A 72,089-nucleotide genomic window follows, 5' to 3' on the forward strand; every position below is an offset into this window, starting at 1 on the left:
CTGAAGCAACCATCTTGCCAAGTCGTCAGTTTGTTCTCCAGCTACAATAAGGTCCCTTCTTAAGGCATTGGTTTCTTGTCTGGAGACATGAACTTCTGCCCGTAGTTCCCCCAGTAGTTGGGCCAATTGGTCTGTTTCTGAGGTTTCCATAATGCCCAGGCAGAGATTTGGTGAGGCTTTGCATTCTGTTACACTCACCTGGTCTCTGCGGGGACGTTGGGGCACGGTTGCAGCCCTCTCTGGAACCGACTCCCCTTGGTCAGGCTTCTTCCACTGCTCCTGTGTTGTGTACTGCGCTGGTTGTTCGCACTGCCCCTGCGAGAATACGAGAGGCCGTGAGAATGCTGTGATATGGCTGTGGTTTCCCTCAAATCCTTCTTCCCAGAATGTGGGGAGCATGCGCCTACCCATATATTCTCACCAGTTTAATTATGATGGCCAGCCCTCCGTCCTGCTTCTCACTGCAGGGGCGCTTTTGATAGACTGAGTATCTTCACTGGTCCATGTGCGTGGCAGCCCAGACTGGCTGTGGCTGAACCACTTCAAAGGTAAGTATCCTTCGATAATGATTATTGCCCATATTCTTTTGTAATGTCTTTTTCCTTGATTATTGTCCGTATCCCTTGTAATGTCTTTCCATCTTCCCAATAGGTGATATGAGGCCGAGCGGAATTGTGGTGTAAGAAGCAAGCCCCAATGGAGAAAAAGAGAGTTCATGATGTCCCAAGCGATGGTAAGTTTGGTTCTTAGGTCAAGCGCGAGGATTGGTTTGACCGTGACCTTAGCGTAATGTCTTTATAGCTTTTCTAACCTTGTTTGTCCTTTTCTCTTGCAGGGATGGCCTGGCGAATTCCAAATGGGATGTGGTTATCTGAAGATATGCTGACGGGTGAAGGATGTCTGGATCCGCGATGATGCTGGCCGAAAATGGACTCCCGAGTAAGTGTTGAGGCTGAAAGTCGGGATCAGGTAAGGATGCACTCCGCCTGCGTTTGCTGCTGGAATCAGGTAAGGATGCGCTCAGACTGCGGTTGCTGCTGGAATCAGGCAAGGATGTGCTCCGACTGTGGTTGCTGCTGGAATCAGGTATGGATGCGCTCCGGCTGTGGTTGCTGCTGGAACCAGGTAAGGATGCGCTCCGGCTGCGGTTGCTGCTGGAATCAGGTAAGGATACACTCCGACTGTGGTTGCTGCTGAAATCAGGTAAGGATGCGCTTCAGACAATGGTTATTGCTGGAATCAGGTAAGATGCGCTTCAGGCGATGGTTATTGCTGGAATCAGGAAAGATGCGCTTCAGGCGGCGGTAAGTGTTACGCTGCTGCAAGCAGTCTAACGCAAAGCGCTTGCATGCGGGTGGGGGCAGGCTTAAATAGCCTGGTCACGGCCACGCCCATTTGTTCTGACTTGTGGCTCCACCCTGCCACTCCCAGAAGATGCTGCATGTGCAGTGCAATGCACTCCTATGGCCACACCCAACCAGGAGGCACGTGGAGGCCCTGCATGGGAGAAAATAGCATGTGCACCAGAATAAAAGTGTGCAGAGTAGTGGAGCTTGTGGTTCTTGCCCTGTGGCCATGACAAGGACACATCTCAATAATCTGTGACTATTCTGCAGGATAGTATCCGGTACTTCTGCATACTGGTCCCAGGCCGCAAGGGACACTAGGAAAATCTCTGCAGGAGCACCAAAGGTGATTCCTGTAGAGGAGGGAGGACATGGGCCTCCACCTCTTGCATAAAGCAAGGGTAGGTCAGGCTGATAGCCTGAACTCTAAGTGCCTTACCTTTACACTTGGGATCACCCTTCTTGTGGTCCAGAGCCTCACAATCCCAACAAGTGCCAGGAAGGTGATGTAAGGTACTGGTCCACTAGGAGCCTGCTTTACAGCAGGAGAAGTGCTACTCTTACTCCCACCCCCAGGAGTTTTATCCACACTAGATTTTTGGTTCTTAGTAGAGAGGTTTAGGATTAATCAACTGTGATTGCTTATGGGACTCTTCAGACTTCTGAGAGGTCCCTTTATAATTGTCCTTCTCCATTCCACTGGGTTCCTTAGGGGACACGCAGTGCGAGACCCACTTGTCAGCCAGCCTGGCCAGCTTAAAGGGATCCAAAATGTTCTGGTAAGCAACACACTGACACAGTTCTTGTGAACAGGCTTCAGAAAAACACTCAAAAAACAAAAGGTGAGACAATTCAACAAAAGTTTTTACCTTGCATCCTTCAATCCATCCCATCATGTTCCTATGCAAAGCACTCACCCAGTCAATCCAAGACACATTCCACTCAACTTCAGAATGCAGTCATAACCAGTCTGAGATACTCTGCTTAACAAACAGTCAACATCATTGATTTCACAAGCCATCTCAAAGGCTTCCAACCATTGTAGAATATCTGAACTCTCCACATACACGTTCACCAAATCTTTCATGAATTTAGAGGCATGAGACCTGACACTCCCAACTGGTCTAGCTGAAGTCTTCAATTTAGCTTTATCTAGCTGGAGTCTTTGATGTTCAATGTCTCTATCTTTGAGTTCTGCTTGCTGTGCTAGCTCTTCTTTCTTCAACTCTGCTTCTGTTTCCAACTTTATGTATTGAAAGGTTAACTGTTCCCTTTGTAGCTCCACTTTTAAAAGTTCAATTTTCACAGCCTCCCCCTGAAAAGCAGTCCAGGGTTTAGAAATAGAGGTAGCAGGAGAGGTGACAATCCCATAAACATATTCAGAAATAACTCAAGGGGTAGGGTCCTCAGTGGTTTCATCCCCCACCCCCTCATCAGGAGCATCACAATCAGTCTGGTAGTCCACCAGGACAGCTATAAGCTCAGCCCTAGACTTGTCTTCAAAGTCTAACCCCCTGACTTCACAAGCACTCTGGAGGGCCTCTACGCTCATCTGGGCCAATTTGCCATTTGCAATAGATTCCGTTGCTCGTAATGTAGTTATCCTAGAATACACAGATGAACCTCAAATCAACAAAGTGTGGATATTTTGTAGGTGGCAAGGTTACACACTGAGTTTTAAAACCAATAGCATCCCACTATTGCCACCAGTGTAAAGACTGGAGGGGGTATCTGTACATCTGCCCTCCATATGGCAGAGTAGAGGCACAGAGCACCCCAGCCATGATTCTCAATATGGTAGCTTGGATGAGCAACCAAGGCTTAAGCTCTCAGGAGATATTGCAGGCTGGTTCTTAAGTACAGTGAGTCTCTAAGGCCCCACAAAGGATTGTCCACACTCTATGGTATGTGGTAACAAAGTTATTTATATAAAAATAAGTTTCAGGAATATGTACACAATCAATAGCACACTTTGTACTTTGGTAATTCTAATATGGCAAATATATACAATGGCTATGTGGTGCTACACTTACCTTTACTAAAGTATCAACTGCGGACAGTGTATAATGGCATACACATCATTGTTAAGATGGATTTCTGAACTCTGTCCTGGAGGGGCAGAGGTTCAGAAGGCCAGCCTAGTTTCTTGGAACAGGGTAACCTCTGGACAAGCCAGACCAATCAGGGTAGTGATGGCGGCGGTCAAGACTAGGTCTCAAGAGGGGTGAGGGTGACTGAAAGACCTCAATGAGCACACAAAGCAAGGACACTTACAAATTACTCCAGACAGGTGTTATATTAAAAATATAGACACATTTATTACAAGGCCTTTGTAACATCGACCATAGTAAAGAATCACGGTAAAACTCAAGTAAACCAACACATCACAATCAGCACAATATATATGCAAGACCAAGGGGTCTAAAGAGTTAGAAGCACGAAATATGCAGACCACCTAGATGGGGAGGAAAACAGGCAGTGCAAGTAATTGTTAGACCCAGTTCAACATCAGAGGCCACCTAACTAGAAGGAAGTCCAAGCCCTACGAAGAGTGGAGCCTTGTGCTCAAAAGTACCTGCACACGCGGGTGCCAATGGGCAAAGGACAGTCTCTTCAGGGAGATCAGGCAGTTCAGAGAGGTGAACAAAATGATGATGAACAGTTCCCCGCTACTCAAGCACGGTCTCCACTTGTGGGCAGAAGCAGGGCGCGAGTGCAGAAAAGGGTTACTGTTTACGACAGCGGTGGAGATCCACAGGCTCCTGCGGGAGGACGACCAGTTAGGGTATTGACTACTCACCGGTCCCCGATGCAGGCAGACCCAGACTTCTGCGGTTCCGTTTCGGTACTGGCAAGTTCAGATACGATCAGCAGGATGTCTCGACGCCATGTAGATTCTGCGACAGCAGGAGTCAGGGTCGAGGGTGTCCCAAATGCAGCAAACACGCACAGGTTTGTTACCACAGCAGGGCAACTCGGCAACCGCATGTATTCTGGTCCCAAAGCACGTCTCACTTCAGACCTGGGAATGCCAAGTGTACGAATCGTGTGAGAGTGCCGAGGACACGGGATTAGCAGTAAGCCAGACGGAGGTGACAGAGCAAGGTTCCAGTGTAGGCTGGTCAGTCCACTGGATGGCCCAGGGACGCTTCCGAACGCTTTCGTACAGGATTTGGTGAAGATGCCGAGAATAGTTGTTCCCACTATTCTAAAGGGTCGAAGCGCCAGTACAGTCCTTCTTGTTCGATCAGAGGCAGAGGGGTCTCACAGGACGACAGCAGTGAGGGTGCCAAACCTTCAGCAGGTCACCAGCGATTCCTCGACTCAGCTTCTTTGTTGCAGGATACTTGGCTCCTTATCCTTTGTTCGTGAGAACTCAGGAGATCGACATGGTGGTGGTGTTTCCAGCCTCCTCTTATCCAAAGTTCCCTTCGCACCAAAACAGAGAGGACCCAATGGGTGACCTGCTCACAAAACACTCACACTATATGTGGACCTATCACGGACCACGGTGGTCCCAGGCATTCAAGACACACTAGACTCTCTGGCACCCAGGATGTGTATTGGGAACAGACATCCCAGCCCACATCCTGGAGGGAGGCACACACAAGGCATGCAGAAGCCCGCGAAAGCATTGTATTTCGCAGGAAAGTGCATGACCAAATATGGACTGCCCTGGGTCGGCTCGACCTGGGTGAAGGTGAAGGGGCAAGACGGTCAGCGGACAGGACAAAGAACCTCGTGGTCTGGCCATTTTGGAAGCCAGGCCACCCATTTGGGCCAAACGCGGGAAGCGTGGTTAACATGGCAAAAAGGGGTTCAAAACGCAAAGAAACGATAGCTGCCACCAGTCCCGTCCGTGACACACTTGCATATTTCATGATACGTCCAGGGAGAGTTTCTAGGGCCATTGGAATGACTAGAAACCCAAGAGCATGGTAATGTAAGTTACGGTGCACTCTTGTTTCATGTTGCTCAAAAGCTGCAACATGAGAAAAGGACTAAGGGAAACAAAGTCTCCCAGTACTGACTGTCTTAAGGGCATGTCAGTTTCCCTGTAAGAATGGAGCAAAAGCACAGAGGAGTGCGGAGGAAGGCTGTGCTACTCCGGCAAAGTCTAGATCAGGGTGTAAAACAACAGCAAAAAGTTTGGGGGTTGCCACATGGAAGGAAAATTACCTACAATATGAAATATTTCCTAACAATCATGTCGTAAGGTGTATCAAAATAGATCATGGGAAGGGAGGCAAGTTAGGTTAAACGGTGGCGAATGTTTCCTTTAGCTACTAAGACACAATTCTGAGTGAGGATTCCCCCACCTGGGCAACCTGTAATAAAAGTATTAACAAACCCAGTTCATTAATGTTTAATCAGTCTTGTTTCCTGGTCAAAAAGTTCAACTACCCCAATGTACCTCAGATAGAAGTGTTTCTTTGATGGTTCATTGGCAGATCCCTCTAGGGTGGACTCCCTTTAAAGAAGGAACCACAGGGTGTCGAGATTCATTGTATAAAAGTGAACACTGACGTAGAGACAGCAGCTTCGACCTCACGGTGCTCTTCGACGATGGTTCGGAAAGTTCTGGAAAGATAAGGTCTGCGGTCCACCTCGGTGCAAAGTGTTTGGTGCCGCAAAGAAAACTCAGTGATGTATGTAGGCCCAGCAGTGGGTGTCGTGAGTCGGGAGATGCTTCGGCGGTCCTCTGGCCTGTTGGTGCTGCAGCACGTACCTTGGGATTGCTTTGCCGATCTGGACTCGACCATGGGCTAGACCAGCGGATCTTCACTCCATCAGTGTCCCCAGGAGATCTTCGGTGGTTGGAAACTCACCGGCGGACTTTCCTTGGTAGCCAGCAACCTCGACTTTCTCCGGCGAACAAAGCGGTTGATGGTGATAGCAAGGGTTACCTTTGTTCAAATGTTCTTAGGCAAGGTGGAGCTTTGTCTCTCTGGTCGTCGAGCAGCACGACCTCAAGCTGTCCCCGCTCCTTGGCAACGTGACTCGACTGGCTTCCAGAAGTTATGGAAATCCTCCGAACCCCGGTCAATGGCAATGGACTTTGATGGCCTTGATGGCCTTGATGTCCTAGCAATTTACTTCAAGATTGTCGGCGGACCCCTTCTCCGGTCGAGAGCCTTTTGGGACTGGCTTCCAGGGTACCTCGAAAAAGATCAGCTTTTGCATAATGGTCCCTCGTAGCTCGGGGAGAGGTCACCTAGCTAGGTCCTCTCTCGGATGAGTCCTTGACAAACTCGACAGCTTTTAGATTTCATCGAAGGAAATGCAGCAGCAATTCTTCTTCTTCTAGCTTGACCTCAAGGATGAACTTCAAGTTTCATCTTCAGCTTCTGAACAAATGGGTAAGTGAGAGGTCTCCAGATATACAGATCTGTCCATCATTCACTCTGGATGAGCTAGACTCAGTCAGCCAATCACACAGAAGGGCATTCATGCAGGCAGGCAACCAGCCAGTTAGGCTCACAGGCATTCAGGCTAGTCACGTCCACCCAGACACCTATAACAATGAATGTGGATTGGAGCAAGCACCAAGCCTTTCAGTACACCATACTGCATTCATGTCAGTTTCAAGCAGGGCTGTCTCATTCACTGTGTCACACACACAGAAACGAGACACTGATAAAGTAGAATGCATATTAGTCACACATTATATTCACCTAGGTCCCATCCCAAGGGTGTACCTATATCATTTAGTCACTGGGAAGGCTCAAGCCCGTCTGGCCTGGACTTCCCCACAATACCATATGTGGTTCTTTCAACCAGCAGTCAGTCAGGGGAAGGGACCAAGTCAGGGCTTCCCAGGACTTTGGGAAAATAAGGGAACAGGCAATCAAGAGGCCCCAGGGGCCATCTCGCCTTCTATCAGTAATCCACTGATTCCTATGACAGGGCCTGGGTATCCCAAAATGGAGGAGATTCAGAGCACCTTTCAAATTCAGCATGGAGCAGCGATCAGCCCATACCCTGCTCTGTGGGCAACACACAGGTGCCCACAAACATACACTAGTGGTACAGGGTTGTACCCCCACCCATGGGTGCCATAGGGGTATCCCAAGGGTCTCTGTTCACCACAACCAAAAATAGGAAGAGCTGCACTGCCAGGGGTCCCACTGGACTCCTGTGCACAAAACAACACAGAAGACCCATGATAAGGGCGTACAGGACACTGATATGGAGGCACTGGCTCTCCAATGCATTTCCAGCATCACAAAGGTATTCCCTGTTTTAACCTCATTAATTAATTCGTAAACCTACAGGTGACAGAATTATTCCCCATGCTAATCGTATTAATCCAGTCTATATGTCTGCATTGTATTGTAATTGTCAGTCCTTTTCTCCTGGCAGGTATGGAGACGACAAGTCTTGAAGCTTGCAAATGGGGACCCACTGATTGGATAATTTCAGACCGTATTGTCTGATCACCAGAACAGGCAGTGCTTTATCGGCGGAGCGTAAGAGCTGCACTATAAACTTGCTAAGGGCATCTTCCCTCTGCATGTAGCTTGCTGATAATGCTCATTTTGTTTTGTTGTATGCTTTATCCTCGTATAGATTCTTAACTATGTTGTTTTGGCTTCTATATTTATTTCCTTGTAATGCACACAAGGACCTTATGTTACCTCTCCGGGACATTTTCTTCAGGCAGGCTGGGAGATGGGAGACGAGAGGGCAAATGCATTTCTGCCTTCATTTGTCCACTCTACATGCCAAACAAGTGGTTCACTTTCAATAACCCATAGTGATAAAAACAAGGTGCAAAGCCAAGACATGATCAGTTTTAGTTTTTATTTAAAGCTCCATGTCAGTTTGAAAATGTTTTCTAGGCAGACTAGAAGACAGGACAAGGAATGCATTGTTCCACCTCATTCTTCCTTGTCTGACTGCAAAACATCTTAGTTTTACCATGACATGAGACTTTCATGCAGGCGTATAATCAATAGACCCCCATGGGATCTGCATGTTTTAGCATTTGCTAATGCTGGCGGACCCCGTAGGTAATCATTCTAAAGGCTGAATATGAAGCATTAAGACCAAGCATTGGCATTGCCAACATTTTTGGCTTTTGTGTAGGCATAGGAAAGGCATTTGCTAGGCACGGTCATAGTGGTAATAACTGACCATTGATGGTAACAGCTACAAAATGGTACAAATATCTGAGCATATAACAACAGAAACTGGCAAATGACTAATAATTATACATAAGCCAAAACTGTTGGCTTTGCCAATGCTTATTTTCAACAGGGCTTCAGTGAAGGACACACATAGTGCTTATAAATGGAGTGGATAAGGCAGATGTGGTTAAGACATTTTTATTACACCAGTAGCACCTTTACAGCTCCATTAACTTTCAGAAGACTGCTTTAAAAACCACTGGCAGGCACTTCCAGATCACAGTTTGATCATAATGCTTGATAAACCTAGCTCAAAGAGATCCTAGGAGGATGGGTGTGGTTAGGGAAGGCTCCGGAAAGTGGGAGGGAATGGCCATAGGGACTAACATGGAAATGGACAGTCCATGGGTGGATAAATAACCAAACAACACTGCAAGTTTTGCATCCCTGCTCATATGCCATTTCTCCCTCTCTATACTCTAATGATATTGTTTTGGATTAAAGGTGGTGCTAAAGCAGTTTGAAAAGAGCATTGTGAGGTGGCTGCATAGTTCAAGCTTCAACAAGGGGCACTGTCTATTAATGACATAACATTTAGTTGAAGAAAAACCTTAGCATAAAGAACCCATCAACCTGATGATGACCTGTACCCTGGCACTCCTTAACTTAGTCACTAGAACCCTCTGCTTTCCTTGTCTGCGTATTTCAGACTGCCAACACCTTTATGAATCACCCCATTGTTTTCATCCTCCCCCTGATAACCAGTCAAGCCAACATGACTGTTTCTTTCCTCAGAGCACAATAATAACCTTACCCCATGACAGCATTGACTGTGACATCTTCCCTCACAGCATAGCACCCATTTGTACCGGACATCACCACTCAAATAATCGTGGCCCCTTCTTGTAGCACACTACACTAGTTGTACACCATAATACCAAGGATTTCCCACTTAATCCCATGGTTTGAACGAATAAAACACCAGGTGCCCTGGTGTCAGACAACTTAATGCAAGCCATTTTATGTATTTGCTTATTTAGTGCACATTTGTATTGCACATACACGTAAGTGTTTCCAGGCGCCACAAGACAAGATGGGCGAGAGCGGGGGGCATAGGAAAAAGTAGAACAACAGAAATGGTCATGTTGGACTTGTGACAATCCTACCATACAATTGCATGACAAGGTGGTATGTGCAGGGGGAGGGGGTAGAGGGAGATGTTCAGGAGTGTGGTGCCCACAAGGGTGGTGGAGGTCAAGTGCTGGGCGGGCTAAGGTGGCAGGTGGCAGGGGAAGAGAGGGGAAGGGAGGATGAGTGTGGTGGACAGAGAGGACCAGGTTGGGCTAGTTCGGGAAAGGGTGACAGAGGGCAAGTGCTTGCATGGGATGCTGGGGGTACTGGTAGGAGGGTGGTCTGGCTCCTGTATGACTCTGAAGGAACCAGGACCCAGTTTCAGCAGCAGAGGGAGATTTAGCACGGGAGGGGGAGAGGGAAGGAAGAGCATTAAGGGAAGTCTTGAGAAGTTTCGGAACTTAAGAAGATCCAGCTCAAGTTTGGGGGGGAGTCTGTCCCAGAGAGAGGAACCAGCTGAGGAAAAGGATCTACCTCCTACACTCTACTTAGAGACACGTTTGACCTGCAGCGAGTTGGAAGCAGAGGACCAAAGGACTTTGCTGGGAGGTATTTAGGGAGGGAGAGCTGGATGTAGAGAGGCCCCAGGCCGCAGACAGCCTTGTGGATGAAGCAAAGGGTCTTGAATCTGATCCTTGCGGTCACCGGGAGCCAGTGGAGAGATTTTAGGGCAGGAGAGATGCAGTCTCTGGGCCTGAGGCCAAGTATAAGTCTTGCAGTCCAAATCTGGATTAGTTGAAGGGGCTGAAGGGAGGACAGAGGCAGATTGAGGAAAAGGCTGTTGCTGTAGTCCAGCCTTAAGAGAAGCATGGCTATGAAGATGTTGAGCTTCTCGGGGATGCTGAGGAAAGCTAGAATGCCCCTGAGATGGCAAGGTCTGTGATGTGTGGAGAGAAAGAGAGAGAGGAGTCAAAGATGATCCCAAGGTTTTTTGCCACACAAGTGGGTGAGGGGAGAGGACCCAGGGAGTCAGGCCAGATAGAGGGGGAAACAAGGTGCAGGCATCTCAATGAGAAGGATCTCTGTTTTACTGGCATACTGGCATAAAGGTAGAGATCATTGGCAGAGCACCATGCCTGAGTAGCAGTGAGGCAGGTATGAAGGAGGAGGAGAAGGAGGTAGAGGAAGGCAGCTTGAAGGAGAGCTGTGCGTCATCTGCGTAACACTGGAAATGAGGGGAGAAAGTGGAGATCAGGTGGGCCAGAGGGGCCAGGTAGGTGTTGAAGAGCCAAGGCGATAGGATAGAGCCCAGAGGGACGCCAAAGATAGAGAGTGAGGTGGAGGAGAGAAAAAGGGCCCATTTGCACTTGGGAAGGTTTGTTTGAAAAGAAGGAGGTCAGCCACACCAGTGCTCAGTCCTTGCTACCAAGGTATCATGGAGACAGTTATGAGGATGGAGTGGTTGACTGTGTAAAAAGCAGAGATTAAGGAGGATCAGAACAGAGGGATTGTTAGTGTCCAGGGGGGAGCATAGGGTTTTAGGGGGGAGCAGGCGACAGAGAACACAGGATGTCCAGAGTTTTGATGGAAAAGTGGGAGGGGGGTGCGGGGCAGAGTGCCTGGAATGGAGGGGGAGTGGAGGAGAGGAGGAGACTATGGTAGGTTTGGCAAGTTCCTTGCAGTTTTTAAAGAGTTCAGCTGTGTTATTGATGGCTCCAGAGGTGCAGGCTTAGACATGAGTCCTCTTCTTGGAGAAGATGAAAAACGGTATTACCTTAGGAGTAGGTGGCACACCAGTTTTTCAGAGGATGAGCTAGATTTCTGCCACTTCCGCTGTGCAGCTTTGCACTCGCCTTTCAAAGCGGCCAAGCGGAATCATACCAAGAGTTGCATTTGGAGGCAGTCTTCATGCAGATCCTTATGACGTGAGCAAGGATGACGAGGGTGTTAGAGATGGAGATTAGCTAGAACAGAGTCAGAGGGAGAGTCTAATTTAGGGGGTGGAGGAGAGATGAAGGAAGCGTCAAATACAGTGACTGACACATGCTTCACCAGTCGAATGAGGGAGAAGGAGACTGGCAGTGCAGGTGGAGCCATCAGGGGACACTGTTGGTCAAGGTGGGAAGAGGAGAGAGAGTGGTCAGACCAGGAGAGAGGTGTAGTGAGAGGGTTAGAGAGAGGGATGTCTGTTGAGATGAGGGCAAACAAGGTGTGTCCGGCAGAGTGGGTTGGACCAGAGGGAAGGATAGAGGGAAAGAGTGTTGCAGAGGTCGTTGTGGAGAACAGTGGCCACATTAAGAGAATCGAGATGGATGTTGAAATCCCCAAGACAGATACTTTTGGGGGAGGAGGCAAGAAGAGATGAGGACAGGTCGGCCCATTCAGATAAGAGGAGGGAACACGGTATGGGGGTTAGATGGTAGCGAGAGTAAGAGAGAATGTAAATGAGACAGACAGCCTGCAGAATATTTCAAAGGATGACTAGATTTGAGTGGGAATGATGGAGGCAGGAACCCACTCAGGCAAGATCAGGGCCAGTCCACCACCAGGCCAGGAGTTCCTAGAATTGGACAGAATGTTGTAGCCCTCAGGGAGAAGAGTGTCAAAGCAGTGATGGAGCTGGCCTTGATCCACGTCTCTGTGAGAGCAAGGCCGTAAAGGTCAAGGTCTTCAAGGAGGTGACAGATGTCATAGGAAACACTTAGAGGATAATTTTAGCATCTTCAAACACTCTTCTGATGAGATGGTCCATGTTATTTTCATATATTTATTTAAACAATGTCAACTATGATGTGTCAGATAGCAAGGTATCCTTTTGTCTTATTCTGAAGGATACACTTCCATACTCTGTCCAATCAAGATTTATGGAGAACACACTCATCCGATTAGGGAAACATACATGCATTCATGTCAGATTCCATTGCCTGCTTCGTAAGCCCTTTATGCTTTAACAACGTCTCTTTGCCAAACATGTCTCTTTCCCACCAGCCTCAGGCCAACACACAATATTCCCCAGTGCTCAAATAACCCTCCCTGACACACCACATAACTACCACAACAGAATACCAAGCTTAATGTCAACACATTTATGAATGCATTTATGGATGCAAGAACAACTTTATGATCTGTCCACTGTGCATAGCCCATCAACTTTACTATTACATCCAATACTCTATAGTCTTCACCGCTGTTGGTTGTTGTTCAGAGAGTATTTCAAATTATGCTGTTGTTCACAATTAAACGTTTTTATTCCATTGTGGTGATTATCGTGTTCCTGCCAACACGTGTTTCGACCTCACATTACATTGGTCTTCATCAAGGCTGGTACATCACCTTAACAATGTCACAATATATTGCATTCATTTTATCATAACAACTTAACCAACTATTTTCATTAGTCATCCAACAAATATTGAACACATTTCTGTTAAGATGTGTCAACAAGTATAAAAGATACTGCATATGTTGTGTACCAGAAGTCGTTCCACATCAGGGGGATGCAAAAAAATGATAGAAGAAATTAACAGAAAATATACATGAGGAGATTAGGCATCATTATCCTCACACCCCAACCAACATACATTCATCTTAATGTGTGATATAAATAATGTCCTTTTATCCTCTAAAGTCAATTGAAATGATGTATTATTATCCCGTAGTGCATCAGTGTGTCCACCACCATCATAATTACAATTACGTTGTAAATTGCTTCACCAAACATCTATTATCCTCCTAGCACACTGTGCAGTTTACCTACCACCAATTCCATTATAGTTTAGTGCTTTAAAACATTAACTGTAGATTTTTAAAATACTCTTACCTCTCTTCTTCACAATACACGCTGCCACCAACATTGTTCTAATATTGAGTTACATAGAGCCTATTCGCTCATTCATTAATCTACAATACAATGGCCAGATTCATGGAAGTGTTTTATAATGGCACAATCCCATAGGATTCCATGAATCAGGCCCAATATCAATATCAAACTCTTTCCACTCACATGCTTGAAGCATTCATTATTAATGGGAATTATCCCTTACCTCTCCAATGCCGTCACTTAACATCCAAATTATAAAGGTTTATTTATGCTTTCCCAAATGGTAATTTATAGTTGTCCTGTAAATAATGAGTTCATCATTACTGTTAGGAAAGATTTCATATTGTATGTAATTTTCCCTCCATGTGGCAACCCCCAAACTTTTTGCAGCTGTTTTACACCCTGATCTAGACTTTGCCAGAGAAGCACAGCCTTCTGCCGCACTCCTCTGGGCTTTTGCTCAATTGTTATGGGGAAACTGAAATGCCCTTAAGACAGTCGGTACTGGGAGACTTCGTTTCCCTTAGTCCTTTCCTCATGTTGCAACTTTTGTGCAACATGAAACAAGAGTGCAGTGTAACTTACTTTACCGCGCTCTTGGGTCTCTTGTCATTCCAAAGGCCCTAGCAACCTCTCGCTGGACTCATTATGAACTGTACAAGTGTGTCACGGACAGGACTGGTGGCAGCTATCGTTTCTTTGTGTTTTGAACCTCTTTTTGCCATGTTAACCACACTTCCCGCGTTTGGCCCAAATGGGTGGCCTGGCTTCCAAAATGGCCAGAACACAAGGTTCTTTGTCCTGTCTGCTGACCGTCTTGCCCCTTCATCTTCCCCCAGGTCGAGCCCACACGGGGCAGTCCTTATTTGGTCATGCACTTTCCCGCAAAACACAACGCTTCGCGGGCTTCTGCATGCCTTGTGTGTGCCTCCAGGATGTGGGCTGGGATGTCCTTTCCCAATACACATCCTGGGTGCCAGAGAGTCTGGAGTGTCCTGAATGCCTGGGACCACCGTGGTCCGTGATAGATCCACCTATGGTGTGAATGTTTGTGAGCAGATCTCCCACTGGGTTGTCTCCGTTTTGGCGCAAAGGGAACTTTGGATAAGAGGAGGCTGAAAACACCACTACCATGTCGATCTCCTGAGTTCACACCAAACAAGGGATAAGGAGCCAAGTATCCTGCAACATGAAGCTGAGTCGAGGAACCGCTGGTGACCAGCTGAAGGTTTGGCACCCTGAACTGCTGTATTCCCGGCACCATCATCAAACCCTGCAAGTAAGCCTCTTCGGAAGTGTCCCTGGGCCAACCAGTGGGCTGACCAGCTTACGCTTGACTTTGTGCTGTCACCACCGCTGTTTCAGGGAAGCCCTCGAAACGTGGTCTACTGCTTGCTCAGCGTCCACGGCACCCTCACAGCGAATTTCGTACACTTGGCATTCCCAGGTCTGAAGTTAGACGAGTGCACCCGGACCAGAGTAAATGCGGTTGCCGTGTTGCCCTGCTGTGGTAACAACCTGTGCACGTTTGCTGCATTTGGGCCACCCTCACCCCTGCATCCTGCTACCGCGGAATCTACACGGTGTCGAGACGTCCTGATCATCGCAGTTGAACCTGCCAGCAACGTGAACTGAACTGGAGAAGTCTGGGTCTGCCTGCGTCAGGGACCGGTGAGTAGTCCCTACCCCAACCGGTGGCCCCTAGCGCAGGAGCCCTTTCCTTTCTACCGCTGTTGCGAAATAGCAGATCCTTCCCGCACTCTCACTCTGCCTCTGCCCGCAAGTGGAGGCCTTGCTCGAGTAGTGGGGGACTCGTTCTTCATCGCTTCATCTACCTTCCTGAACTGTCAGAGACCCTTGAAGAGACCCTAATTTGTCCATCGGCACCAGCGCGTGCAGGTACTTTTGAGCATAAGGCTCCTCTCTTTGTATGGCTCGGACTTCCTCCTAGTTAGGTATATTTCTGATGTCGAACTGGGTCTAAGGATTACTTGCACTGCCTGTTTTCATCCCTATCTAGGTGGGCTACATATTACGTGCTCATAACTCCTTAGACCCCTCGGTCTTGTATATTGATTGTGATGTGTTGGTTTACTTTAGTATTATTGTGATTCTTTGCTATGGTCGATGTTACAAAGGCCTTGTAATAAATGTGTCTATATTTTTAATATAACACCTGTCTGGAGTAATTTGTAAGTTTCCTTGCTTTGTGTGCTCATTGAGGTCCTTCAGTCACCCTCACCCCTCTTGAGACTTAGTCTTGACTGCCGCCATCGCTATCCTGATTGGTCTGGCTTGTCCAGAGGTTACCCTGTTCCAAGAAACTAGGCTGGCCATCTGAACCTCTGCCCGTCCAGGTCAGAGTTCAGAAATCCAACTTAACAATTACTCCAAAAATACTGCACTCCATACTACTTGGCTATTTGCTTTCTAGCTTAGATAACCAATAAAATCACATCCAAGTTCCCAATTCCTGTTCCCTACTGACCTGTCCTTGGTAATATACCCAATATATCAGGTATCTTACCTATATTGCGCTCTTGTGGATGCAATCACTTTATTATTTATGTATATAGCTAACATTTATTTATGTATTTATGTCTTCCATTTGAATTAGAAAATGAAAATATAAAAATACAAACATACAGTACAACTCTTTGTGTGTGTTTCCTCTCCCTGCTGTTTGTGAAAAGGGTTATCAGGGGTCACGCTTGAAGGAAATCAAAAACATTAATATCACTTGATGTTACTAAACATCACGGGTATAGGACAAGAGACACACTCGGTAACCCGTGCATACAAATATCACCTGGGATCTGAACATCTCCTCACCATCATTGCATAATTAGGGAGTCAAGTTGACCCCAGAAATGTCATTAGCTGTGCACTGTAATAATCAGGCTCAATCAGCCTTGGGTACTGGGTGACAGAAATCCCCCAATGAAAGGTTTTCATCCACATCTTGCAAGAGACAGAATGCTGGAACGAAATCATAGTCTGAGCCAACACACAGGCGGACACATAACACAGGCCATTGCTCCTGGCTACGAGGATTGACTACAGACCAAATCCTTAATAGTAGTTGGTTATATACTGACAGTGTGACCAGGATGGGTCCTGCCTCAGTTTCACTGCTAAATGCATTATGAAACGTGCCGCCAAAGTCCTTCAAATTCAAATCAAAGAAGTAGAAAAATCAGCCATGTGAGAGTAATTAAACCCAGAAAAACAATGAAACATGCATTACTGATGATTATTAGTTTTTTGTTTGCAAAAACAGTGGACATTAATGGGTTCAGAACATGGGCACGTACTTCCTAAACCCATGAATAAACTACCTCAAGCAATAGAACTTCATTGGACAGGCAATGCCTGTCCTGTGACTATGAGGCTAGTTTCTGCCCCATGCATATGTAAGCTTCAACACCACAATGTCTGTCTGTCTATATATTTCTGGACTGTTTGTAGATGGAAAAATAAAAGCAACAGAATCAAATAAAAAATCAAAGACAATTAAACAGAATGGCTTTGGAAGAGGCAATATGTAAACCCAACTATAATGGTTGCTCCCTTTCAGAATCGAGCGGCCACACTGATTCACTACCAATGGTGCCTCTATGAATCCCCAAATACTATATATACACTCAAACACTGCACGGTACACCATTGCACGTCACCATGCGCTCATCGGCCAAAACCTTGAACATGGGTGGAACATCTTGCGCGTAGTGCCACACCCTGTAGAGCAATGGGAGTTGCTTTTATCTTTCTCTGTTCAGAGATGGCGAAAAGAATTCCCAGGTGTCGGTCACCCAGGCAGTGGGTCTTCTATCGAGCAAAGGGTGCATTCCATTTCGGCAGATACCTGGGGCAGGAGTTAGTTAACAGTATTCAATAAAACGCTACTGACCCGAGAATTACAATTGTTTCTAAACCCAATGTGATACATCTGCATGACGTCATTGCTATCAGCCCAATTCGTCAATTCTTTTCAAATGGCAGAAAAAAGACCTTGCTGATCCGTCGTGCACGACAACAGGGCGATCATTTATGGTAATGCTGTCCCTTTTATGTGCTTGTATAGGATCCCACGTTACCAGTTATAAAGGCTGTACTTCTCTTACCGAATTGCTGTGATCCAACAACAGTTTTGCTTTTTTGTTCAGACCGCAACTTTCACTACCTCTGTAAGTCTTGTATTTAGCTAGAGAGTAAAAGAAAATGCTGGCCTGCAGCAAAATATGATTGTTAGTACTGGACGTCACGTGCACGTCTGGACAACGAGGCATCAGAAACTTGCTATTCGAATTCCAAAGAAAGCGTTCTTTAGTTAACTTTTGCAGAAACAAAGGGCACCTTGTCTCTAACAGGTGGTCTACAGGGAATGCTAGGCTATCCAGACACGAGAACACTGTTGGAATACAATGGCCAGGAATGTGACAGTGGGGACTGTGCTCCCGCTCTCACAAATTCGTCTCAAGTGTTCCGTGATACCTTGCAGTTGCAGCTATGCTTTGCTTGGCCTGTGTCCAGTTGTGTGAGAAATTCGCCTCTGATCCACGCGCAACTGTCACAGGTATTAATGTTGGCTGAAACACCTCCAGGAAATGGAGGTATCTGTAAAACGGTTTCTTGCAGGCACTCCAGAAGTGTCTGGCGAGTGTTTATGTTCCAGAATGTTGGCATCTCCTTTAAACGACTTCAATTTAAACTATTTTAACTGGATACTGCCAGCAACGTTTTCATGAGGTGAATAGTACATTTTTACAAAATATGTACAATATTGCAATTGGACCTTTTTTTAAAATGAACAGCCCTGCTTTTTGTCACCTTTGAGAGTTATCGAACATTGAGAATGAGATATAAGGGCTTATTATAAGTGTCCAAGACCGGAAAAAATGCTGTTAATTCCAGCACCAACATTTTTTCTGGAATGGGAAAACACAAGTTTGCTGGTGTGGGCAGTGCCCTACCGGCAGGCCTAGCCTGCTGGGAGACCATGGTCCTACCAGCAAATAAATGCCAGAATAACAGGCACCGGTATTACCTGTGCTGGTAATTCTGGCAATCCCATCCCAAGGTGTCCTAGGGGAACTCACTTTCATCTCCGCCGCCCGTAATATATACATATCAGATATCAGCAAAACTGTAATGGGGGCCTAATCTTTTAAGCAATGGGTTGCTGTGATCCCCATCAACTTCGGCCATTTTGTGTTGGCACATATGTGGAAAGGTATATAGTGGAAGCATTTGTGTTATCGTTATTAACAGTACCCTCCACATTTCTCCCTTAATTTCCTTCTCTCAAAGATGTAATAGGGGGCATGTTTTATTAGAAAGATATTTCTCATTAAAAAGAGACAGTTACCACTGTGCAAATGCATCAAGGATAAATGGCCATAACTCCCTATGCAAATCTGTCATTAGAGACATTAGAAATAATATTGATGTTAGTGTCATAAAAAGATCTAATGGATGATACACTCTGCAATGTCAGTGCCGCAGTACAAAGCTTCCACAGCAAAATTGCCTTTAAGGTAACTCAGTCATGACTCCAATTTGAGTTAAAAATTGTTCTCATCACTAACTCTTTTCATAGAAATTCCAAAAGAGCATGCCTCTAAGAATGATTGGGAAAGTTTCTGCACAAATCCTGTAGAATTGCAAAGGGTTTAACCAGGTCAAACATTAGATGTCTTTTCTAGAGGTTTGAGATATGGCATTCTACTGGGTTTAATCTCACATTAACATAAAGCCAGGCAAGTAGAAATTCTGGACACTCGATAGTTGACATTTGAAGAAGCTGGAGTGTCGGGAATGGTAGGGCAGCTAGGATTGGACTATGCACATTTACTAGTCTTAGAAGAAGGCCAAATCGCTGACATCCGCATGTGCATTTTGGAGGTGTAGGGGAAGGCCAAAGCACTGAGAACTCAATCTTCTTTTTGTACACCGAGGAGAGGACAAAGCACTTATAGCCCCATATACATTTACTAGGCATAGGAGAAGGCCAAAGCACTAAGAAACCCACAGGCATTTTGGAAACATTTGAGAAGGCAAAAGCACTGAGAAAGCAAAATTAATTTCATCGGCATGGGTGAAGCACAAAGCACTGACACCCTGATGTGCATTTTGTAAACATTGGAGAAGACGTGCATTTTATATGATGATGGAGAAGGACAACGTACTGAGAACAACCCATGCCTTTTTTAAGTGTAGGATGCAGCAAAAGCACTGAAATCCTCATGTGAATTTCATAGGTGGAGAAAAAAGACAAAACACTGAGAACAACAAATATATTTAATAAGCTTAGCAGAAGGCCACATAACTGGTAACCCCACATGCATTTAATCGATTTAGGAGAAGGCCAAAGCACTGAGAATCCAACATGCATTTACTAGGTATAGGTGAAAGACACAACACTGATAAACCCACGTGAATTTGCTGTGCTTAGGAGAAGGCAAAATCAATGAGAAACCCATGCTTATTTTGAAGAAAGAGGCGAAGGCCAAATAACTGAGAAGCCCATGTGTATACTGAACATGGTGAAGATCATTAAGGCAAAGAAAATCCTACATGCACTTTGAAGGGAGAGGAGAAGGGCAATGCACTGAGAATCCACAGTGCATATTTTAGGCTGAAGAGAAAGCCAACACTCTGTGATCCCCACATCCAATTTGTAGGTGGAAGAGAGGGCTAAAGAACTGAGCACCTCAAGTACAATTACAAAGTAAAGGAGAAGGTGAAAACACTGAGAACCCCATGTCCATTTACTAAGTGCAGGAGAAGGCCAAATCAGCGAAAATCCCCCATACATGTATGAGGCATTGGACAGATCTAAACCTCTGAGAACCCTGCATTGATTTTGTAGGGAGAGTGAGCCAAAGTACAGATAATCCCATGTGCATCTTCTGTGGATAGGAGAAAGCCAATGCACTGAGAACCCTACCTGCATTTACTAAGTACAGAAGGGTACTAAGCTATTGAGAAACCCATGTGCATTTTGTAGGTGGAGGAACCAGCCAAAGCACCGAAAAGAACATAGACATTTACGAGTCATAGGAGATGGCCAAACTGCTGATATCTCAAGTGAATTTTGGACAAAGCACTTAGAGCCCCATCTGCATTTACCAGACAAAGGACCTCATCAGGAGTTGGGCAGTAGCCCTTAAATCCAACGGTAACGGAATTAGCGCTGCCAATACCGCTCTGCCAGATCACGCGGCTGCACAAACACCGCCGGACACAAACTGTACTGGTGCAATTACAGCCGGTGCTATTACAGCCGCGCTATCACAGCTGGCACTAATAGCGTCGACAACACAAAGCGCAATGACAGCCGTATCACAAGGGCATGTATGGCAGTATTAGCGCTGTAACCCAGTGCTAATACAGCTGAGAATTGCCTCCAGCTGAATGTAAATGAACACAGGTGTCCGAAATGAAGCCACAGATGCACCCAATGCACGCCAGGGAGCTACATAAGACACTCCCGAGCCCCAAACACTGTTTCCAACACCATTCTGCCATTCATTGCTGCAAGCTGGGACAGGCAGCTGCTCATGCTGTGGCTGGACCTTGAGATGCCGGACAATGAGGCCAGGGCACAGGGAGTACAGGGGGTAGGGATAAGGAGAAGCAGGAGGAGAAGGAGGTGAAGGAGTAGGAGGAGAACTGTCCAGGCAAGGGGAGCACCCATCCCGAGAGTCAGGCCATCACTCTGGGAAACAGCGAAACCTAATTGGTCACCCTTTACCGCCTCAACAGGGAGACCATCATCAAGCTCCTTGCCACAATCCAGGAAGACATAGGGAACAGGGTCAATATCCCCACAGCCATGACCCCAGTGGTGAAGCTTGTGGAAGTCCTGCAGTTCCTGGGAACAGACACCTTCCAGCACTCTGTGGCCATGATGCACGGCATGGTACAGCCCACATTCGGAAGCACTACCACTCCTTCAATGTGCAGGTGACTTGTGGCTCTGACCTCACCATCACCCACTGGTGTACCCGCTACCCAGGTTCCACCCATTACTCCATGGTCCTATGCAGCAGCACACTGCCAGGATGCATGGAGAGGCACAGAGGACAATGGACATGATAGTGGGTGAGTACAATTTCCGCCATATGTGCACAGTGATGCACCAGTTGGGGGGGTGACACTGACAAGAAGCATGGCATGACAAGTGGACACACAGGCAGCACCCGCCCAGCACATGCACCAATGACAGGGTCATCCAAGGGAGCATGCACACGTTGGACACACCTGGACACAAACGCTGAGGTGCACATACCGCTGCCATTACAATAACACACATAACTACATGTACCACAATGCATCAGGAATGCGGCACATTACACATCTACACTGCAGCAGCCACTAGCAGGCCTGCCAGTGCTGCAGCATGTACAGGCAAAGGTATAATATCACCATTGACAAAGGCTGCACAGACATCACACATACACATTACATGGGCGGGATGGACACATGCATGCACACGTTGACCAATGGCCTGATACAGTGTGAGAGCATACCCATGTATGAGATATGTGACTAATGTCTGTAAGCCACCCCATGCAGGTGACTGTGGATATCCACTGCTGGTGTGGCTGATGACCCCCTGTGCGTGACCCACGGACACCATACAAGACCGCCTACAACCATGCCCAAAGCCGGCCCCATGTATGCGTCAAGCGTATCTTTGGACTCTTCAAGGCATGATTACGGTGCCTAGATCGCACTGAAGGAGCCCTAATGTTCGCCCCTGACAAAGTTGCCAAAATTGTGCTGATGTGCGCAATGCTACATAACATCCGCATTAGATGTATGGATGGAGTTTTGGAGTTTATATCCGATCTGTACTTTGTAGACCATTTGTCAGATGTCACCCTGGTGAGGACCGATTCTTCCCTTTTGGTATACATGATATTTAGAATATTATTCAAAATATGAAAGCGTCAAGAGCTCCAGGTCCAGATAAATTAGCAAATATTGTGATTAAGCGAAATCTGGAAAAATGGGCGGGGATGCTGTTGGAGATATTTACACATATTTTGAAAACTGGCAAAATTCCAGGGAGCTGGCGGAAAGCAATTTACATATCTATATACCATAAAGGAAATAGAAACTGTCCAAAATAATATCGCTATTGACTATGGCCGACTCAAGTTGCAAAATGTCTGCCCGCTTTTACTCCAAATCGTATAGTTGGAGTAAAGATCATAAACTTCTCTCACCGTTTCAAACAGGCTTTATAGCTGGCTACAGCACACTCGACATGGTTACACTAAACTGTATTATTGCTGACACGCAAAAACTAAGGATTCGATTGTCTATGTATGTTTCATAGACTTCTTCAGAGCCTTTGATTGCGTTATCCATGATAAATTGTGGAGTAAGTTAGCAAACTGGAAAATAAATCCACGTGTACTACATCTCTTAAGAGAGATGTATAGGAATATTACGGTCACCATCTGCCTTAATAAGAGAATTATTAGATCTCCTCCTATATTAATAAACCTGGGCCTTAAACAGGGATGTGTTACGTCACCTGTTTTATACAACATATATGTGGCAGATATGGGGGTGAGGTTTGCTGGTATCAATAATTTTCCGCCCAAGATTGGTGGGTCTCCCATTGGTTGGTTGTCTTGTGCAGACGATACAGTTTTAATGGATAAAACCCTCATTGGCCTGCAGAGGTCATTGGATGAACTACAACGGTATGTTGCAGAAAGTAACTTGAGTATTAATGTGGAGAAAACAAAAATTATGATCTTTGGGGAAAGTAAATTGAATAGGAATAAACAAAAGTTCGAATGGCAAATTGATTCCAAATTGATTGAGGTCGCAGAAGTATATCCGTATTTAGGTATGCCAATATGTGTAAATCCACCTTGCAAACATTTTCACGAGATGATAGAAAACAAGGTATCAAAGAAATGTAATGTTATCAGGGCATATATGGCAAAAAAGGGTGGGTACTCAGTGGAGGGCCTAATTGAGATTTTTAAGAGTTGCATAGTCCCTAGTACCTTATATGCTTTGGAGTATTTGGATTTGAGATTTTTGGTACATCTGGGGAAAATTGAAGGAAAATTGTGGAGACCCGTATTGAGACTACTCAAATCTACCTCAATTGAAGCAATTAGATGTGAACTGGGCCTCATTTCCTTAAACACGTTATGGAAAATTAATTGTTGTAAGCTGCATATTAAGATCTTATCCCAGAGTCGTAGTGATGATAGCCTGTTAAAACTGGTAGGAAGATGCATGTTGGAGAAAAAAAACAAAAATGTATATTTGAAAGATTTATTGAACACTTCGCTTTGCTTTTTAAAAGAAATCAACTTAAGCTTACCTCTCAAACTTACAGATATGAGATATTTGATTAAAACTTTGAAAAGAAAAGCAATACAGTGGGATGTTTGAAAAAACCCAGAGTTGCTTGGAAGCAAGAAACGGTATGTAGAATACTGTAGACAAGTTATAACAGCTTCTAAGCCTCGTAGTTACCTTTTAAAAGTAAACAATGGAGATTTATCTAGGTTTATTACTTATTATTTATTATTGAATCTTTAGTGAGATTCAACATTTTACCTTGCTATGAGTACGTGGGTAGCTGGACAGGTATACCCAGAGAAAAAAGAGTATGCAGATTGTGTAATAGGGAGGTGGAGATTGCTAGACATCTAACAAATTGTGACAAACTACTAGAAATATATCATAACGGTTATAAGGACTTGACTCACGATATTAGAATGGTTGCAACAGACACATTTTGGTCTAGTATTTTCATGGCAGATCCTCTTATGTATGTGGCCACGGCCTATTATATATGGAAAAATATCTCAAAAAGATGGGAGCAAATACCTGTAAAAGCAAGGTTGTAAAAATGTTTGTATTAAGGTAATGGATGACATTATTGCTGGTTAATTTCAGACAAGCTCCCCTTCCCCTGTTAAGCTATATTTCTTTGAGAAAAATATCTTTATATCATAAAAATTGATAAATTGTAGATATGAAGCTAGACATGTGTAAATATCTCACTATTCTAAAATTTCAGAAAGGATGTTTAGACCTTTTTGTTGGTTGGTTTTAAACTGAGTTTTAACCGGACTGGAATTTTTATGGAGCTTTTATATTTGTATTTGTTTAGGTTTTTTGGTGTTTTGCTATGGAAATGTGATGGAATGAAATTTTTAAGGAAAATGTAATGCTTGTTTATGTTAACTAATTTGATGTAATGTGATAATTAATTTTATGTTGATACATTTTATAAGTGTTTAAGGTTTTAATTAACCAATTACACTATACATAAATGTAAAAAAAGAAAAATGAGGAGAAATGTGCCACTACCCCTCAACGTGGACATGCCACACCTGGAGGAAAGAGCAGATGAACATCATGAGGCATGAGCCACAGCATCCACTCCCAGGGATGACATGATGGATTGGAGACTGGCACGACAGGCACTAAAAGACAATTATTTCTAGTACAATACCCTGCCTATGTCCACTCCCAGCACTGTTAATAAACTGCACATGAACACAATCAGGAATGTCCATGCATGAATGATGTACAAAAAACGTTTATCTGTGTGCACCAACTATCCCCACTCTCCTGCCCACCACCAACACCCCAGCACACAGTCCCCCCACCCCCTGCCCACCACCAACACCCCAGCACACATTCCCACTACCCCCACCCTCCAATGAGTCCATGGCATGGCTACTCAGCCCAATATTTGGCATGTCCATTTCTGTGGCCGTGACATCTTGCCCTGACTCCCAGCAGCTGGTGATCTTTTGCCCAGCTGGCACAGAGATTGGTGCCTTGGAGTGCTCTCCTGGGATTCTTCAGTTGGTGTAGTAGAATGGGAAGGGATGGAGCCAGCCCCTTGGAGCTGTTGCCATTGCAGCTCATTGCTCTTACGGATGGCCTCTGCAAGGGCTGAGACGCCCTCCATCGTTTCCCTCACCCTTTGTCCGTATGCCGTCAGTGCAACCATACTGGTGGCTGCGATCCTCCGGGTCCTCGTATTGTCACGCGCCATCCTGTGTGTTGCCCCCTGGATTGCATTGTGAATGGCCTGCAAATGGCTGGAGTGGGTGTGGTTGATGGCCTCCATATCACTTTGGTGTTGCTCTGTGTCCCCCAGCCTCTGCATCAGCATGCTGATTGTAGCTGATAGCAACAGTGGTGAGGGGGTGTGCGCTGTTGGTGTGTGCTTGAGACAGGGGAGCCAAAGGCGTGAGTGTCAGTGTCTGGATCAGCACTGACAAGTGCTGGCGGCGTGGTGGGATTGCAGGGGTCTGGCCATGCTGCCGCCGATGTTGTGGCTCTGAGGTGTGGTGGGGGCTGCTGGCGGAGACTGCACCCTGTGGTTGCTGGCACTGCTGAATGATCAAAGAGTCAGGGCTGCTGTCATCCTGTATTTGTATTTTATTTATTTATATTGCGCACCTAACTCAGAGGTAGCAAGGCGCAGAAGCATCATGAGGATTGCAAAGCTTGGTTACATACAGGGGTATGAGGTCCAGCTGTGGTTACAGTGCTGGACGTGTCATAAAGAAACAATACACTCCGAAGAGGTATAAGTTACAGCGATAAACAATATAAACGATCCTGTATCTCCAATGTCACTGGACTTGGCGGCATGTCCTCATGGCATTGTCCACAGCAGCAGAGGTGTTGTCGGCTGGGGTTGGCATGCTTCTGGTGGTCTGCTGGAAGGCTTTAGGCCTGCTCCTGCTGCTATGCGGAGTGGCTTGATAAGAAGTCCGCCTATGTGTGGTGTGTATGCCCATTTGTGGGGAAGTGGAGGTGTCTGTGTGCCAGGATGTCACACTCACAGACGGGCCAGCCGGCACTTCATCCTCAGTTGCCTTTGGCATTGCTGTGTGCCTGTAGCGAATATAGGTGATGGCATTAGATGTCATTCCCCCACGTGTTTTGGCATGCATGGCATTGAATACATGGTGATGAGTAGGGCCCGGGCAATTGTGTCGATGGACTTTCTTGGTCACAGATGTTTGCAAGTGGATTTGCAATTATGGAGACAGGTGCAGTTTTGGGGGTGGGGGGTATACATAGGGTGCTTGCATTTGGCCAGTGTGGGGATGGCAAGATGTCAATGCGGGGTCAACTGTTGTTGGGCATTCATGCTTCTTATCCCCATGCACCCACATCACCTCCACGGGTGCCATTTAAATTGGAGGGGGTGGCAGGGTACATGGCACTGGCAGGTCCCTATGGTGCTGGCTCTTGAATGGGTCCCTTGGCTGCCATCCCCACTGCTCTGACTCAAAAGGGTGGGCTTGGTGCACTGGCACATGAATTATTCAGTAAGTGGCTGATGTGGCACCACCCACTGCACCCTGTCTCAATGCCCAGCTCATGAGTCTGTCCATTGGGGTGTCCTGTGGTAGGCTGCCATTGTTGCATGCACAAGTGTTGGGGAGTGCACTCACCTTCTGCCTCTTGGTGACCGGCACCCGCCTCCACACCTCCAACACCCTGGATGGCCTTCATGTCCAGCACAGAGCTGCACTTCTCCTCCCATGCGGTTAGTGTGAGTGGCCATGCTCTTCTGCCGGTGCTGAGACAGCAGTCCCCAGACCCTGATCTGCAGGTCATTCCAGCATTTGGGGCAGTCTTCACCATCCCAGGATATGGGAGACAACTTCTCACTGATCATGTGCAAGATGATGCCATTCCCACCAGTGGTAATAGTGCCTGCAATGGGTGATTGCGCTATTTACCCCAGATTGTTCAACGGTAGCACATGTTTTGGTGCAATTTCCACCAGGCACAAATAATGTTACCACCGGGAACCGATGCGCATGCTCGCTATGTTGTAATTCAGGGCCATTGGTGGCACAGATCACGGCGGTGTTTGCGGAAATAGTGCCCACTTACCGCCAAACTCCTGATGAGGCCCAAAGGAGAAGGCCATTCCCCTTAGAAAATCACAGACATTTCATTAGCATAGGAGATGGCCAAAGCACTAAGATCACCAAATTAATTTTATTGGCATAGGAAAAGAAATGAGTAATGAGACACCATGTACATTTTGAAGGCATGGGAGGAAGTCAAGGCCACAGGAACCCCATGTGCATTTTCTAGGTTTAGGAAAATGACCAACACACTGAGAAACACATGTGTATTTACTGGAACCAGAACCCCTTCTCTTTCCTGGGGTATGCTCCCTTGAATATGTGTTTCACCCCTCTCCACAAACAGTCCATCCCTATCATCACCACTCATCACCAACCATGCTTGTACCAGCAACATCATGGACACTTCATTGTAGCAATCTCACTCATGTCATCATAGACCCCACCAGCCCTCAATCATCCACCACTGCACAAAATTGATTCTCGCTAATGTCCATTCAGCAACCAACCATTCAGCAGACCTTGCTGACCTCATCCCCACACATTACTTTGTTGCCCTATTCTTTACTGAGACCTGGATCAAATTCAGCACCAACCACATTCTAGATGTCCTCATACCCAACGACTGCAAGGTTCTGCAACAAGACCATCCAAAAATGATTAGTGGATGTCTTGTCATCATTCACAAGGTATCATGGCCATGCACCCACATTTCAAAAACATTTCGTGTCACTTCCCGCCCACCCCAAAAGATTCAGTCACTTTTCACCTCATCTGCAGACTACCCAAGCTCAACATGTCCTTCATCAAAGATTTCACAGACTTGGTCATGACCATGTCTCTCATGCATGTCATCAACATCTTCATCTCTGGCATCAGTATCTATAGCAAACGAGCAACCAAGACAATAAAGGAAGATCTCTGAACCTTACCAAGCACATGGAAGACCCAACTCACAGGAAAGATAATAGCCTCAACCTTTTTATCACTGTCCTGCACATCCTCCATCACAGCTCTCTAAACCTGGTCAACTGGTCAGACCATCTGGCATCCCCTTTGACATTAATCACACCACACATGTCAATGACAACCATTGGGAACCCAGCAAATAAGCCTTCAAATCATCAAGCACTTCCCAGTGGAGGCTCTCACAAAAGACCTTACAAAATTCCACTTCACATGGGCTGATCTACCTCTGATGAACCAGGGCTGTGACTTGTTTCCCAAATGCCCCAGTCAAAAAACGTACCCTCATGCCTAAAGCTTCTGCACTCTGTAATGCTCAAAAGCTCAACTTCAATAAACGAGCCATCAGAAATCAAGATAAGACATAGAAAAATCCTGCAACGCATCCGAACCTCGCCCTGCTCAAGGAACCTTTTACTACACAGAGAAGAGTGATCACCACTGCCAAGTCCCACTAATACTAAGCATCATTGCCAAGACCCACAATAATAGCAGAGCCATCTTCAAAGCCATCAAGTACTACTACAACCCTCTGCCTGACCAACCCATACCTCACTCCATCAAAAAATCCAACATAATCAACTATTTCTACATCAAAAAGATCAGCATGATCCACCAACACATAGACCCCAAAGTTACAAATAACAGAACACTACACACCCCATCTCGCAAAGACACTTACAATGGAAAACCTCACTGTGCCCCTAGCATCCCTCAAGGGCTCATGGTAGGCGGATGACATCTTCCATGCCTGCATACTCATGAACCTTCCTACTGAAGCACTTCTCTCTTACCTGATAATCATCATCAGTTTCCTAACTCAAGGCACAATCCCCTCGACCTTCAGGATTAGACAAATCATCCATTTTGTCAAGAAACCAACACTGAACCCTGACGACCTCAGCAACTACCGTCCCTTCACCCATATTCACTTTTAGGTAAAATCCTTGAGAAAGCAGAAGCCACAGAACTCCTCCAACAAATCAAAGCTAACAACCCCCTTCAATCCTACCAATCCGGCTTCAGGCACAGAAGAAGCACGGAAATAGCCACCATCAAGGTGATCGACAATGCCCTTAAAATCCTTGATGAAGGCCATTCATGCCTCCTGGTTTTCCTTTACATCTCAGCAGCATTTGACGCAGTGGACCACTAGACACTCACAGACAATCAGCATTGCCACATGGGGATCAGCAAGATTGTCTTCAGCTGGTACAAATTCTACCTTGCTAATTGCAACCATTTTGGACAAATGGAGGAATAACTTACTTTACCAGTCATCTGTGGAGTCCTGCAAGGATCCATCCTCTCCACTGTGATCATCAATCATTACATGGTAGCACATTGAACCCTCCTTGCTCCACACAACATTCATATCCACCAATATGCAAATGACATGAGCTCTAGAACAAGATATCCTCCATCAAAGACATCCACCAGGCCAATCCCTGCCTCTCATTTATCCAGTCATAGATATCCAGTACTTACCTGAAGCTCAACCCCTCCAAAACTGAATTCCTACTCCTGGCCAATAACACTGAACACCCTAACATCCCCACCTGGCTCTCTACTCACCTTGAGGGCTTCACACGCAAGCTCAGCTGGCCACCGGTGCCGCCTTACTTGAGTTTGACATTGATAAACACCTCTCCCTCAAACATCACATAGCAAGGAAGACACAAGGATGATACAAACAGCTTGGTATCAACTTTGCCTCCTGTGGAAAATCAAGCCCTTCATCCCAGAAAACAACTTCAATAACTTCAAATTTGCTTTCCAATCCTTGGTACTCTTCCACCTGATGGTAGCAAGGTCATACAGCGACTACCCTGGCCCCTGTGAAATGTGTCCTTCTTGCTGCAGCATGACTCATCAAAGGTGTTGTTCAATCGAACCACATCATCCCAACTGTCCTCAAACTGCACTCCTGCTGCAATCCCCTATCATCTTCAAATATTACTGTATCATCTACAAGGTTGCTATCCTTAAGTCAACAAACGCCCTCACTGAGAAACTCAGCATCACTGGAGACCTACGATCCACCAGAAGCAAGGATGTGTACAGACTTGAAATCTGCAGGTGCAGGGAGGGAATTACCATAAAACAGGCCTCTGTCTATATGCCAAGGCTCTGGCACTCCACCCAACTTTACACTTGCCCCTTTGCTTCTACAGGTCAGGAAAGAACTCAAGATCCTCCTCTTCAATCAATGGTTCCACCATAACGCCATCCACTCGCCACTGTAACAGAGATTGAGGGATCTGATCCCTTGCAGACACATTGTCCACCTATCTCCTACCCTGTTGTTAGCTCTCCACTCCTTTCTTTCTCTGCTACCCTCACCATGCTATTTCCCCATTATTATAGCATACACTGGTGCTTCCATTTCTTCTCGAAGCTAGGTTTGCACTCAGAAAATATAATAATAATATTCATAATAATAAAAATAATACCATACAACTTCGTTGACTGCTCTGTACCAATATAGGAGAAGTAATTTTTTTATATTATTGACCATCATCACGTATTAGCATCATGACATAGCATATCAATGTGTAGGTGATGTTTCCAGCTAGTTAAAATTACTGGATTGATATTCTAAAGAAGTTCATCTCTCACTAACCAGTCCATTAGTTAATTTCATTTCAGTCAAAGCATGGATGTCCCAATACATGAAAACTGAGCCCAAAGCTAGCAGCATGCAAACTAATTGTGTTTGTGAAAGTTTGGCACCTGGCAATAGTGTGGAAGCTCTGGCCTTTTTGATTTGCATTAATAATACAATTATGCTGGTACCTTTTTCTCAGAAATGGTGTTATGTTAACCAGATCCCCCTTTCAGAAAACTCCATGCCAAAAGCATAGTACTGCCCAGCGGGGAGTGGGGGCTGCCTCTTAACCAATATGGAGGCTCGGAACAGGGGAATTACCAGACGGTAATCCTCCGCTCTGAGCCTTCTCGCGGCTGGAGGATGCCATCTTCTCCCGCTGGATAATGAGGTAAGTGGTCTTCCTCTCCCCACACCCCTTCCCATCCACAGAATTACCTCCCCACCCCCACCCCCACTTACCTTCTTTTCTGTCCATTTCAGGGGTGGATTAGCTGGGAACACTTGTCCCCATCGCGTCCGCTCCCCAACTGCGACTGGCCATCATGGAAATGAAGAAGGGACTACAAGTAGTCCTTTCTCCCTTTCCGTGTTGGCCATGTTGTTTATTTACTCTTTTGTATTGTTTTCAATGGTCGCCATGGACATGGAAAACAGAATTTGTGTTCTCTTCCATGGTGGCTATTTTTATTTTTTAATTTATCTTCTTCCTGTGAAACAAGCATTTCGAAAAGAAGAAAGAGGATTTTAGTACCCCAGTCCAAGGGGCCGGGGTACTAATAGCAATAATCCCCTCACTTTGTGGGCATTACTGAGTCATGCTCGGGCCTGTAACTATGGGCTCCAGGGCATTACCTGACTCGGTAATGCTCCCCCGGCTCAGGGATTATTGCTTAATTAAAGCTACACCTGATCTGTGTCAACACTGTGAGCTGAGGCAAGCTGTGTACAGGCTGTGCCTATGCCAAACAGTCTGTCTCTGCCAAAGCCAGAAGGACTGTAACCAGGATGGTGGATGCCTCTCTTTGATACTTTGTGAGGTCAGGTTATAGCTCTCTCCTGCAAGACATCAAGGTGAAACAGCCTTAACAAAAGGGATAGCCTCACGACAGGATGTTACATACTGTAAAGACTGGAGGGGGACATCTGTACTTCTGCCCCCTAAATGGTAGGGTAAAAGCACAGAACACTGAAGCCAAGACTCTCAATTTGGTAGCAATGGATGAGCAGCCAGACTTATGCTTTCGGGAGGTGATTCAGGATGGTTCTTAAGTACAATGTTTACCCAAACCCCCACAAAGGGATGTCCACACACTATGTTAGGTGATAACACAGCTCCTTTATATAAAATAAGGGTCAGCAATATATATACATTTAAGAAATAACACTTTTTTATTTAGACAATACTTATTCAAAGAATGCCAAATATATACACTGTATGTGGTACTTCACAATACTTAAATCCTGTAATAAATGCTTTAACTTCAGACAGTTTTAAATAGGCATGTGGATTTTTAAGGGAGGTGTAACAGCATAGAATATGGATGACAGGCAGGTTAGTCATGAACAGCAGCAGAATGTTTTCTTTAGATTAGATAGGTAATTCTGAGTGAGGATCCCTCACCTGGGCAGCCTGTAATGGAAAAGTTAGTGAGTAACTTATCTTGTCTTTTACAGCCCAGTCCAATTATGTTCAATAACCTTGTACTTTAATTAAAAAAATTCTACCCCTCCAAAGTACCTAAGAGGTGTGAGAAACCTGGAGGTATTCTCCCAGGTAAAGCCCAGGAATCCTTTATCTAGGTGGCCAGGACACAGCCATCGCTGTTGGATCCAGTTCCTGGGGTAGACCAGTGGGGGAGGATCACCTTGGTAAGGGAGACAATGGTTATGCTTTGGAGGATATCCAAGATGAAACACGCTACTGTACCGAGAAGTAAGAAGAAGACGAGATCCCGAGGCCTTCTTAGGTTGCAATGCATCTGCCTTCCCCCATTAAATCTCTCCTACCAGATCCAATAAGCCCTCCGTACAAAACCCATCCTCTAAGATCTCCAACCCACTTGCATCTTATCCAAACAACCCTGGACATTGCAGAACATGTAGAAGCTCTACCGCTCTCCTTTTCTTACATACATTTTTATTCCCTGATGTGGAAAACAAAAGACTTGTAATAAGACTGTTTACCAGACATGTCCTGACACAAGGGTCGGCAAAGTCAGGCAATTGACTTAAATCACACACACCTTACGGCCCTTCATTTTCCCCACAGGGATAAAAGGTGGAGCAAGAGAGCACAGTAAGAGCAAGGCGAGCACATCAGACAGCACACCAAGACAACTAACCAGGCACGGCAGCTCAAGAGAAGGAGAAAGACAGCGGGTATCTAGAGGGAGGCAAGGAGAGAAGTGACCTTGCCCTTTTCATCCCAGGCCCGCAGAACCTTTGTGGAAGAGAGCCTAAGATTGCCAACAATTGCTCAAGTGCCTTGCACCGGATATCAATTGCACATGGGGTAAGCCTACGCCGATAAGCAGGAGCATGGAAGATTTATGCTACCATAGTACCGGCCTGTGTTGCTGGAAATGCATCAGAGGGACAGGGCCTCCGTACCCTTGTCCTTTAATGTTTTTTATCGTGTGTTCTGTTGTGTTTTCCACGCAGGAGTTACTGTGGGAATCCTGGTGGTGCAGCTCTCTCTTTTGGTTTGGTGTACAGACCCATGGGATATCCTTATGGCACCCATGGGTGGGGGTTCAACCCTGTGCCCCTATTGTATGCTTTTGAGCAGGGTACGGGCTGGTGGCAGCTCCGTGCTGAATTTACTGGTGCCCTGAGCGTCCTCCATTTTTGGATTCCCAGGCCCTGTCATTGGAATCAGTAGATTCCTGATGGAGACAAGATGACCCCGTGGCCTCTTGCCTTCCATCGCCTGTTACCTTGATCTTCCCGAAGCCCCAGGAAGCCCTGACTCTGTCCCTTCCCCCTGACTGGCTGTTAGGTGGAAGTTCCATATATGGTAGTGTGGGAAAGTGCCGAACAGACTGGCTGGAGCCTTCCCAATGACCGTATGTTGTGGGTGGGACCTGGGTGAATGGAGTGTGTGACGAATCTACACTTCTTGTTGTGGATGTCTGGTATCTAGTGTTTGACACAATGACTGAGACAGCCCTGCCCGAAACTGGTATGAATGCAGTGTGTAGTGTTGAATAGCATGGTACTTGTCCGAATACACACTCAGTGTTGTGAGTGTCTGGATGGAGGACTGAAGGCCCTGTGTGCCTGATTGGCTGACTGACTGCTGAATGCCCTTCGAAGTGATTGGCTGCCTGAGTGTGACTCAGCAGAATGAATGGGAGATCAACAGTATATCTGGGGACCTCTCACTGCTAGGAATCATGTTCAGAAGCTGAAGTCCAAACTACGAACAGTAACTGGAGTGAAACTGAAGCGTGACCTTAAAGCCCTGCTGGAAGAGAAGAATTGCTGTTGCTCTTCCTCATCAATCTGAAAGCTGCTGTGTCTCCAAGGACTGACCCAGAGAGGACCTGGTAAGGCGCCCTCTTCCTGAGCTATGAGGGACCATCATGCACCAGCTGATCTTTGCCAAAGCTCCCTGGTAGACAGACCTATGAAAGGCTGCCGACCGGAGACGGGGACTGCCACGGAATCCCAAAGAGAAGCGCCCAGACTGTTGCCTGCCACCATCGTCGACCGCCATTGCTGACCGGAGCAGCCGTGCTCCCGTTGCCTAAGAACTTTCGATTCACAGACGTGCTCATCCGCACCGCCGCCTGCCTTATCCTGCCTGAGAAGGCCAGGCCGTAGATGCGCCTAGGAGCATCCGCCGGTGGGTTTACCGCCACCCAAAGACCACAGAGATGCCGATGCCTCAACGCCCTTGCTGGGCCACAGTTCTTCAACCCTTTGCGGTCCAGAACTTTCGACATTGAGGTGCCCCGCACGCCTCTTCCTGGCAGGACATTTACGCTTCCCCGTTGACGAGCACTGCTAGGAAAGAAGCTGCCACTTCACCGCCGTAGTTCACCCTGTTCTTCGCCGGACGTTCGACGACCAGTGACTCTTGCCTTAAAGGGAGGGCACTCAAGAAGGGACATTGATTCCCCGACGAGGAACGCTACAACGCCAGGTACTTTGGGGTTGCTGAACAATTGGAAAGACTCTTGTGAATAATATATGGACTGGGCTTGTGATATATCTTTATTCTACTTTTTCCCCAGGTGGGGGGATCTCCACACAGAACTGTATCTAGTGGTAGGGGCCAGTATTCTGCCAAATGTTCTAACCAACTGCTTTCCTCTTCTATCTATTGTTGGTTTCCTTTACAAACTGATTTGTGTGACATTTAACCGTACAATTGATGCACTTTAGAGAGATCAAATAGTAATTGTGGTACAACGTAGAACTGTATAGATTTCCCAGTATAGATAACTGAGTACAAAGTGAGTTATCGTGATATTGTACATAACCTTGAAAATTAATTATATTAAGACTGTGTTTTAACTTACACAGTGTACGGGCATTCCTTTGTGGGTGCTTGGGGATTACACTGTACTTAAGAGCTAGCCTGCATTGCCTCCTGAGAAGCTAGGCCTTGATTGCTCATGCATTGCTACCGTAATAGAGAATCTTGGCTGGGATCCTCTGTGCCTCTCCTCTATCAAATAGAGAGCAGAAGTACAGACCCCACTCCGGTCTTTACACGGCCTTGACTCCAGAATGAAGGAAATTCCAGCAGTGCATCACAGCCGTTGAGTCGGAAGGAGAACCGGTAAGAACTGAGCTGTGTTGATTGAGAGTCGCTAAAGGGGCAACTTGAAGATGGTCAAGAGAACTGTAACAAATGTTAAAGGGGAGGAACAGCTACAGAGAGAATGGGGAACATGTGGGTGCTAAGTAGAGAGACTCTGAACGTAACAAGGGGTCAGCGACCCAGAAGAGAGGTGCCCAGTGGTGAGCCACTATCACCCTAATCGAGAGCCACAGTAAATTAAGATTTATAAGTGAGGATGGACAGTAAAGAGGGGTCAGCGCCCAGAAGAGGGGAACCAAGGGTGAGCTGCTATCACCCTAATTGAGAAGTGGCACGAATGAACCCGACGAAGTGAAGCCAGAAAGATGGGAGAAGTCTAAGGTCCTAAGAAACAGGATGTTGACAAATGTGAACCCAGCAGAGGGATGTCCACGGGAGAACTGTTTAAAAAGACATTGAAATTTACGAACAAGCAGAAAAGCCATAGTGAACCCTGCAGGGCATGCGAGGGGGGTGGTGAAAGTACAGAGGGGTCATCGCCCAGAAGTGGGGAACCCAGGGATGAAGTCATCACCCAAAGTAGTGTCTGAGGGGTCAGAAAATGGGGACGTCACCCAAAACATTTGTAGAACAGAACAATGTGTTTTTGTTTGTTGGAACTATCAGGCCCTCAAGGGTAAGAGACTTTTTATTGGAAAGAGACTTTTAAGCCAACAGAGAACCTGATAGCTTGATGAACTGTCGGCTCATGCTGGGGAAAGCTTGAGTCTGTGCTATGCTCAGGAGACCCACCTTATACCATGTTGAAAATGTGGGGAAGGGAGACCCCTGGCAATCACATCCTGCCTTATTGTTTGAGAACACTTCTTTCTTTCCTTGAACTCTATCCCACACGTTTGTGTATTTAGCCTAAGGAATTGGCAACAATAGGTTTTCTTATCTTAGGCCCTTTATTTTGACACAATGCCACAAGGACTGCCTTATTTTCATTTGATGGTCAACGTTTGCTATCATCTTAGATTTAGGTTTAGTTTAGGCATTTTTCCACCCTGCATTTATAGTTCAATAAACGCCCTTGAACTGTGATCACTTGTCTGTCTTTACTGTTGTCACCATGAGTTCCTGGGAGCCCTGGAAGACTACTGAGGCTAAAAAATCATCTTTCTCGTCACAGTACTTTTGGTGCCTTTGCAGGCGAAGTGACAGAGTTCTCAATTTCACACATCACTTCCCTTGGATGAAGGAACCACTAGGATGCTGAGAACACAAAGAAAAATTGAACCAAAGTCTTTCTGAAGTGGAGCAGTTTGGCTCCTCACAGTACTCTCCTTTGGTCTATGTTTTCTCTGACTGTAAAAGTCCTGTCATGATGAAAGTTGCTGTGAGCTCCTTAAAGGCTTGGCAGATGAGAGTAAGACCCATGGGAAACTTCAAAGACTTCTGGAGGCGATGGGTGCACAGGTCAATTTTGGTGTCAGGATTTAGATTTACACATTTGTTCAACTTTTGGTTCTTCAGTAATGCAGCTGCAACAGGCACCTCTGAAAAGCTTCTGGCAACCTGGACCCAACCACTGGAGTGGACCACGTATCCTCACTAATCTGTACACTCGGGACCTCTTTGTTGGATTATGGTGGTGGGAAACTCATCGGCGGACCCTCCTCTGCACTTAGCGACCCTGGACCTTCTCCGGTGAGAAACAGTGGTCAGTGATGATGGCAAACAGGGACGTCATTTGGGGGTCGCAAGGGGTCACAAATGTGACCCCTGAGGTCTCCCTTGCTACTCCTGTGGTCTCCCCTGCTACCCCTAAAAGAAAAAGAAAAAATAATCTTTTTTTTATAAATCTTTTTTTTTTAAATGCAAGCTCCTGGCCTGTGGCCAGCGCCAGGTGGCTCTTTGCTTTGGGAGTGGTTGGCTTTCTTGTTCAGGCTTCTTAAAAAAACACAAAACAAGAACGTGGGTTGCACAAGTCTAACACTTTCAACAGTGAACCTAACTTAGAAAGAATAGGAATACCAAATAATGTGTCTTTCTGGAATTCTATACAATGATTGCTAGACTCATTAAAAGTTTATTTCAGGCACACTTCAGGAGGCGAGTTACTGATTTAGTCTGTTCTTAAACACCTCAACTCAGACTTTCATCCTAAAGTCGATAAATGAGTACCAACACAGGTTGGGTGAAATTGCATGTATATTTGTTGTATATAAAGCGTGTAAAAGCTATGTAATAACACATCATTATCATTTGGCCATGGGCGACTACCTGCATTCACAGTAATTTGGTAATATGGGCCAATACACACTGATCATAATGATACATATGGCGATCCATTTTTGTATGAAATGTATATCACCTTATAGTAACCATATTTTTTGTTCTGCTCTTGGGAACAATGCTATGTGATGACACTTTCTGTTTTGTCAAGGGGTAAAAGGTTGTGTTCCATTGCTTCCTGTGATATCACTTTGGTGTGGGTTCAGATGACATCACTTCCTGTGATGTCATCAGAGTTCAAGGGCCATGTGATGTCATTTCTGCTACCCCTGACATTTTGGTGAAATGATGTCCCTGATGGCAAGGATGTCCTTTGAAATGTTCTTAGGCAGTTTGGAACATTTGCAGCTCCGGGTGTCCAGCAGCACTATGCCAGTGGACCCCCTCTTCTGCGGGGTCGACAGCAACGGCTTTCAGTGGCCATGAAACACACCTCCGGACCCTGGGCTACACCAATGGACTTCTTGGACTCGAGATGTCCGGTCAATCTTCTGCAGGACTTACAAAGACCCTCTCTCCGGGCAGGCACACAGGATTGTCTTCCGGGGCACTTCATATAAAGAGTAGCAGGTTGCACGATGGTCCCTTGTAGCTCGTGGACATTTCTCCTTTGCAGGACCTCTCTGGATCAATCCTTGGCAGAACACAGAAGCTTTTTTTATTTGCACATAGAACATGCAGCAGCAGACTTCTCCTCCAGCTGGGCTTCAAGGAACAGCTGCTTCTTACTTCAGCTTCTGAACAAATTGGTGAGTGAGATGTACCTTGTTATACACATGTGGTACCCATTCACTCAGGCTGACCCGGGCCCAGTCAACCAATCACACAGAAGGGCATTCCTGCAGGCAGGCAGCCAATCAGGCTCGCAGGCATTCAGGCCATTCACTCCAACCAGACACCCATAACATAGAATGTGGATTGAGGTAAGCACCCAGCCTTTCAGCACACTACACTGCAATCATATCACTTTCAGTCAGGGCTGTATTTCCACCCACCAGCCAGTCAGGAGGAAGGGACAGATTCAGGGCTTCCCATGACTTTATAAAACAAGTTCAAAGGCAATATAAACCAAGAGGTCACCTGGGACACCTTGCCTTCCTGCAGGAATTCAATGATTCCTAGGGCAGGGCCTGCATGTCCCAAACATGGAGGACATGCAGAGCCACTGCCAAGTCAGCATGTAGCTGCCCCCAGCCCATGCTTTGCTCTGTGAGCAACACACTATAGCCCAAAAACACACATAAGGAGTACAAGGGTGTACCCCCACCCATAGGTCCCATAAGGGTATCCCATGGTGTTGTTCACCAAAAGGAAATCCTGAAGAGTTGCACTGCCAGAGGTCCAAGCTGGACCTTAATGGCAGAGAACATACCGAAAATACACACATCGAAGTGGTAGGACAAGGACAAGGATGCCCTGTCCCTCGATTAGGTATTTCCAGCATCACAAACGCCCCCCTCCCCTCAGACTGAGGCTAGGCTAACTGATCTTGCATGAGATGGTTACCCTCATCCAGATGGTCCACATACCTTCTGGAAAGTCCATCTGTATTGTCATGACTCTTCCATGGCTTATGCTCAATGGTGAAGTCTAGCCCTTGCATGCTAATGGACCAACTGAACATTTTGGGGGTTTCACCCTACATCTGCATAAGCAACTTTAAGGGCTTATTTTCAGTGTGGACCTTAAAACAAGATGCTGTGAGGTAAGGTCTAAATTGTCTAAGTGCCCAAATTATACTAAAACACTCCTTTTCAACATTTACCCTCCTAAGTTCTATACTTGAGTTGCCTACTGATGAAAATTATGGGGAGTTCTCTCACTTTGTCATCTAACTGAGACAAGACAGCTCCAAATCCAGTGTTACAGATGCCCTGCACAGACTTTGCTTCAAGCCATCAAAGGCCCCAAGACAGTCCTCTCTCCAATTAACTTTCTTAGGTTGCTTGGGTGATGTCAGAGCTGTCAGAGGGGCAGATATGGTGCCATAGTCTACCATGAAGTTTCTGTAGCAGTAGTCTCAAAAAAGATCTCACCTGTGTTTGAATAGAGGGAGTCTCACAGTCCTGTACAGCTTGCACTTTACTAGGGAGAGGTTGGATTTAACCCCCTCCTACCTCATGACCAAGGTAGATAATCTTCCCCTGGGCTATCTGTCTTGATAGCGAGGTTGGCCTTTTTCATGGCCTGCAACACATTATCCAAGTATGTCAAATGCTCTTCCCAGGTGGAACTGTAAGTAGCAAAGTCATCCAGGTAGGGCACATAAAAAGCCTCCAGCCCAATGAGAGCATGCTTGACTAAACTTTGGAAGGTGGCAGGGGCTTTCTTCAATCCACAAGTCATAACCCTAAACTGGTAGAGCCCTTATGGTATTTATTTATTTATTTCATTTGTTTATTTTTATCGCGCTGAAGCCCGCAGGCATCAGGGCACGTACATGAAGACTAGGATGACAAAGAGAGAACGGGACATCCAGTTTGTTTGGTGAAGTAGGGATAACGTATTACTTGAATACGCTTGTTTTCAATGTCTTTCTAAAGGTTGTGTAGTTTGCCTCTAGTCTTAAGGAGCAGGGCAGGCCATTCCAAGTCTGTGCTGCTCTTGCGGGGAAGGAGCGTCCACGCCCGTTTTCTCTTTTAACCTCTGTGCATGCCAAGAGTCCTTGTGCCTCTGATCTTAAGGCCCGACCCTTGATGTAAAGGGTTATTTGATCTATCAAGTAGGCGGGAGCTAAACCATAGATGCAACGATGAACCATCGTCATGGATTTAAAAAAGATTTGGTCCTCTAAAGCTAGCCAGTGGAGGGACTTTCTGTCAGCTGAGATGTGCTCACTTCTGGCTTTCTGTCGGATGGTTCTCACAGTGTTGTTTTGTATGGTCTGAAAACGTGCTATAGACCCCTTACTAGCTCCTAACAAGAGGCATTGCCATAATCCAGTCTAGAGAGGATAGTGGCCCTGTCAATAGTTGTACAGTTCTTTTCACTTAAATATGGTCTGATAAATGTAAGCAATCTTAAGTAGTACTGGCAGTTTTTATGTAGGTAAGCAACATGTGCTTCAGCGCCCGGGGATGTTTCCAGATATATGCCCAGGGTTTTAACTTTCCCAGAAGTCTGGATAAGTGAGTCTCTGACCTTAAAATGTGAGTAGTCTGGGCTTAGTTTAGACCTAGCTTGGTGCGAGCCGAAAATCATCAGTTCGGTCTTGCTCCTATTTAGGCATAGCCAGTTTTCCTTCATCCAGGCCTCGAAGGTGTTATATATTTCAACTGCCCTGCTGTTGTCGGTGTTATAGCAGCCACTTCAACTACCAGTTGGGTGTCATCGGCATAGTTGCTTAAATACACTCCCATGTTGTTAAGAAGAGTACAGAGAGATCGCAGGTATACATTGAACAGCAGGGGGGACAGACTAGCCCCCTGAGGCACGCCACAATTGAAGAAAATAGGCCTGGAAGAGTGATCGTCCCAGTGCATTTTAGAGCTGTGTTCTGCTCGAAAGGGAGCTCACCCAGTCTGTAGCTTCTTGAGAACAACCTCCTGAGTGTTCTAAGGCTTGTTGTAGTTGCTGGTGATCTATTAAATCAAAGGCTACTGATAAGTCCAAAAGTGCCAGCATGCCCATTTTGCCTTTATCAAAGATGTCCAGCATATGGGTTTGAAAGTCTAACAATGCAGATTCTAAAACCTGATTGCTGCTTGTGCAGAATGTTATTTGCCTCCACAAATACTTGAAGTTGGAGGGTAGCTGACCTTGTCAAGAACTTTCTGTAGAAAGATCCAATTTATTATCGGGCGGAAGTTAGAGGGGTTTCTGGTCCTGTCCTGGTTTTTTAACCACTGGTGTAACAGTCACTGGTTTAATAGCTACAGGAACTCTGCTGTCTCTAAAAGATGTGTTAACCATTCTTGTAAATATGGGTGCAAAGGTGTCTTTGTTTTCCAGTATCAATTTGGGGGAAAGATGTTCTCTGAACAAGCTGTTTCTCGGATGGAGGAGAGATGGATTTTGGTGCTGAAATTAAATGTATTCTTCACAATTGGGCTAATTTCTGTTCTTGTGGGGAAGACCTGATCATGCCAGGCTACTTGAATGGAGCTTATATCCTCTCTGGCTTTTTGGATTTTGTTACTAAAGGCCAGCTGAACTTTGTTGCAGTCTTCCAATAAAGGTTGAAAAGGAGGGGACAGTGCTACAGGTTTTTCTATTGATTTTAAATCTGAAAACGTTTGCCTGTTGAATTAGAGGCAGCTCTGATTTGTTTGTCGAATAAATCTTTCTTTGCCTCAATGCTCTTTCCTTTGCATTGTTTCTCTATATCCTTCCACTTAGTCTTGAAGGCAACAGACGGATGCTTTAGCCATCTCCTTTCCATTTTCCTTTTTTTCCTCTTTAAGCTTTTAGTTTGCGCATTGAACCATTTTTGATTATATAAATCGGCTCTAACCTGCTTGTGTTTCATTGGGACATTCTGGTCAACCATTTCTTGAAATTGAGTGTTGCATAGTTCAACAATTTTGTCACGTGGGTCTGCGTCGGAAGTGCATGCCATGATTGTACCATGCACTGAGCTAATATGTGAGGGATGATAGTTTTAAAGTTTCTGCTGTAAACTTATTTGGGCTCATTTTTCCTTTTTACCAGCCCATTTTGGAGTGCCATTACAAATTCAACTTTGCAATGGTTGGACCATATACAGGGTGTGGTCCTTCGCATAGAGATGTCTAGGTTGTGAGTTTCCCCTTCGGCTTGGGTAACTAACTGTCAGTCAGACCCTGGGTGGGTCTATACAAATGTATATCCTCTAATCAAACACACAATCTGCAAATAGAATAAATAGAAAACAGACCCCAAATGAAGAACAGTGAAGATGCAACAGATTGAGGAACGTAGCACTCTGAGTGTAGTACCAGGGGTGGTAGTTAAATCACCAGCCAAAAAAAGAATTTGTCTTTGAGGAAACCTGGAGCGATCATGACCTAACCAGACAATAGAGCTGAAGTGGACTGAGGGGGCAGTTCAGAGTCAACAGTACCTGGATTCAGTTCCTTGTGGGTTGACAAAGTCAAATCCAGGTTTGAATGTAGATGAGAGCATATCAAGCTCAGTTTCTGTACTTTGGAACATGTAGGCCCAAGCAGCAAGTGTGCACCAAGTAGGGGCGAATGCGGACACTAGGTGCGGTTTAAAGGCAGCTCTCAAGGGTGCAGGTCGGAGTGGTCCTAGGAACACTTTGCAGTTGATCCAGGCTGCGTTGGGCTAGCCAATGGGAAAGGTCAATGAGTGACGCTCCATCAGTTTGAGTTGGCGAGTGACAGTCATCAAAGTGTGGATCTTGGGTGCATCGATATACAGGTTAATTAAGGGTAAGTTGAGTCGAGTCATGGTTTTAACCTCTGGCCAGAGTCGGCATGTGACTCACCAGTGATTTGGATCAGATCTTGGCTTTGAGCCGTCGCTTCGAGCCTAGCAGGTGATGGGCTTATCATCAAGCTAAGTTAAGGTGTGATCAAGTGCTGGGGAGCAAGGAAACCCGAGCTGGCACCTTCTCTGTCATTCTAGGCACGGTGAACACAAATCAACTAGTTTGGTGTGGTAGAACAGAGAGGTTCAGCTGGTCTGGCCCACCAGTTGCTCAGAGGCCCACTCAGGGGGAATCTAGGACATGGTGGTTCCATTCAGGGTATGCTCTCCCAGCTCTGCACAGTGGTAGGTCCTAGTCCACAGCAGAGGTCACACTCAATGTGCCCTGGAAGTAGGTAGGGAGCAGATCTTCGGCCTTGGATGGCTTCTTCTTCACCTCAGGCTGAGGGCTTTGAAAAGTACAACTTTCCTAAAGGAAGTCCAGTGAGTTCTTTAGCGTGAATCTGCAGTCTTAAGAGGATCCGAAAGGATCTGTGAGAATCCGAAGAAGGGGTGAGCAAATTTTTCTTTTATGGGCACAAGTCCTCAGATGATTGGTTTAAAGCAAACCTGCCTTAGTGGTCCAATCCCGCACCTTAGATGGATTCCACTTTGCCCCTTTGCTGTCACACACAAAGTGCCGTGCTTCGAGGAAGTGGGGAGGCAGGAAAGGGAAAGAGAGACAGAGGGAACCAAAATGGTGGAAGTTCATGTCCAGTGGCCAGAGCCTTACTGCTGATCCAGTCCAACCTTCTCCCCTTCTGGCTAAGAACAAAGGCTCTTTGGAGATGCAGCATCCTGGTGTGAGGCTACTCCGTTTAAATGGGTGTGCTCCTTTGAAGTTTGTGCCCCAGACAGCTGTCTGCTATCCGCATGTCTCGGAAGCAGGGTGTTGCCGACCTTCACAAAGGAATTAAAGAGGTGGCTTGGTCCTCAGGGTTTCTAATCTGCCATTTGGCAGTATCAACCCATCTGACGAGAATACACATCCACCTTCCACAGCAGAGCTGACTCACAGGAGCTGACAGAGGCGCGATATTGATAGGGATTTGGTGGCCATGTTCATAGGTAACACCATGAACCATGAATGTATACCTAAACTCAGGATTAGCTTTATTTTAGAGTTTACCCTGCTACCAGCATGGATTACCTATGAGCATATTCGTTTTTTTATAGGGGGCATATCTTTAAATGCTGCCCCTGCACTTTCAAGATTTAGCTGTTGCTGTGGCCTTCAAGTGTGCAACTTGTGACTTTTGAAGCTGTTCTATGCCTTGAGTGTAGCAGGTGCTGTGGATCAGGCTACTGACACAGAAGACCACAAACCCAATCTGCTTTTGGCATGGCGTTGGCAAAAAAGGGAAATAGCAGATTACCCCTGTGGAGATGGAATTACCCGCATTATATTATGTATTAATAAAAGTCAAAGAAGCCAGGGCTTTTGCACCCTTGCCAGATGACACTTCCTCACACACCGACTTATATTTCCAATGAAGGTCAAACTGCAAAACTGCAGCGTTTCTTGCCGGGTCTCAACATGCAGCAATGCTGTTTTGTTATCACATGTGCTTTCCCCTTCCTGTTATTTGTTGAATGCAGTAACGTGTTTCTGGGATTATTTGCTTGTGCTGTTACGTTTCCATTATTTATTACATGCATTGATGTCTGTTCATGCAGAATTTGTCATTACCACTTGCTTGGTGGTCAAGCCTGAATAGGGCAGTGTGCTTCAATATGCCACATCCAGTTATAGTGCAGCCTTCCTGCAAACCTCTAAATGAGGCCATTAGTACACCACCTCAGATGACATCCATGCTTTACCCACCATACAGCCTATGCCAACTTTTATTGCAAAGAATCACCTTTCAACCAAAGCTAAAAATGTAAAAAAGCGAAGGGAAATATTTCTGCAAATCCTCACATGCGATTTCTGATTTAGAGAGTCATGCTAGACTGAGTCATAATGCTTCCTAGGTCTTGATGACAGTGTGCACATCTAACATCATGCTGTGTGTGGGTGTTTCTCCAGTGAACGAAATCTATTCAACAGACACACAAATCCCACATGTATTCCAACAGTTGCTCTCTGTAACATCACAGATTCTGACTGAGTTTACAAAATAATCATCTCTGCTTTCTATTGAAGATGATTTATCGTGCCATTTTTGGCGAAAACTCACCATGGAGGGCTGCCAAAAAGCTCTAGTGTCTAGTTGTCAGAAAAATATGACCTTAAATTAACATACTATCCACCCACTCACAAAGCCAGTAATAATAACTGCGTTGTTAATCAAACCTTATAAATACTGGGGGACGGGGTGGCTCAATGCATTGGCAGAGTGTAAGAGAGCCAGGTCAATAGTTCACGTCCAGATGTGGTTGGTGGTGAGTGAAGGCCCTTTCCATCTGGTGTATATTGGGTGGTCTGTGCGAAATGTGTTGAGGGTTTCAGTAGAATTTCAAAAAGTCATTATATTAAAAGAAGCAAAATAAGAATCCCAAGGGGGCACAGATAACCAGCCCCTCTCACTACCCTGAACAATTGTGGCATGCACGAGGCAGTGAATGTGTTTGCCTTGATCAAAAGATCCTTTCCGAACAACATTTAGATATATTATTGGAAGGGGTGACACAGGTTCTCGCTGTTCTCTATAATCTACATGTATGTATAACAATCCATTCTGCAACGATAATCACGTTTTGCTCACGTGAAAACACATTTTGCACATGTGCAAACGGCATTAGTACCTCACAATGCGTTTGCAAATGCATGCAATGTATTTGCGTTTGTACACTTTGGACCCGATTCATGGAATTTTCCGTGTGGTGCAAAGTGACTTTCCACTGGTGCAAAGTAACTTTGCACTGCTAACACCCTGATTCACAGAGCGGTGCAAAGTGTGTTTTTGCAGTGCAAAGTGACTTTGCAACACTTTTGCACCACTGCAAAGTCAGTTTCCACTGCAAAAATACAATTCGCACAGCTCTGGAAATCAGGGTGTTTGTTGGCAGTGCAAAGTCACTTTTCAGCAACGCAATGTCACTTTGCACAGAGCTAACATTTCCATGAATTGGGCACTTTATCGTAATGGTTCCCCTCACAAAAAGATACTTAAGTGTTCACGGGACTCTTCTTTATGAAGAGCTGTGCATGAGAGTCCATGGGGCCCATTCACAAAAAGATACTTAAGTGTTCACGGGACTCTTCTTTATGAAGAGCTGTGCATGAGAGTCCATGGGGCCCATTCACAAAAAGATACTTAAGTGTTCACGGGACTCTTCTTTATGAAGAGCTGTGCATGAGAGTCCATGGGGCCCATTCACAAAGCTGTCTCCAGAAAGCACTTGCACACCATTCAGGTGATACTTTAAATACAAGTTTCAAATGTACTTGTGAATTCCTAAACCTGCCTAACCTGCCTAACGCAAGGCCTCATATGCTCGATTCTCAAAGTTTCACAGAACTGTGGCAGATTTGCGATTCTATTTCCTATTGTGAATCAGATGTGTTTTGCAAATGTGAGTCTGTTTTCCGGAGATTGCTTCCCCCTTTTTTTTTTAATTCTTCCGTGTATCTACATATAGATTATCTACAGTAGTTAGAGGTTGCAGTTATTTAGCCAAACCACAAAACCACAAACACTGCGAACACTTTCGTGTAATACGTGTGTATGCAAGTGGTGAAAAATCAGGCACTCTGTGGTTTAAGGGATTCACAAAATAGATCATTCCGAAAATTGCTTTGTACCTGGGAGATCAGCCAGCATCTCTAATCATTGATTATGGACCATTTCTGGCAAATGGCAGTCCCTGCATCTGCTTTCCCACTGCATGGATTCCCTTCCATGTGTGAATTGCAACATCAAAACCCTAATAATGCCATTTCGTACCTGGTGTAGTGACCATTTGTAAGGTATCATCTTAGATTTGCGGGCGAAGCTATCGGCCGCATCATGCAACCATGTGTTGTAATTTTAAAGTAAAAGTATTCTTTATCAATACACAATTTATTTAGTTCTTTATTTTTTCCTTGTTTGCCTTAATGACATATTCGGCAGGGGTTCAGGTCCCCTTTCCCGGTTTCTTAGGGATATGCACATTACACGTTCCTGAACTGAATACAATCAGATATGGCTCAGATATGGCTCATGCTATCACCATATGCATGTTTTCATATCACATCTGTTGGTGCTCCCCTTGCATGGCAAATGTCTCAAATACTCAATAAAACCATTTTATGACCAGCACAGGGACCATTTAATAGATGTAGCCTTGAAGGCGCAGCCATCGAATGTCAGAATATTCTCATCCTGTAGCTGGTATAGTCTTCACACGTAAAGGTATTACCTCAAAAGTCCAGATGTTTTCAGCATATGCAAAACACTGCATAGATTCCACAAAAATAATCATATGCTGTGTATGATACCAATATGTGCAGATACTGCAGTGATGTCATCTTTGATGTCCTGGGTGTTAGTCTTAGCAGTGCATGGCGGTGGCGCGAGTTATGGTTGCTTAGCTTACCATAACTGGTGAATTTCAGGGGGTTTTCGGTTTTACTGGGAACCATAACGTCCCTTTATCAAAGTTTTTTTCACTGAATTGCCTAGGTTTTTAGTAGCGCAACTTAAACATAACGTCCCTCTAACAAAGTTTTTTACTGAATTTCATAGGTTTTTAGTAGCGCAACTTAAGCATAACATTCCTGTAACAAAGTTTTTTCACTGAATATAGATATAGATAATATAAATTGGATACATGTTTGCTAGGATTCCCTTAGTTTATATACATATAACATAGAACATACTGAACCCCCTACCGGTGCTAGTGGTTCTGATGTCCGCGGACCATATGCATGTTCGGTGATGGACTCGGTCAACATCAACACTATCCAAAAACTCAGGGGGTATCTTACATTGTTGTATCATGCAATAAAACACTGAACATGTTCAAAAAGCAGAACATAAATACATTACATTCAATAATAAATAAGGAGTGGAAACTGTATATGTAAGACACCGACCGTCCAATTACATAGCATATGCAGCATAATGGAAAATACCAAAACAAAATAAATATGCCTCCAATAGAATTACCTCACAGAAACTGCACAGCAAAAATCAACAGCACACCTAAGCAGCAGTAACAGCAACATTTTGCAAGAAACTAGTGAGTACACTACATTTATTTTATATACTTATACATTTTCTGTATTAGGTACACTAAAGTAATATAGTTTTGTTCTTTACACAGAAATGTAAAGTACTTTGGAATGGCTGGAAGAAAATTTTCCTTGGGATGAAATGAGTGAAAACAGTGATACTAATGGTAGACACTACACTTCTCTATATAAACCAATTAATAACCATTACTTTATGTGTACTTAACACATTTTTTTAACAGACCATACAGACATTAAAAACAATACAGAAACAGAGACCTTAGGAAATCATCTGCACGGAATGGAGCAAAAAATGGATCTATTAAAAGAATAGTGCGCTCAGAAATATTATTGTCCCGAGGGTTCGGGCATGTGTTTTTAAGCATACGTTGATCGATCGTACAATCATTTCCTATGTAATTTACCATAGCTTTCCTCTATTATTTTACACATGCAAAATCAAGCAGCGGGGCGCGGCCATCTTGTGATAATCTTATCCATTGCCACATCAACCATGGTGGACTGCCCTGGAGGCACTAATTAATATTCCCCGCCCCAGAGGCTGACATCACCAAACCTAGTGATATTCTTCACCTATCTCCAGGACGTTACTGGGCAGAAAAGTCAAATGCTCCCAATTACCACCTATTAGTTAACATGAGTTGACGCAGAACCCAGAATATCAACACACATCATCTTACAACACAACGGGTCCCAATTTTGAATATAAAAGTATACTTATAAAGGAAATAGCAAAACTGTACAATTTGTAAAGTACTTTTATTTCACAATAAACGCCCCGAGAACATCCAGCGATTGCCATATTCAAGCAAAAGGGTAATTTTTGTTGTTAGTTCTAGATCCACACATGTTTATCGTGAGTCACACGGTTTTCCATTTGGGTATAAGAAGCGCATTGGATGCACCGTGAATCATAAGGCTTTGGCATCAGCTTGGCGCTAGGCCACCATAAATGATGTCAGATTGCTCCTTATCGCTGGTGCCACATAAGGGCATATCGGCCCATGGCGTTTGTTCCAGAAAAAGCGTCATTGTGATCCACCCATTCAAGTGTATCAGCAGCTGCTGGTTAAAAAACCTGTCAGTTGGTATCTGGAATCGATGACAATCGTAGAAAGGCAGGATGTAGCTGTTCGAAAAACATAACAGAAATGTGTCTCAGTAGCCGATCTATATGACAATTTATCATTTTACCCATTAATTCAGCCCTGTCTTAAAACTAATAATGAACACAGACGTGAAACAATGGGAACACAGAGAAAACAACATGGAAAGTACTCTATAATTTGCTTCAGAGGTTAGTGCTATGGAGTATGTTCAGCTCGAAATGGGATGCAGAGGCTGACACTACAATCAGGAAGCAAGCTAAGTGCAAGAAGAACACATAGACAGAATTTTTATTAAATATTAGCATTGAATTAGGCGTTTGTGGAACCTGGGGGAACCCAGTGGTGGACTACATGCATCTTGATGATGGACTGCCCATGTGCCCGGGACAAAGACAAATACACACACAGGTTGTATTTGCGTGTCGTTGCAATATGCCACAAAGAACAATCAAGTACAATCTAAGCCAGTAAAAATGGTTGGCGAATGATAAGTTGACTCGTTGGTCTATAAAATCGTCAAAAGTAAAACGTACATGATATTCAGCATTTCCATTCTCGGCGTAATGCAGAGACTCTGTTCAGGTCAACACATTTTCATAAATTGAAATTACCATGTTCCTTTGTCCAATTTTGAAATGGTGAACTTTATCATATTTGACAGTATGACAACCCTCCATTCATTCCTTTCGGAATCCTCCCTTTCTTTCAAGGTCAAAAAACAATTGAACCTTATACTGTGTACGATGTGGGTTTGCTCAGCTCGCAAGCAAAAATTCAAAGCCACTCAGAATGGGAGCCAATAGCCAATATCCCTTCAGACCATAGTGGCATTAGAAATATTTTTTGAAAAACATGCACGCACAATTTCTAGTGATTTACTTTGTTCCTCTGGAGAAGTTCGCACTCTCCCAGTGACTCCTACAGCCAGTCAACATCACCTGATTTTAGGCCTATAAGTTGCACACGTGTGTTTGTACTATCCCACTTTGGGTCACGAGCCTGGTGAGGGGTGTGGGTTTTTGCCCCTGAGGCAACCGCCAGGGGTCGGGATTGATAGCTGACAGGTCTGCCAAAGGAAAGTGCATGTACATGCTATGCACAGTTATCAGAAAGCACTACTACTACAAAAACCAACAAATTCATATATACATTAATAACAGTGCTATTAACACACATAATTACTAACGTCTTTTGTTCACAATTACAGTGAAGACCACTCCCCTGAAAAGCAGCAGCGCCTGAAGTACGAACAAGAACTCAGAAGAAACCTACTCTTTCCATCAAAAAAAATAAGAGCAATACGCCATAATGTTCTAACTGTTACTCAAACACTGTAGAATTCTAGTATTTTAGAACAAACAATTATATTAACCTTGCAAAATTAAATTCAGTATTAGTGCTTCCCCTCACCAGCTCCATACTTTGCATTGTAATCTGAGCACCAGTATAGAAACGCATAAATACAAGAATAGCCTTCCCAACATGTTGTAGCAGCCCATTCCACAATCACACAATCACAAGCTTCCAGTACATACATCCTTACCATCATACTCAGACACTCATGCACAAAGCACACATACACTGCACAAGATCAAACCCACACTTTCTTTTTTTCCCCAAAATGCCCCAAAGAATGCCTACAAAGCAGTTCAAACAAAACAGCTAGTACAGTCATGAAGCGAAACAAAACAAGCTTCCAGTACAGAATCTTTGCCTACTCTTTCAAAATGTAAAACAAAACAGAACGTGATTAACAAGACTGCAGCTACCACTAGTGCTAACACTGCACCTATACATTTTGATGTAGCGGCAAGTAAGCATACCAAATAAAATATTTTACAAAATGTTTTCCGCCACAGAGTCTTTCAGAACCTTATAAAAACAGGAGAGAAATCAAACACAACCCTTAAAACCTACCGTAGAAAATTAATCCTACAAGCTCTCATAGACAGTGCAATCCTGCTCAAAAGAAAATTATTTATTTTAGTTTTAAACAGAATGAAGCCACTAACAAAACTAAGTACTAAACTACAAAAAAGACTTCTCAATAAACGGAATATCAACAAAGATAGCTTCACAAACATCTGTGGAGTTGAATGGAGTCACACCACGGGCACAGAACCATATTTAAATGAGGAAGCATACAAACAAAAGCAAATAAACCCAATTGCCATACATAGGAGTGGACGGGGGTATGACAAACTTAATAATACCATTATGGAACAAGAAACGCTGCTCACAAAAATATCCCCAGAAAACTCAGTATCACCTGTCCATTCCACAGAACCAATACATCCAGTCTACAAATGGCCATGCACATCAATGTGTAACATTGCCAAAAAATATTTCAAATCTTTACACCAGTTCCTCAATCAGTATGTGAAAGGCAAAGACCAATTCAAAATGAAACTACTACAAAATATGGATACCAGTCCAGTGTGCAAATACACAGGACGACAAGGACATTCATTTGCCTGCATTTCTGGACCTATTTGCAAAAGCACCTTCCATCATATCAAAATGATATCAACACATCATTCAACTATAAGAAATCTGGTCAATAAATTGTACTATGCCAGAAGTCCTGCTTTAGCACTAGCCAATTTAAATAACAATCGTCTACATGGTACAGCCAAACAACTACTCGAAGAAATAGAGCATATATTTTGGAACTGAAAGCCACTTAAAAAAGGCAATAGGTTTACAACAGACTAGCAACAACTGTACAGATGGCAACCTTCTATTACACACATACAAAAAAGAAATTCTAAAGTTTAAAAGTACATCTGCTCAAGTACCAAACCATTTGTGTGTGTGTTGCTGCAAGACTTTTTAAAAAAAATAGCACAAACACTGTAGACATAACATACAAAATAGAAGACAATGAAGATTCCAACTGGTTCCAATTAGCTCTTTGTATAATAGCAGAAAACAAATATGAAATTACTGACGCCATAATACTTTGCAGTTACTGCACTGCAAAACTTGACAACAAGCAAACACCTTCACGTGCTATCACAAATAACTTGGAATTATTCCCACTATTAAAACCCCTGCAACAACTCAACTTAAATGAGAGCATCATAATTCAAACAGTGCACCCATTGCAAGCAATAATACTCCTTCAACCAAAAACAGAAAAACTACCTTGTGAAAGGCATTCATGGCAAAGTAGTTTATTTGCCATTAGATCTCAAAGAAAATGTACACCCTCTGGGAGTGCAATGTCCAATAGATCAATCTTTAATTATCTTAGTAAATGGTGTACCTACAAAAGAAAAAACTATTTGGCAACAACTCGTGGACTTACATTAAGTTAGACAAGCCCTGCAATATCTAAAAGACAACAATGAATACTACGAAGAAATTAATATTGAAGAAAACCTGAGTGAAACCACTGAAATAATTCAAGAGTCATCAGAAACTGGTCAATTTCAACTTCTAGATCCTGCTACAGAATCCAATATTTTGGACCATTATACAATTCATCCATTACACTCTAAAGACACCATAGATGATGCACTGGAAATGTACCAAATGCGACAAGCCAAAGGATCTCCACTCAGCATATGGGAAAAAAGTATATACGCGTTTGCCTTTCCCCTACTCTTTCCTACTGGAAAAGGAGAAAGGTACGATGATAGACCCACACAAATATCAGCATCAGAATACCGTTCTTTACGAATGTATTCTGAAGACCCCAGATTCAGACAAAACATGGAATACATATTCCACATTCTCTTAGAAAGTGAACTAGCAACTCTATTTTAGGGAGTTGCACATACATTGAAATCAGGTACCCATTTTCAAAATATGTCAACTACGGAATTATTGTAAAAAATGCAAGAAGAAGATGAGATTTTACAGTCAAGCATTACAAATCTTTTAGCAAACATGTGTGGTACAAAAGAATACTGGTTCCGACGTCACAGAGATGTACGCTGTATGATAACAAACCTTGGCCTACCCACTTGGTTTGTGACATTAATTTGTGCAGAATATGCAAGGGAAGATTTACACAATTTCCTATGCATTGCAAACAAAAACTAAACAAACATAGATATAAAAACACCAGGAGAACTCTCCACTCTAGATCCTGTAAATGTATCAAGATATTTCCATCATAGCTTCATTGCTATTCTACACTTCATTTGTAATAAAACTGTTACTCCCCTCGGAGAAGTGCAACACTTCTTTTGTAGAAAAGAATACCAAGCCTGAGGAGCACCACACATCCACATGCTTTTGTGGATTAAAGATGCTCCTAAATTTGGTCAGGACAGTGATGTCACTGTTTTGCAGTTCATCCAAAAAATACTTGTGAAATCCCTTCACAAACAACACATAGTGACCTTCATGCACACATTTTACAATTTCAAAGACACAAATGTGCTAAATATTGTCGTTGCAAATATAAAAACAAAGGGAAATACTACACCAAATGCCGTTTTGGTTTCCCTAGACCAGTTTCAACAAAAGGTCAAGTAAACAACTTCATGTCTTCAGTTAGACATAGGGGGTCATTCTGAGTTGGGCGGTAAGGGATACCGGGCACCGCTAAGGAGACCGGTGCCAGTAATCCCTTACCGCCCAATTCCGAGGTCCCTTAGCGGGAACCGTAAAGGACATGTGGTCTGACCACATATACTTTACGAGTCCCGCTAAGGGACCAAGGCTCATTCCCATAGAGCCCTATGGGGGCCCAAATGGGAATGGGGAATGGTTGGTTGAATGGGGACTTACCGGGTCCTCCAGGTTCGGAATGACCCGGTAAGTCCCCATTCAACCAGACCGGACCCGGACCCAGTATAGGAGGCAACCATGGTGCTAATAGCACCATGGTTACTGCCCAACTCGGAATGACCCCCATAGTGTCAAAGGTAAATCACCTAAGAACATATATAACATAAAAAGAACAGAAGAATCACAATACATCAATGATTACAATGCAATCATTGCCCTGCTACGGAATGAAAACATAGATGTGCAGTATATTGTAGACAATTCCACTGCAGTTGCACGATATGTCACAGCCTACTTAACCAAAGCAGAGAAAACAGAGCTTCAGGACCTCTGGGATGACATATCATCTGACAAAACACTATCACAGAAATTGTACATCTTAGGCATAAAAATGCTCTCTCATAGAGGATGTGGCTGCTATGAAGCTGCAGACCATTTAACCGGTACTGCCTTGTATGGAAAATCTGAAAATATGTTATGGCTAAGTCTTGGTCCTGCTAAATCTAGAAAAAGAGTTCTCAAATCATATGAGAACATGAGAACATGAAACAATAGACACATACTACCAAAACAGGAGTACCACTTTGGAAACCATGTGTCTATACCACGTAGCCCAAAACTTCAAATACAAAAAATAATATTAAACCAGATGAAAAGAAATGTAGATGCAGAATAGCAAAATGTGAAGGCAGCAACTTACCAAACACAGTTTAATTAATCAGATCAAATTGGCATTAATAACTCCTCAACATAAAGATCTGTATTACATGTCCCTGCTACAACCTTTTAAACCATGGAGAAAAGAAGAGTTACTAGATACCTATGACTCTTATGAAGACGCTTTCAAACCAAATGAAAGCACTATAATAGACATAAACTTTACACAGTACCAAACGATGTTGAACAATGAACAGCAACACGAAGAAGAACTCCAGGCCCAACTAGATGTGGACACTCCTGACAGTAGTGAACCTCTGTAACAGGAAGCCAAGAACCACTTGGACAGCCATTAATAGCAAATGAGACAGAATTAGCCATGACATAAGTAGAAAACACCATGTGTCAGTATGAGCAATCTACAGAAGACTTTGCTGTACTGAAATCACAACTAAACAATGAGCAGCGTAGCATTTTCCAGGAAGTAACAAACCAAATTGAACATGGTGTGCAATATGCAAATGAAAACTGTACCTGCAAAGACTACAAACCTTTACTGCTATACGTGAGTGGTCAAGCTGGTTCAGGCAAAACATTCATAATCAAAATCATCAGCAAGTTCCTCCAACAATTGACAAACAACAAACTGTCATCTGTTGTAACTGCCCCCACAGCTTTAGCTGCCTACAACATAGACGGTGTCACTTTACACCAAGTACTACTCCTTCCAGTAGAACACCAAAACAAACTAGATTATTACAAACATTCTACAGAAGGTGCAATGGAACTACGCAGAGTGTTCAAACAAATTAAAATGCTGCTAATAGATGAGGTAAGCATGGTCTCCAACCTAATGTTGGCTTTGATTCGTCAAATTACAAGAGGTCCTCAAAACAGACTACGAAGAGCTCTTTGGAGGAAAACACATTATTCTCTTCAGAGATCTTCTTCAATTAACACCAGTGAAAGGTGAAGCTATTTTTAAAACTTTAGGGCACAAACTGTGCCGTAAAACTCTTGGCAGCATAGGAAATGTCAACCTTTGGCAACATTTCCAATACAGAGAATTAACTGAAAATATGGGTTAGTCTGCAGACCTCACATACACCAACATTAGAAAAAGTATTACAGTTGGTGTACTATCTCAAGAAGCACAATCTATATTAAAAAACAGGCACATCCACGCACCCTATGGCCATAACTCATGTGCTACTGATGTCATAGAACAATTAGCACACAAAAATGTCAATTCTATGTCCTTGATGCCAACTCTTGCAAGCTGTTCAAAATTGAATGAAACAATGTTAAAAAAAGAAATGAAGAAATGCAACCAATAGTTCAAATTGGCTCCACAGACAAACTGGACATACATGGTATGACACTACCCATGTGTCAACAAGCCACAACAAGTCTAAACACCTTGGAAAACTCTATCTTTAACACAGCTGTTTTGGAGAAAATATAAAATTATCTTTAAACTGTAGAGTCATGCTTAAACGTAACCTTGACGTGGACCAAGGGCTAGTTAATGGACATACCCACGTGACAACAACATTCAATTTGTCAATATTCTTTTTGACAAACTATCCGAAGTTAAAAGGATAGGACTCTCAACAGCCTGCTTCCTTCTTTTCAAAGACATGTATGTACGCAGAGAACAATTTTCTCTAACTCTATCATACGCAGTCACCATTCACAAATCACGAGGTCTTACCCTAGATAAAGCATTGATAGATATTGGTAGTACAGTCTTTAAAGAAGGCATGAGCTATATAGCACTATCATGCTTATGTATACTTGACAGACTATTTCTAATCAACTTTGCTGCAATTAAAGTAAATGCTGATATTTCTTGCATTCTAGAATACAATAGACTGAGTTTGCTCAACACCCCATCTAAAAACCTATCCTATTCCGCAAAAAGCAAAACATTGTAAAAGAAAATTACTTCAGACTCAAACTATGCAAGATCACACAGCAATTCCTCCAAAGAAAGTAAAAGAAGCTAATACTTCATCAAGGACCACAACCAAATAAATATCTACTGCTCAAAGTAACTCAACTACCTCTTCAAAGAAGCAATGCACACTCCGAACAAATGACTTGGACACAGAACCTAACATAGCTTGCCTACGCTACATAACAGTTACCCATTACCTGTCAACTAGAATTAGAACGTCTGCTACCTACTATACATGAACTGTACTTATGCTAAAACTGTAGACTCCACCTCATGACTAATGTTTGTTAGCACATGTCTTTAATAATGCTACTCTACTGACTCCTTATAAAAGTCATTATTATTGTAGAAGAAATCTAAAGCTAATTGTGTGTTGTTAACTTCATGATTTACCAACTGCACCATAGTTAGCCAAGGTACTGCCTACTATCACAATGCCAGAAACCATGCTAAATTAAACTTGCCCAGGGTTCATCCTGCCGGCACTGCGGCTCACCACTAGAAACAGATACTCACTCCTAGGACAGAATGCTCATTATTCTGCTTTATCTGACCACTCTTTGGTCCTCAAAGGCGCTAACAAGCCGTCTACTGCAAGTTATGACTACTACAATGCTGCACCGTGATATGAGCCTACTTCACCCGAGAGAATGACCAACTATTTGAAAAGTTACCCATTCCCAACCTTACTATAACTAACACTCCTTGTGACATCACACGTAGAAATGCTAAATTATGCTCAAGATTACCCAAAATATAAAAACCACTAGCTAGGAATCTTACTGTATACGACAACAGTAGAGACTGTCACAAGACTGCCACTAAACATAACATCTCCTCTACCAAAGTAGACACTAACCATAACTGTAATACTAATAAATATTGAACATTACGCACCAGGCCAACCAAAAATAACAGACCTGCCCGTCCCTCGCCACCTAAACTGAACACTCTCCTCAAAGGACCACTTATTAATGCCAGGTCATTAATAGCCCATGCCACCGGAATTGCTGTGATTATCCAAACAGGTGATTATGACTTCTTAGCTATAACAGAAACTTGGCTCCACCAAGCGGCTGGCCCGGCCATGATGCTCGCTTTGCCCCCTAACTACAACATTCTTAGAGAAGATAGAACCAAATCTTGGGGAGGAGGCATAGCCATTATTGCCAAAAATAACCTAACCATATAAGTAGAAACACCTATGCATACCAAATCATGTGAATCCTTAACTGCCAAACTCCTAACATCATCCTCTCAATCCATCAACATATACCTTATCTATATGCCACCTGGCCCTATAAGATCTTTCGAAGACGACATCTCTATGATCCTCTCAAACAACTTAAAAAACGCATCACAAGCAATCCTATTAGGAGACTTGAATTTAGGTTTCAATGACCACAAAGAATTGCAGGTGACTAATATAGCCTATGTCCTCACAGAACTTGGATTTATCCAAAGAGTATTACAACCAACCCACGAGAAAGATCGAACACTCGACTGGGTAGCTGACCACAAATGCAACATAACTATTACCGCTATCAGCCCACAATTTTGGACTGATCATGCTCTTATAGCATTTTCCATAAATGCTAAAACTACCCAAATATCAGGATAAAACCTTAGCTCCACCCAAATCAAAAAAACATAACTACAAACGGATTGCTACCACTGATCCTCCCAACCTTAAACACACTACCTGACACACTAGACCCTACTTTACTAGTTAATGAATTAAACTCAGCCATGGCTAACGCCCTGGATAATATTGGACAATATTGCCTCACTGAAATTGAGAAATAGTAAGCCTAGATCACATCTAAATGCCTGGTTTACCCCTCTCCTCAAATCACTAAGGAACGAAAAACGGAGGTGCAAATCTTCCTGGGGACTGACACCATCAGAGACCAATAAAGTCAACGCTTCCACTAAATACAAAATCGAAATACGGAAAGCCAAAAAAGAAAGCTTTGACAACAGAATAATGCAAGCAAAATCTGGTACTAAGGAGTTATTCACAATACTAAAGGAACTAGAGAACCCTATCCCAGTACCTGATAACTGTGACAAAAATAAAACGTGGTGTTCCAATATTCAGACAGCGCTTAATGATAAAACTGCTACCCTCCAACTCAAAATTGACAAGAAAAAACAAAATATACCTCCCACCAACAATCAGAGGGGCGAACCACCCACTATCTCAAAACCTAAACTAAGATTTAACTTCACTAAATTATCCATCTTAGAGGTTGAGAAAATAATACTTTCGCTTAAACCATCAAACTGCGGAGGTGATATCTGCCCAGCACAATTAATAAAAGATATGGCGAGAGATCTATCACCATTTATATCCAAACTCATCAATGCTTCATTTTCCTCAGGCTTGATACTAAGTAATCTTAAGCAATCGTGGATCCTCCCACTCCTTAAGAAGCAAACTCTAGACACGGCCATACCCACAAACTACAGGCCGATCACCACAGGGCGATTTCTACTAAACATTTTAGATAGAGTGGCTTACCTACAGATCCAAAAATTCTTGGAGCTGCATCAACTTCTAGGTACCCGGCAATCAGGTTTCAGACCACAGCAAACCACATTCATCGCTCTCAAAACACAGATTGACCAGCTGAGAGACCAGGGAAAAACTGCCCTGAACTGGTGGATCACAAAGTGCTCTGTACTCACCTAAAATCAGCTGCACATTCCTCTCCACATGCCGTTTCGTGGATCAAATCATTCTTAAGTGAAAGAACTGTGAGGGTTTTCTCTACTTCAGCAGCTGCAGACCCTGTGCCTATTACATATGGCATACCCCAGGGTTCTTGTGTCTCTCCCACTATGATAGATATTGGTTGTACACTATGTATAGCATATACACTAACCCCTGTTTGATGATCTGGACCTTCTAGGTGTCACCTACACTAACTATGCAGATGACACCCAGATTCTCATCACGCTTTCGGGGGATTACAAACAGGATTTGGCCTTGGTAAATAAGATATACCTCATCATCCAGGCATGGATGGGCCGTCACGGTCTATGCCTGGATGATGAAAAAACAGAACTCACTATACTGGGGACTGCACAAAACATCAAAAAACTGCACCCACACTACTCATCCTCTGTTATAGATGGCCATACCATCAAAGTAGCTACATTAGGTTTTTACCTCGACTCCTGTCTTACCTTGACAAAGCAAGTGAAGGTGATGGCCTCTGCCACCTCCTACACTTGCAAGCTTATCAGAGCAGCAAAACCATATCTCTCCACTATTAGCTGCCTCACATTGGCAAGAGCGTTTGTGCTATCCAAACTGGATTATTGCAATGCTCTCTACCTGGGTTCCAACAAACATTCTATGCAAAAAATCCAAATATTGCAAAACAATGCCCTAAGAGCAGCCCTAGGAATCCCAAAAAGAGAACACATATCAGCAGTTAGAATACAGTCTAACTTGCCCTCTACAGCTAACAAAATTAAACTGAAAACAACCTCACTAACTTTCAAATGCATCAATAATTTAGCACCTAAATATTTAACAGAAAGGTTCAAAAGAACTACAGACAGACCCACCAGAGAAGCGTACACCAATTGCCTAGCTGTGCCCCCATTCAAAATGACTTCTACCGGAGGAAATAGTTTCCCGGTCAAAGCGGCCCAAGTGTGGAACTCCCTGCCAACCTCCATAAGGTCTGACCAGTCCTACCCACACTTTAGATTAAACATGATCAAATGGCTCAAAGAAAATAACCGATAAGATCTAGCCCAACTGATCACTTGAGTCATACATAACTGAAACCCCACTCTCTCCATTGTAGTTCGCCTATCTGTAAATATTTACATCCATTTTGTTGTATTGATTGTTAGGGAGAATTCTCCAAAATGGCTAATTTCCCTTACCTATTGAGTCCCTCAACAGCATTGCTGGATTTCTAGGATTTTATTTTTTACCTGGTAAGAGTGTGAGCCTTTTTTCCCACTCTTACATGTGTTTTGTTGTGTGCTTTTAACATTTTCTTGTGTTCAGAGACTGTGGAGCCTCACCTACTCCACAGGCATCATCTTTTACTATGTGTTGCACAGCACCTTTTGTCATGACCCGTGACCCAAAACCCCACTGGCATGGTCACATGCCAGGTAGAGTTAAGACTCAAGGTTCACTTGGGGCCCCAAGGGCCTTGCACTATCCTCATGGACTCTTGTGGAGTCAGGCTCATGTTCAGATTGGAACACTGTCTTGAAGTGACTACTTTTTAATTTGGAGGCCTGTAGCCAACATGGAGGCACCCACACAGCCTAGTTCCTAGAACCAGACTGTGTGGTGCAGTGTTTTGGGTGTGGTAGCCCGGACTACTTTACCTTGACTACCTTACTGGAGGGATATATAAACCACACCCAAGTTACAGAACGTGCTTTGCGTTATTCTGCAGCCAGCAGCGTGACACTCATTGTGTCCAGAGACCAGAATCCAGCGATCCTTGAACAGATGACCTGCAGAGGCCACAAAAGAACATCGTTAGCAGTCTCTGCTTACCTGCAACTTTCCATCCATCGATTATTCATCTTCCTGCTGCTCGCAGTCTTCCATCCAGCTGGCAGCATCATCGGGACACCACGCACGCACCGGAACGTGGTGTCCCATTAAAACAGGTTACTCATGGCATTTATGGCAGTAATGACAAGAATCTCACCTGACTGGGCATTTCTTGGCCGGCTTCGCTCAGGAAATCTTCACAAGCCCAGAAAGACCTTCGCGACCTGAAATGGAATAAAGAATACAGGTTAGCAAAAGAAGACATTACCTCGCTGCACTTCCCGCTTAACCTACCATCCATCATACGCTCCTGCGTCCATCATCCTAGTAGGAGCCCGATCCAAGCTGCGCATCCACCGAACCTCTGTGCACCTAAGGGGGAAAAAATAAGGCAAAGACATCAATCACAAGAAAGGAAAGCAAGGACCTCTTGAGGCTGCTATACACACTTACCTCCTTAAAGACACTTGAATGGGTTAGCACCAGCGAAGTTAACTCAGTCCCTCAATCCCGCAGGAAACAACGCGCCTCTGCATGGAAGGCAGGACGGAGAGCACGTCAGACATCACAACAAGTTATTAGTACTAGTTTCATAAACCACCGTGGCGTAACATTGAATTAATTGATTTAATAATTTATTAAACTAGTACTAATAACTCAGGCTCTGATGAAGGAAAACTCCGCAATGCATTAGCCCGATGGGTTACTGTTTGCCACAGTCTCAATATTAGACTATAAGACGAAACTGAATCTAAAATTTGGTATTTGAAAAATACACTTTTTGGACAATAAAATCACTTTGAAACAAGGATAACTGCGTATGAATTGATATAGAAGCATCAAGAAATTGTCTAACCCATAGTGGGAAGTAAGGGTGTGCGGCCCACACCGAAGGCTAATTAGCCTCGGTCTTTCTTCTGCTCCAGTTTACTTTTAGTGCCCCACATGGGGGCACTCGACAGTGGGCTGCACCCCACTAAAGAACACTTAAGTAATGAAACAGTACTAAAAAAGAAACAATATAACACAAGAAAAGAGAAAAGCTGTGCACTCTCGCCCTCCTTCAGCTCCATAATTTTCACTTCCGTGTACATTGGAGACTCAGCATGCGATTATGTCATAAGAAGAAATAGAAAAACTAACGGACACAAGAGCGACAACATTAGGCTTTTCAACAGACGAGGCAAACGCTAGGATTAATTAAGGAAACCAACAAGTCCTCAAAGGACACAGATCCGAACAAAAAAATCAAACAATTGGAATACATTATTAGAAAGTCAATAAATCGCAAACTCCATGCAGTGACGCTAGTCAGGTACTATAAAGCACAAAGGATCCCAAGAGGTTTGAGAATTGGGTTGAAACCAACCCTATGTAAAGAAAATAAAGAGTTTGTGCAGAAATGGGAGCAGATCCTCAATAAGTATTCTCTCGATCTAATTTTGTTGACCATCAAAGAACTATCGAGCAATTTACAGAATCTAGAACAAGAAATACAATTACTATCAGAAGAAATCACAGCACTTACAAGCACAGAAACCCTTCAAGAAATACTTACTGACATCAACAAACGATTGGAAGGGTATGAAGCAGATTTAGAAACTAGAAAAATTAGAAAATTCAGAAGAGACACTTTTGATTATCTACGGGACGAAGTGTACACATGGGCAGATAAATACCAGAATCAACCCCAGAGACCACGCAATCCTAATCCCAACTCTGATAACAGTAGCTCAGATACTGATTCAAACAGAGACGAGCAGACCACACAAGCACCACAACAAAGAACGGAGGAATGGAGAGGTGCTAATAGAGCTACTCCAAGCACCAGTTCAGTGTCTTTTTTAGACAATCAGCAAAGAAGAAACAAACGAGGAGGGGGAAGAGGAAAAGGACCAGGAGTACAAACGAGATTCCAAACGCGAACAACTTAGTAGTTAACATCTCAAACAGGACTCTCACTAAGCAAGAAGAAGAGGTTTTACAAAAAGGGTTGAAGTTTGTACCTACCTACAACACCAATTTATTTAATACCAAGGTTGAGTTACATAAACTTACCAGAAAATTGAAACTTAAAGTTTTCTTTGCAGAAATGGAGAACACAGCTTCGCCACAGGAACCATCAGACTTAATTGAATTCAAACCGAAGAGCACATTCGTATCACCCATTAGCGTTCCCTCCATAGACATTTTCAAAAAAATGGTCATAGCAGATCTCAAAAAAATCAAGTATAACACATCAAAGAATAAAAACCTCAGTCGAGGCGAAATGTCAATAATTCAGAACTTATACTCTGATGACACGATAACCATAAGACCGGCCGACAAAGGGGGAGCGCTAGTGTTACAAAACACACTGGACTACGAGGAAGAATGCAAGAGACAACTTAGCAACTACAATGTCTACTCTAAAATTGATCATGATCCAACTATGGAAATAAGAAAGAACTTAGAAGTACTGCTTGACAAAGCAGAGGAAAGAGAAATGATAACTAAGAAAACCAGAGCTTTCCTACTCAATCTGAATCCTAACATACCACATTTCTACTTGTTACCCAAGATACACAAAAGCCTCATTAACCCTCCAGGAAGACTAATAGGGGCTTCTACAGGCAGTATCCTCCAACCACTAGGCACTTACATCGATTATTTCCTCCAACCTTTAATCCAGAAAACATCCACCTATGTAAAAGACAGTACTCATTTTTTGAACATAATAGAGGATGTACGACTTAATGATCAGGATATTCTTTTTACCATTGATGTGACTAATCTGTACACAAGTATTCCCCACGATCTAGGACAAGAAGCGGTAGAGTGGCTACTGTTACAAGAAGGAGACATAGGAGCTGTAAAATAATTCATCATGACATTTCTAAGCTTCATTTCAATTAACTCCTATTTTGAATACAAAAAGGAATTCTATATTCAAACCTCCGGCACAGCTATGGGTGCAACAATGGCACCTGCCTACCCAAATGCATTTATGCACCATTTTGAAACCACCCATGTTCTACAAAATGCAGAATGGCAAAACAATTTGAAAAAGTGGGTACGTTACATCGACGATGTATTTGGCAGTTGGCAAGGAACTAAAGAATCACTTGATGAATTCATGATTTACATCAATAGCATTGACCAACGGATTCAATTTACCTCGGAAATCGGCAACCCAGGCATACACTACCTGGACATTAAGGTTAATGTACCCAATAATCAGATTACAACTTCCCTATTCACAAAACCAACGGACAGAAATAATTTACTACACCGCATGAGTTTCCACCCGCAGAACACTTTGAAGAACGTGCCTTATGGCCAAATGCTACGTTTGAAACAGATTATGAGTGATGAGAGAGAATGTGAACAAGAACTAGAGAAACTAAGTAAAAAGCTAAAGGAAAGAGGCTATCCCAATGAAGATCTACAAACAGCAAAGGACAAGTTGTTAACCAAAACAAGAGCTAGCACACTTGCACCCAAAGACAAGAAACAATCTCCAGCTTTAGTGTATGTATCAACATTTTCTTCACAAAGCATGCAGATTAAAAGGTGTATCAACAAACACTGGACAATACTTAGAAGTGATGAAAGAACCAAGACTCTCTTTTCCGAAACTCCCAGATTTGCGTACCAAAGATCCAGTAACTTAAGAGACTTACTAGTAAATACTAGAGATACTAAGAAGAAAAGGAGCAAACCAAAGAAGATAGGGACTTTTCCCTGCCTTAATTGCAGCAACTGCAACAACATCATGAAAGGTGGACTAGTACCACACCCGTACACTGGAGAAATAATTATGGTTAGATGCTACGCGACTTGCAACACAGAGAACTGCATCTACTGTATATGTTGCCCGTGTGGGCTCTATTACGTAGGTGAAACAGGACGGAAGTTGAGAATTCGAATAAATGAACACAAGTCGTGCATACGCATCAATAACATAAACTCTGCAGTCGCAAGACATTATAACGACAAAAAGCATAACATCTCTCAGATCAAATTCCAAGTGTTGGAAACAATTGAGTTACATGGTTCACATACAGACAATAAAAAGAGAAGACAACAAAAAGAAGCGTATTGGATAGATCGCTTAGAAGCGCTATCCCTGCGAGGACTCAATGAAGAGTTCGATCTTAATTGTTTTTTTAAATCACTTTGATTATTTGTTCAGTGTAAATAACATTGCTGACCTGTGTTTGTTTGGTCAAAAGTACGAAGTAACATCATATATACAATACGAATGCTATCCTTAGCACCTGTTAATCATAAGTGCAATGTCACACTACAGCACCTCGTGATACATACCGCAACCTTTTGATAAGATTGGGAAAATACTAATTAATCTAGCGTATATATCAATTGAATTATGAATACATTGAATATAGAGATATACACACATGCTTAACATGTGAACACGTACAATACATTGATCTCATAACTGCATCACCACATGGGACCAAACACATAGATCGCAGTAAGTAGTCCAATTCACGTCAACACGCGCGCGGCCATATTGGTACCCAAAAGTTACTATAGTAACGCTGCGAACCGTGAACTGCTTTTTCGCCGGCAGCACTAGCAGAAGTACAAACCGGCTTCCTTGCACACGAAGGTAAGATAACATCAATACAGAAGTATAATACTTAAGCTTATAACAGCACGATATTGATACACCGCAACTTCTTTCTGATTGCCCAACAGTGCATTACGATCACTCTACACGGTATACTCCTTGTCAACCAAAATCACGGCAGACAGGTCAGTGACTCCTGTGCATGTCAGCAAGAAAATGCACAGTCACGCTTTTCACTTGCTATATAGCTGTAGAAATTTCACAAGCTGTAAAAGACACTAATCACAATTGTGGGGAGTATTGCATGAATAGTATGATTTTAGTGAACTCGATTGGAACAGAGCCAAATGTAAACACAAGCTGGACGAAATATAACACTTAGCGCATGCTTATTAAACAAAAGGCACGTTTGTTAAAAGGTAGCAGGACATGTTTTGAATTGGAATTGGAGATTGATGTAGTCAATGTTCTTTTTCTATTAACTTTTCTACTCATTGTTTAATGTTTGTTTGTACTTGTGGGCGCCCTGTTAATTGAAAAACGTTTTTTTTGATACAATTGTCATTTGCATTTTGAAAATATGATTGGTGGCGTAACATTGAATTAATTGATTTAATAATTTATGAAACTAGTACTAATATCTCAGGCTCTGATGAAGGAAAACTCCGAAATGCATTAGCTCGATGGGTTACTGTTTGCCCCAGTCTCAATATTAGCCTATAAGACGAAACTGAATCTAAAATTTGATATTTGAAAAATACATGTTTTGGACAATAAAATCACTTTGAAACAAGGATAACTCTGTATAAATTGATATAGAAGCATCAAGAAATCGTCTAACCCATAGTGGGAAGTAAGGGTGAGCGGCTCACACCGAAGGCTAATTAGCCTAGGTCTTTCTTCTGCTCCACTTGGCGATGAAATGTCCCACAATGAAATTTTGTTCGGCGAAATGCGTGTATACCCTCCATAGAAGGCACCATCCGTAATCGAGAAGGGTCAAGGGTGAATCCGGCAACCAGGGCATAAGGGCGTCCCCGTGGATACCTGGTGAGCGTAAAACCTTCAGTGCAGTGACTCAGGGTTGTCTTTTAGACTTCCCAACTCAGACTCCATTTTCTGGGATTGATTACTGTCTCCCAGAACATGTAAAGTTACCATTAACTTTAATAGTCTCTTTTAAAACCACAGACCCAGTACAAACTATCTTACATAGAGTACTGGAAAGGGTTAATACTTATTCCTTTTGTCTGTTTCTCTTGGAGCATTGTTTAGCACCCTTTTCATCAAGACTTGGCTAGTAGCAGTGGTAACTACCCTATTTTTCCTTACGCGGTTATCTTAAATAGCCTTGGTATAGTTCTAGGCTATCTTGCTAACCTCGAACTTAAATCCGCTGGACCATATTTGTTTTAATTTGGTTCTGGCTGGGTATATACGCCATTTCTGTTTGAAAATGTCTTTCTCGTGTTTTTCTCTGCGCGCCAAACCAGGTTTGGTCCCTTTGTTCACAGTCCTTCTTAGGCGCCTGAAAGTCTGAGTAGGCAGGATGTGAGGGAGGAGTTTTAAGACCCCTGCCATGGGTTCCCTTGGTAACCCAAGTCGCACTCCTGTTTGATTGGCTGGGTGACTGTCCCGGCCGGACAGCCACCCTGCTGTGTGATTGACAGACAGGCTGTGTGAATGGGGGAAAACTGCATAAAAGGCAGACCTCTGGGGCTGGAAAGGCAGAGTCACCACTGGAACGAAAGAACCAGGAGGAGCTGACAGAAGAGGATCCCTACCACGAATGAACTGCACACTGAAGCCCTGCTGCAGGTCCAAATCTTCGAACTCCAACGACAGAGAAGATCCTCCAGGAATCTGCTTCCCCTGAGCTGGTGGGACCAACCAGTTCGCCCAAACTGCAATCCAGGACTCCCTCCTCTGGTTGAATTCGCTGTACAGAGCTACAGTGGGCCGGATAGCCAGGAAGGTCGGACCCTGCTTGGGTTTTAAGGAGCATAACTTTTATTTGTTGTTTGGCTCTGCTGCTGGTTTCTTCCCTCATTAGTGCAGGACCCTCCAGTCTTCATACTTCTTGTCAGTCCGACAGTCGCTTCAGGAACCGTGAGCCTGCAGGAACTACCAGGAACGTCCACCTCAGCTACAGCTTCTTCTCCATTTAAAGGTACTGTGCAAATCCGGTTGTTTGTTTCGTTCAGCCGCGGTGAAATTGTGTGAAATATTTCTCCAATCCGAGGGCTTGTCCTACTCTTCTCTTTAAACTAAATTTTCTGCCGACCAACTTCTTCTGGAACTTGGCAAAGACTTAACCGCAAACTACCCTGAACTGTGTGATCTTGAGCAAAAGACTTTTGTCCTATTGACTTTGGCCCTAAACCTTTTTGACTTGATTCCATCACTGTTCCTCTTTCTAGATTGCCTTGCTTACTTACCTGTTGGTGTTGTTCAATTTCTGCCTAACTTTGTCTTTCCCTCCCTTTCAAATTTCTGGAGTGCCATTTTGCTGCCACTTCATTTGTGAGCTTAACTTGTCTGGAACATATTGGGAGTGGTGTGGTGTATTAAGTGTGTGATTTTTAAACTACTTTACTTTAGTGAACTGTTTTACAACTGATTTGTAAATAAATGTATATTCTTTTACTCAGCAACCTTGAGTCAGTGTTTGTTTGAATCATAGTAATTGCTGCCGTTTGTGTAACTATCTGATACTGCTCACTTGCTCTTGAGATAAGTCTGGATGCTCAGCCATTGCTACCACTTTACTATGTAGTACAGGCTTGTACCAAAGGTGAATTTGTGCTGGCACTTGTAATCTTGATTGTGTGTGGTGTTCCCAAAGGCTACTGCATATAATTCTGCCTAACATTGATATCATAATGTTTTTAACTATTACCCTGTAACTATCTAATCTGAAATTGTAACTTGTAAGCTTAAAGTATTCTTGCCTTCGGGTCTGGCGCGTGCTACAAATAACCAAACAAACAAACAAACAAACAAACAGTAAGTATATAATGATTGGACTCACAAACAACACAGCATAACATACCCATTCAAGCAAACACCTGACCATAAACCACACTCCAAAATGTTTGCTTCCATGGGTATCTTATGCTGCAGCGCTTGTTGCCAAACATTACAATCGTAACTGCAGGGCCTGGCCAAAACTCTTCATACAGCCTCAACAAAAGAAACAGTCAGTATATAATAATTAAACTCGCAAACAAACACCTCACCAATAAATGCAACCCAAAATGCCTAGAGTTTTCAATACCAACATTCTGAACACAATTCAAAACAAACAAACAAATTAACACACATCATCTCACTATCCTATGCTCACTATTACACTACTACCAATCAGTACAGACATTTTTTAAAACATATTACCTAATCAGCCTACATACCACAGTCAAAATATTTGGTAACATGGGTGTGTTATGCTGCGGTCATGCACCCAAGACTCTAGGCCCTGGCCACAACCAATGCAGAATGACACACCCATGTTACCAAATATTTACGGTCCTTCGGCCATACTCCCAAGACTCTAGGCCCTGGCCACAACCACCGCAGCATAACCCACCCATAGAAATAAACACCTACCAAATGACCACAACCCAAAAACATAATACATCCACCTACAAACCTATTCACTTCAATTAACATTCTAAAAAATAATTACAACCAACGCACAAACTCTTCAATACATACCCTCTTCACCCAATGCTTTTATAACGACCCAAAACTGTTATCATACTGAACTAAAATAGTCAGAAGTGTGCCCAATGTTTAGTATGTCTGCAGACAACTGCGGTGACCGCGGACACCGCAAACACATCATGGCCTTCTCCCACCTAAACAAATACAGCATTTGACCCATCTCTCACTCCCCCACCCTCTCCAAGCACTCATACGCACCAACACACTCCCCCAAATTGGATTTATGATCACTTCCATGCTGTGCTGTCCGCGGATCCAATATGGCGGGCACATTGAAACAATGTGACGCACCTCACGCCTCATCACAGCCAATCAGAGAACATGTTACATGTCAGCGGACATGACGCAAGCCGATTATCCAATCGGTGTCCTGTCCGTGTGTAACGCTCACCTTGGTCTCTGCGGGAGCAATGGAGTCCTCCGATCCTTCCACGCGTAACCACGGGACTGGGAAGCAGACCTGCCAAGAGAATAGATGTTTAGAGAGGGGTTGGTGAATAGACTTCTAAACCTCCCTCTGGCCTACCTGTGTCCCTGTGGAGTGTCTACCCTTACTGGGGTGTCGCTCGCCTTTTGTATTAGAGTGGTGTGCTCTCCATGCTGCCTCTGCAGGGGCGCTGAACTCTGGGATTTAGAGCCAATTGCAGGCAGATGAGTGTGCAAGGTGCACTTTCCGGAGTTTGCTCAGTTACAGCACTGGGTATGTCCGTAAGTTCAATGAAAGACGAGCCCACAGGTAAGTCCAACTGTGCGTGGCAAGTTCAACCAGTTGATTCACTGGATTGCACGTTGTCTTTGTAAGGTAGGCGGTTGCGTGAGAAAAGGTTAACATAGTAACGCTGTTTATTGTCTTTCACAGGTTTCAAAATGGTCTGCTAGCTGGTTGCAGGAGTAGAGAGAATAGTTCTGCTAGCCACAAATCAAAAGGTAAGTTCTGTGATTGCGCGGGAGACTGATGTTTTATTTTGCATGCTTGCGCTTACTTCCACCGACTTTTGTTCACTTCTTCCGTAGGGTTTATCTGAAGCTCGGAAGAACTTCTGAGCGGGTCCAGAGCACGGGAGAACTGCAGAGCGGGTCCGGAGCGCTGGAGGACTGAAGATCGGGTCCGGACGTATGGAAGAGCGATGACCCACCTGATCACGAAGAAAAAACAGCTGACAGTGATCCCAGGATATCTGCACGATGAGAGAGGAAACTGGTAGGTTCTCTCCAAGCTGCAGGGCGGCTGAACACAGGTAGGTATCCAAGCGGCGGTGAACGTGTGCACGAGGCAACAGAAGGCACATGAAGCATGGACCAAATCTTGGGTGTGGCTTATATAGGCAGCCACACCCAAATACTAGAGCATACCTTACAGTTCTCACATTTCCTGGAGCCATGTTGAGGGTACAGGAAGTGGATGGGAAAAAACAAGCCCCTAAGAGTGTGTTCCTACTAACAGTTTCTCAGTGCATGTTTTGCTTGCCAGGCCCTCACCCATCTAGCCCCAGCTTGTGTTATAGGCCTTATCCCACGTGTTTGTGTTCCCATGCTGGTACCCATGACAGTCCTCCCCCTCAAGGCCCCACCCAAGGGTGTTCTCCCCAGTCCAGGTTTGTTGGGGTTTTCCTGATGGAATTTACGCAATAGCCGGGGGGCATGAATGTTCTCACTTGGCTCCCATTACCTATCCTGTGGCCCATACCCTTTCCAGTCTATTAGATAGTATAGGGATCCCTTGGTTATCTTAGAGTCCAGAATCCTGTTGACTTCATATTCTGGTTCGTCATCTTCCACTACAATTGGAGCTGGGGGTGTTGCTACTCGTGTATCCGGGTGCATTGATCTTAGCAGTGAAACATGGAACACCGGATGTAAGCACATGTGGGGTGTAAAGGTTAGTTTCAGAGCAACTGGGGAGATTATTGCTTCGATTGGAAATGGGCCTAAGAACTTAGGTTGGAACTTCCTTGGACCTCTTAATGCTACATGTTTCAATGCTAGCCACACCAAATCTCCGATCTGGTAGTTTGGGGCCTTTTCTCTGTGTTGATCTGCATACCTTTTTTGTGTTTCTTTAGCAATCTGTAAATGTCTCACTGCTTCCTTGGCAGCCTGGGTGATCTGTTCATGCAAGGTCTTGACCGCCGGCATTTCAACTGCTTCAGATGCATCGTATTTTGAAGTTTGTGGGATCCGTCCGTATAAAGTATAAAAAGGAGTCCGTTGAGTAGAGGCGTGTGTAGAATTGTTGTATGCATATTCTGCCATCCATAAGATCTCCAACCAAGCATGATTTGTTTGGTGTAGTAGAC

Source organism: Ambystoma mexicanum, chromosome 2q, assembly GCF_040938575.1.
Source record: "Ambystoma mexicanum isolate Mex_15411 chromosome 2q, UKY_AmexF1_1, whole genome shotgun sequence".
Taxonomy (NCBI): domain Eukaryota; kingdom Metazoa; phylum Chordata; class Amphibia; order Caudata; family Ambystomatidae; genus Ambystoma; species Ambystoma mexicanum.